This window comes from Pelodiscus sinensis, chromosome 19 (assembly GCF_052426305.1).
Source record: "Pelodiscus sinensis isolate ZL-2025 chromosome 19, ASM5242630v1, whole genome shotgun sequence".
Classification (NCBI taxonomy): Eukaryota; Metazoa; Chordata; order Testudines; family Trionychidae; genus Pelodiscus; species Pelodiscus sinensis.
Window position 1 is genome coordinate 559308 of NC_143070.1, and position 53888 is coordinate 613195.

The window sequence follows — 53888 nt, forward strand, 5'->3', positions numbered from 1 at the left end:
CCCCCTGTTCCCCTCCGGCCGGGGAGCAAAGCCATTCACGCCCCAGGAACATTGGGAGCGAACCAGAATTAATTAACTGTAGTGGAGCGACCGGCTCCTCTGTGCCCAGCAGCGCCATAGGCAGACGAGCTGGGTGAACCCCCGAGCGCTCCCGGCTCCCCTCTCCGTGGTGCTGACACGTGTCACAGGGTGCTTCTGGTCCAGGCTTCCAACGCTTCCGGTCCCTTAGCCCCATTCCTTATCCCCATCCCTGGGCTGCAGCCCCCCCCCCAAAGGAAGGAGAAATGTTCATCTGCATGGGGACACCACTCCCCTACCCCCCCGGGCTAATCAATCACAAAGGAGGGGTGTCCCTCCCCCTTCCCCATGGTACTAATTAGTGTTAATTGCTGTGGGCAGGGCTCCAGGGCCCTTCCCTGCCAGACCCTCTCATGTGCTCTCCCTCCCCTCCCTGTCGGTTAAAATACCGAACACACCCAATTGATTAACATCCTCCCATGGCTCAGCCCCCCCCAGCCCTTTGCAAGTCCCTGTTGCTCTGGGTGTATTTATCCCCCCCTCCCCCCCGCCCTGTGGCAGAAGGCAAGGAGCGCGGAGAAGGACTCTGTTTTTATGGTTCGATGTTAAATTAATTCTCTTATTTAAGGCTGGGGACACTCCCAGGCCAGCGCCCTGCAGCGGATTGTGACTCCCGCTGCCGGGCCGGGGGCTGGGGGGCTCCCGCTGATTTGCTGGGGGCCGTCGGACACTCACGGGGCGCCGGCCTTTGCTGGGCAGGAGTCCAGAGGCGGGGCGCCCCCGGTGCTGGGCCGGCGGCCGGTGTAATTTTGTAAGTAATTGGGGAAGTTTCATTGTAATATATCTGCTCGAATTGTGCTGCTTTGGGGGGCTGTTCGTTCTGCGCGCCTGTCCCCAGCCTGGGGCTTTGGTCATCGCTCTGTGTTCCTTCACCCCCCAGGAAAACGGGCGCCTATGCACCCCTGCCCCCACTGTGCAGACCCAGGCCACCTCCCTCGGCAGCCCGATGGGCCGGTGTGTGGTGCAGCCACATGCCAGGGGGCGAGACGTTGTGCACCAGCGAGTCCAGTGCAGAGCTGGGCTGGGTGGCCGGGGTGGTGCCCCGGGACGGATGATGGGCTGGAGAAGGGCTGCCAGGCTGCTCGGGTGGGGGGCTGACATACAGGGGGCGGCTGAGCATGGCACTGGGGGCTCCGGGCGCTCTGTGGCCACGTAGACGGGACACACGTGGCAGGAAGACACACCCAGTGGGGGGGACTTGCCCGGAGCAGGTGAGCCTGGCAGGGAACCTGTTTCCAGCCCCCAGCAGAGGGAGGGCCTGGGGCAGCCTCCCCACATCCCAGAGCGGGGCTGAGCCGTTCCTGAGCATGGAGACAGAGCCAGACTGTCTGTGCCTGGGATACTCCCGGGGGTCCTGCCGCAGGGCTCCTGGAGACCCAGTCTCATCTGCCGACACGGGCTGTGGTGATGAAGGGCCCGTCGCTTGTGGGGCCATGGCCATGGGAGGTGGGACCCGGGGCCCTGGGGCCCAGCGACGTGAATCAGCAATGCCCCACTGGGCTCTGTGTGCGGGGGGGAGGGGGCTATGGGTCTGGGGATCCCCAGAATTGGCACCAGCCGGGGCTCCGGGCCTCTGAAAGGTCTCGAGGGCTCCCAGAACCCAGGGGGCTCTGCTTGGCCCGGCCTCCCACGTACTCAGCCCCAAATCCCTGCGACCAGCCTTGCGCTGGCTTGTCCTGGCTGCACGTCTTCCCGGCCACACCCCAGGCTGCCCCCCAGACCAGCCTGAGCGCCGGGGTCTGTACCGCTCCTGCGTCCCACGGGGGGTGGGTGCGTAACTGAGGGCCCCAGGGCGGGTGGGTCTGGTGCGGGGGGGGGATCTGGGGGAGGAGCTGGCGAGGGGGGGGTTCATTGTCACAGTCTCAGGCTGGGCTGCCGACTGAAGGAACAACCCAGGTGCCCCAGACACACCATTCTCGCTGCCTCCTGGAAGGAGTTTCTCCTGGCTCCCCCCCACCAGCACATCTCCCCCAGCTCCACAGCCCGGCTCCCTCTCCTGCCAGCAGTTGCGGGGGAGGGGAGGGGGGAACACGTCCTGACATGGTGTCTGGCAAGTCCATCGGTGGGGCCCCGGGGGGGCCCAATGCCCAGGGAGCAGGCCCAGTGCAGGGTGCCCCCCGGCTGGCTCTGCTCTGCCCACGGCCGCTAGGCACAGCTGGCATCTCCCTGGGATCCACCTGGCTGCAGGGGCCCCTGTCCGCACCCCACCCCGGCAGGCCTGTGTGAGGATTGCAGGGAACTGGGGGAGGGGAGGCCGCCCCAAAGCCTGGTGGAGACCCCAGACCTGGGTTTGCCCCATTGCCTGGGAAGAGTCCCCCCCCCAGCCAAACTCACCAGGCACGGGTCTGACACATGCACATCGGGCGGGGTCTGCCCGCGCCTGCAGCAGAGACAGGACGTCGGCCAGCCCGGGCTGGGCACAGACCCACCGCTCCTGGGACTGGCGCCCGGCCAGCAGGCAGCCCCCACCGGCCCCATCGGGACCTGGCCCTACCCCTGCCAGGAGCTGCGCTAGGACCCCCCGCGCCCCGCTCTGCCTAGCCCCCATAGCCAGGCCCGGCAGCCGCCTGTGTAAGCCAGTGGGCTCTGGGTGACATGCCCGGGATTGTCAAACCGGGGGAAAGGCTCAGAACCAGGCCCGCTGACAGCCACAGCCTGGGGTCCCCCATGTATGGCACCAATCACCACCCCTCAAGCACCTCTGTTTGCTGCAATGGCCAGCAAGGAGTCACACAAGCAAATCCCTTCAGACACCCCAGTGTTTCCTGTGCCCCCCCGTCCTCCCTCACACAGGGGAGCAGCTATAAAGCCAATCCCTCCCCTCCCCTCACACACCTGTGTTCCCTGTGCCCCCCAGCCCCACCTTACACAGGGGAGAGGTTATAACCCATCCCCCACCTCCCCTCAGACACCCCAGTGCTCCCTGTGCCCCCCAGCCCCCCTTACACAGGGGAGAGGTTATAACCCATCCCCCACCTCCCCTCACACACCCCAGTGCTCCCTGTGCCCCCCAGCCCCCCCTTACACAGGGGAGAGGTTATAACCCATCCCCCATTTCCACTGAGACACCCCAGTGCTCCCTGTGCCCCCCCCCAGCTCCACCTTACACAGGGGAGAGGTTATAACCCATCCCCCCACCTCCCCTCAGACACCCTAGTGCTCCCCGTGCCCCCCAGCCCTCCCTCAGACAGGGGAGCGGCTATAAAACCAATGTCACCACCTCCAAACTGGTTCATCCAATCCCTAAGGCCCAGCCACAGTCCCAGGACAATTTCTACCTGAGATCTTACCCAAAAGAGCTCGCTGGGCCAGAACTTTAGCAGCTAAAATGTAAAGGTTTATGAAAGAAAGAAAAGATGAAAGGTAGGATGGAAGGAAGGAATGGGGACGGGGACGGGGATGGGGAAGGAAGGAAGAAAGGAATGGGGACGGGGACGGGGACGGGGATGGAAGGAAGAGGGTTGAGCGTTGACATTGTTACAGAAGCTCCTGAAGGGATGAGCTGAGTGAAGACAAATGGGGGACCCCCCCAGGGCCCTCTCTGCAGCCTGGTCTGGCTGTTCCAAGGGACGGGCCTCAGATGCGGATCGGCCCCACTCGAGGTGCATTGTCAGTCAAGTGCGGCTGGTCCCTGGGCTGGCTGCTCTGCCCCACTAGGCGGGCACCGTGTGTTGGTGTCTCCCAGAAGCAAACATTTAACACGCAAGCATGGAGCCAGCACCCAGCCTGCACACACATGGGTGACACGTGCGTAGGAGCTGTGCAAACAGACTCAGTGAATCGTCAGCGTGCACCAGACCCCCCCTCCTCCAGCCCACTGTGCACAAGGGTTGGTGCAAACACAGACCCGCGGTGGCGACAGTGATTCGTACGTTCACCTCCCAATCCCAGAACGTCGCACAATGGTGCTAAGGGTATGTCTACATTACAGTCCTTTGCGAGAGGAAGCAAATGCAGACAAACGACCTAATGAGGTTTAAGGGTTCTTTCGAAAGAAGGTTTCTTTTTGGAATAAACCTTTTTTTTCTCGAACTACGGTATTTTGGAAAAGCGGCCGGCCGTGAATATGCAAATGAAGCAGGGGAAATTTAAATCCGCCCTTCATTTGCAATTTCATTTGTCTGCATTTGCATTCCTCTCTCAAAGGAGGAATGCAATGTAGACAGACCCCAAGGGATTTGCCTGGTTTCACCCTCTAACAGCGCCCCCAGAACCTGCGTGTGGGACGCCACATCCGTGTGTCTGTCTCTGAGCTGTCACCAGAGGGCGCTGTGCTCACCCCACAGCAGCACCCAACCCCTATAGCTCCGGGGGCAGGCGGCAGAACAAGGCAGGGCAGGGGAATCCAGAGAGGAAATGCAGCACGTGCCTGATTTCTTGTGAAGAGGGGGGTTCCCCTCTGGAAATTACCCCTGGATTCCCCAGAACCCACCACGGCAAGGCCCAAGCATTCTACTTGGCTGGGGGGGCTGTGTCCCTGAGCTCCACCTTCCTCTCCATCTGCACCCCCAGCCCCAGATCCCCCAAGCCACCTCCCCAGCCAGGACCCCTCCCTCGGCCCCGGCCCCATTCCTCTGACGGAGTCCCCGAGAGACAGCCCCCCCCCCTGCCCTGCCCTGTGCTTGTGTGTGGAGAGCAGGGGCTGGGAGCCAGGATCCTGGGTCGTATCTGTGACGGCGCATCGGGGTCCCCCTGACCCTGCACCCCCGTAGCAGCCAGACCAGACTCCGCCAGCCGGTAGAACAGGGGGGTTTGTTGCTCCTCTAGGACACAGCCCAGCACAGACGCAATGTGGGTACCAGAGTCAGGGCCAGGATGCCTCAGACCCCTTCGGATAGGGGGTCCATCTCCCCTCAACCCTCAGCCCCCAGCTTAGACTCCTCTCTTCATGTTTCCCAGCACAAACCTGCCCCTTCCCCCCACACTCCCTGCTCTTGTTCCATCCCTGCCCTCAACAGGTAGGAACCGGTGGGGTGACTGTCTGCGTGACCCCAGGCTCCTCGGGGACCCCCGCTGGGCAGTGCTACAGACACAGGCCAGTAGGGGTCACCCCCAGCCCACACACAGTGTACGGCCTGCCCAGCACGTCCCAGTATCCACCCTGTGACGTCTGACACCAGCCGCCTCCGACGGGTGCAGGTCTCTCCTCGGCGGCGCGGTGTCTCCCCTGCGGGCAGGGGGCTGGGCCCCCGGATGGCAGCTGGGCTGTGGGGGGGTGGGTTGGGTGGAAAGTCCCTGGCCCACGAACCCTCCCCCGGGACCCGGTGTCACTGAGGCACAGAGAAGCAGTGACGCGGGGCTAGGGTGAGAGCGGCCCCGGCCTGGCGTCATGGAGCAGTGAGCGGGGGGGGGGGGGTGTTGGATGTTGGGGCCGTGGGGGTCAGACCCATCCCAGGGATGCAGAGCCCATGTGCCCCCCCCCCCCGGGGCAGGAGGTGACACCCCCCCCGAGTGTTTCCCCTTTCCCGGGTGCGGCGTCAGCGAAACGTCTCGCCAGGCACCTGCACACGCTGGCGTCACGGCCCTGGACTGTAACGCCCCCTGTCCCAGCCCCGGCCCCTGGCCCAGCCACCCCCACCCCGGCCCTTCCCTTGCTCCTCTCCCCCGCCCGGCCCTTCAGTGCAGCTCCAGGGGGCACCACCCTGCCCCCTGCCCCCCCAGCGACGGGGCCGCACTCCAAGGCCGGGGCAGCAGGGGCCGCGCTCAGAGCTGGGTGGAACCCAGAGCCTGGTGCCCTGGGCTGGCTCGTCTGGGCCTTGGGACGGCCATGGCTGCCCCACAGCGCGCTGGGACCCAGACTGTGGGGAGCGGCAGGAGGGTGAATAGCTGGGGGGGGGCAGGAGCAGGGCTGGGCTGTGGGGGGCCTGGAGAGAGGAGACTCCCTGGCTGGGGGGCACTTGGCCGGTAGCAGGCCAGGATCCCCCACACAGATTTCCACCTGCCCCCCCGGTCCCCTCCTGAGGGGACAGCCCACGGGGGCAGCTGAGAGGTGCCGCAAGGCCACAGTTCCCAGCTTTCTGGCTTGCTCCCTGCCAGGCTCCCAAAGTGCTTTGCAGCCCCACAGCACTGGAGCTGGGTCCCCCCCCCCCCACTGAAATGCAGCCACCTCTGGGGTGGGGCTTTAGGACAAGAACGATGGGCCCTTAATGACTTAGACTTTCAAGCCCAGACGCCTTTCTGTGGCCTCTCTCGTCACCTTGTCAAGTTCTCAGGGTCATCCGTGGGGAGGTGCAGGCCTGGGACCCCCGTCCATCTACCCCAGGCCCTGCCCTTCCTCTTCCTGCCCCCCTGCCCTGCCCCCTCCCTAAAGCTCCCAACCTGCCGAGTGGGTTCCCCCGCCCAGAGCAGGCACGAGGCAGGGCCAGGCCCAGATGCAGCCAGCAGCCGGTCGGTGGTTTTGGGGGGAAAGTTCCTGGCCCTGACCCCCCTGCGGAAGCCGGTGTCCCCGCGGCACAAACAGCCCGAGGGGGCCGGGATGAGCAGCTCCCCCAGTCACCCCACCCGGCCTGTCTCACCGGGCGCTGGGCAGGGCTGGGGGGGCCGGGGGGAGGTGAAGCCACGTGCAGGAAAAGCTGAACCCATCTGTCTCTCTGCCTGTCCCCCACCCCCAGTGGAGGGAGGGAGCACCCGGGCGTTCACCCTCTGTGGGTGCCGGGACAGGCCTGGGAGGAGCTGTGGGCAACCCGGAGCCTCACGCTGGTGCTGGACTGGGGGGGGGGGGGAACCCAGACTGTGGTGAGCAGCTGGAGGAACGTGGGGGGCAGGAGCGGGGCTGGGATGGGTTGTGGGGGGCGCTGGGAACAGGAACTGTCTGCACAGGGGCAGGGAGCCCACAGCCTCCCCCACAGCCACCCCTGGACTCCTGCCCCTCCCCCGTCAGATCTGCCCCTGCCCAGACCCCTCCCAGACAGACAGAGCCCCCCATGCCCCCGCCCGGCCCAGGGTCGCAGGGAGCAGGGAGCCAGCAGGGGCTGGGATGGTTTATTCGGGGGCAGCAATGACAACAGCAGCCGGGTCCGGCTCCCCCCCCGGCCGTGGGGCAGCATCTGCGGTGGGGTCCCAAAGGTGGCAGGGGGAGTGAGAGCGGCCATGGGGCGGGGTGTCGCAGGAGGGGTCCCCCAGACTGAGGGGCAGGGATGGGTCCCAGGGGGTAACGGGGGCTGGGCGGGGGTGTCGCAGGAGGGGTCCCCCAGACTGAGGGGCAGGGATGGGTGCCAGGGGTAACGGGGGCTGGGCGGGGGTGTCGCAGGAGGGGTCCCCCAGACTGAGGGGCAGGGACGGGTCCCAGGGGGAACAGGGGCTGGGCGGGGGTATCGCAGGAGGGGTCCCCAGGGCCCTGCTGGGACCGAGGGGCAGGGACGGGTCCCAGGTGGTAATGGGGGCTGGGCAGGGGTATCGCAGGAGGGGTCCCCCAGACTGAGGGGCAGGGACGGGTCCCAGGGGGAACAGGGGCTGGGCGGGGGTGTCGCAGGAGGGGTCCCCCAGACTGAGGGGCAGGGACGGGTCCCAGGGGGAACAGGGGCTGGGTGGGGGTGTCGCAGGAGGGGTCCCCCAGACTGAGGGGCAGGGGCGGGTCCCGGGGGTAACAGGGGCTGGGCGGGGGTGTCGCAGGAGGGGTCCCCAGGGCCCTGCTGGGACCGAGGGGCAGGGGCGGGTCCCGGGGGGCAGCGGGGGCTGGGCGGGGGTGTCGCAGGAGGGGTCCCCAGGGCCCTGCTGGGACCGAGGGGCAGGGGCGGGTCCCGGGGGGCAGCGGGGGCTGGAGCCGGGCGGAGCGGGGAGCAGTCGGCGATGGGAAGGGCCCGGCCCCAGTTCTGTTCTCCAGGCTGGGCGCGGTGCTGGGACAGACGGACGCTCCCGCTGGGCGGGGGATCCGACCCCAGGGCCTAGTTCAGCAGCCCTGCGGGAGAGGGGGACGTCAGACCCGGCCGTGGGGCTGGCGGGACGGGGCGGGTGCTGGCGCGTCCACCCTGCACCCCCATCCGCAGCCAGGTGCGCCTGTGCCAGGCAGTGGAGTAGCTGGTTTTGTTGCTTCCCAGCGATAAAGCCTGAGGCAGGTTCGATGTAGGCACAGGGGGACGGGCCGACAGCCCTAGTACCCGGGGGGGGGGGCACAGGCCCCTGAAGCCCTGCCCTGTCCTAGGTCTGCTTCCCTCTTCTTCCCCCTCCACGGCCCCCTCCCCAGCCACCGGTCACCCCCCCTTCCCCCTCCCCCCGGTCACCCCCCCCTTCCCCCTCCCCCGGTCACCACCCCCTTCACCCACCCCCCAGTCACCACCCCCTTCCCCCTCCCCCGGTCACCCCCCCCCTTCCCCCCCCCCTGGTCACCCCCCCTTCCCCCCACCCCCCGGTCACCCCCCCCTTCCCCCTCCCCCGGTCACCACTCCCCTTCCCCCTCCCCCCGGTCACCCCCCCTTCCCCCTCCCCCTGGTCACCTCCCCCCTTCCCTTGTTCACACCCCTTCCCCTGGCTGGGTGAGAAGTGGCTGGGCCGTGGCCTATTTGCCCCCCCCCCCACACACACAGTCTCTGCAGAGCAGCACAGGCCAGTAGGGGGCACCCCCAACCCAACCCAGCACCCAGTGACTGCCCCACAGAGTGGGCCCAGGGGCACCAGAGTGAACGCCCCCCCCCCCCCGTTACAGGGGGATTGTCTCCGCCAGGCCCAGGGCCCCAGTGACTCTGCCCGGCAGGACCCGGGTTCTCTGCCCCCGGGAGCAGCTCGGGGATCGGCTGGAACCGGGACCCAGGGAGCTGCAGCCCCTCCCCCGTGGTGCCAGCGCCCCCTTGCCCAGCTGCCTGGGGCTGAGCCGGACGGTGCCAGGGGCCGGGGGGCAGGAGCAGCCCCAGGGGCACCCCAGGCCTCTGAGCCCAGTGGTGTGGGGGGAGAAGGTTTAACGGAAGGGAGATGGAAGTTACCTGCAGGCTGGGGAACGGGGCGCCCTGAAAAACAGAGAAAGACACAGTCAGAGCCCTGGACACGGGGAGCCGGTTCCTGGGGTCAGAGCCCCACCCTACCCCACAGCAGGGACTGCCCCTCCCCCGGCAGCCAGCCCCCCTCTGGCGCCACACCTGGGGTTAACCACCCAGATCTCCCCTCACTGAGATCCCAGCCCCCACGGCTGAGGCCTGGGGATAACCCCCCCCCACTGACACTGTGATTCCCAGTCCATGCAGAAGGAGGGGAGAGTGAGACCCCCAGCCTGGCCCTGGGACCCCCACGGCCCTGCTCTGTCCTTGCCCTGCCTCAGGGGACTAGAAGCCGGGAGGCCCCTGCCTGACTTGGAGCAGACCCTGGGGGGGCGGGAGTCTGCAGCCATGCCCAGCTTTTCTGGAGCCCCCCCAACATTCCCCCTGAAACCCTGTGGTGCCCCCTCCCCCGCAGCCCCCCACCTTTCTTGTTCCTCAGGTAGACGACCAGTCCGGGCACCAGGAAGATCAGCCCCAGCACGAAGCCCCCGACGCCCGTCAGCATCTTGCTCCTGGCCGAGTCCGACTGCGCCTCTGGGGGACAGGGACAGGGACGGGCAGCCGGTCAGAGCCAGGGACCCCGGGTCCCCTCTGGGCAGGGACTGGCCCCGGCCGCTCAGAGCCAGGGGCCCCGGGTCCCCTCTGGGCAGGGACCAGCCCCGGCCAGTCAGAGCCAGGGGCCCCGGGTCCCCTCTGGGCAGGGACCAGCCCCGGCCGCTCAGAGCCAGGGGCCCCGGGTCCCCTCTGGGCAGGGACCAGCCCCGGCCGCTCAGAGCCAGGGGCCCCGGGGCCCCTCTGGGCAGGGACCAGCCCCGGCCGCTCAGAGCCAGGGGCCCCGGGGCCCCTCTGGGCAGGGACCAGCCCTGGCCGCTCAGAGCCAGGGGCCCCGGGTCCCCTCTGGGCAGGGACCAGCCCCGGCCGGCCAGAGCCAGGGGCCCCGGGTCCCCTCTGGGCAGGGACCAGCCCCGGCCAGTCAGAGCCAGGGGCCCCGGGTCCCCTCTGGGCAGGGACCAGCCCCGGCCGGTCAGAGCCAGGGGCCCCGGGTCCCCTCTGGGCAGGGACCAGCCCCGGCCGGTCAGAGCCAGGGGCCCCGGGTCCCCTCTGGGCAGGGACCAGCCCCGGCTGGTCAGAGCCAGGGGCCCCGGGGCCCCTCTGGGCAGGGACCAGCCCCGGCCGGTCAGAGCCAGGGGCCCCGGGTCCCCTCTGGGCAGGGACCAGCCCCGGCCGCTCAGAGCCAGGGGCCCCGGGTCCCCTCTGGGCAGGGACCAGCCCCGGCCGGTCAGAGCCAGGGGCCCTGGGTCCCCTCTGGGCAGAGACCAGCCCCGGCCGGTCAGAGCCAGGGGCCCTGGGTCCCCTCTGGGCAGGGACCAGCCCCGGCCGGTCAGAGCCAGGGGCCCCGGGTCCCCTCTGGGCAGGGACCAGCCCCGGCCGCTCAGAGCCAGGGACCCCGGGTCCCCTCTGGGCAGAGACCAGCCCCGGCCGGTCAGAGCCAGGGGCCCCCGGGTCCCCTCTGGGCAGGGACCAGCCCCGGCCGGTCAGAGCCAGGGGCCCCGGGTCCCCTCTGGGCAGGGACCAGCCCCGGCCGGTCAGAGCCAGGGGCCCCGGGGCCCCTCTGGGCAGGGACCAGCCCCGGCCGCTCAGAGCCAGGGGCCCCGGGGCCCCTCTGGGCAGGGACCAGCCCCGGCCGGTCAGAGCCAGGGGCCCCGGGGCCCCTCTGGGCAGGGACCAGCCCCGGCCGGTCAGAGCCAGGGGCCCCGGGTCCCCTCTGGGCAGGGACCAGCCCCGGCCGGCCAGAGCCAGGGGCCCCGGGGCCCCTCTGGGCAGGGACCAGCCCTGGCCGGTCAGAGCCAGGGGCCCCGGGCCCCTCTGGGCAGAGACCAGCCCCGGCCGCTCAGAGCCAGGGGCCCCGGGTCCCCTCTGGGCAGGGACCAGCCCCGGCCGGTCAGAGCCAGGGGCCCCGGGTCCCCTCTGGGCAGGGACCAGCCCCGGCCGGTCAGAGCCAGGGGCCCTGGGTTTCACCCCAGTGCACGGCCAGGGGGCGGGGCTGGGACGTGCGGGGCTGGCTGACTCAGGGCCAGGGGGCAGGGCTGGGACGTGCGGGGCTGGCTGACTCAGGGCCAGGGGGCGGGGCTGGGACGTGCGGGGCTGGCTGACTCAGGGCCAGGGGGCGGGGCTGGGACGTGCGGGGCTGGCTGACTCAGGGCCAGGGGGCGGGGCTGGGACGTGTGAGGCTGGCTGACCCACGGCCAGGGGGCGGGGCTGGGACGTGCGGGGCTGGCTGACTCAGGGCCAGGGGGCAGGGCTGGGACGTGCGGGGCTGGCTGACTCAGGGCCAGGGGGCGGGGCTGGGACGTGTGGGGCTGGCTGACTCAGGGCCAGGGGGCGAGGCTGGGACGTGTGGGGCTGGCTGACCCACGGCCAGGGGGCAGGGCTGGGACGTGCGGGGCTGGCTGACTCAGGGCCAGGGGGCGGGGCTGGGACGTGTGGGGCTGGCTGACTCAGGGCCAGGGGGCGGGGCTGGGACGTGTGGGGCTGGCTGACTCAGGGCCAGGGGGCGGGGCTGGGACGCGTGGGGCTGGCTGACCCACGGCCAGAGGGCGAGGCTGGGACGTGTGGGGCTGGCTGATTCAGGGCCAGGGGGCGGGGCTGGGACGTGTGGGGCTGGCTGATTCAGGGCCAGGGGGCGGGGCTGGGACGTGTGGGGCTGGCTGACCCAGGGCCAGGGGGCGGGGCTGTACGTGTGGGGCTGGCTGACCCAGGGCCAGGGGGCGGGGCTGTACGTGTGGGGCTGGCTGACCCATGGCCAGGGGGCGGGGCTGTATGTGTGGGGCTGGCTGACCCACTGCCGGGGGGGCGGGGCCGTACGTGGGGGGCCGGCTGCCCCAGGCTCTCACCCCAGCGCACTTCCAGGGGGCCGGGCAGGCTGACGTGCTGCACCCGGCAGGTGTAGACGTCCCCGGGCCGGGGGCTCATCTCCAGCATGACCAGGATCTGGAAGGTCCAGTCTCCGTTCTGCAGCAGCTCCGTGGACACCACCCCGGTCGTCTGCTCCTGCCCGTTCCTCAGCCACGTCACCTCCACCACGCCGGGGTAGAAGCCCGTCACGGCGCACACCAGCAGGTGGGGGTGGGGCTGGGGGCCCGAGCCCGAGGGGAACACCGTCGCCTGGGGCTGCACTGGGGGGGGGAGATATTAATTGATAAGGGGCCATAGGAAGAGCGGGGCTCAGAGGCTCTGGGGTTCCCTTCCAGGGACAGGGCCCCGCCCCCCAGCTCCCTGCGCCCCGTGTCTGGTTCCCTCCTGCCCCATTCCCTGGTGTGGTGAGAGGGCCCCAGGGGAGTGGTGTCCAGCCGGGGGCTGTCTGACCCCAGGGCTCAGGGTGTCAGGCCAGGGACCAGGCGCTGCGGCCAATCGCTGGGCAGGGGGACTCTGAGGGGAGGGGAATCCTGCCCCCCACCCATCCCCAGCCCAGCAGGGGGCGAGGGGGCTAGAGGAGAGGTCTGCCCTGGGGGTGTGAGTGGGGCGCTGGGGCGGGGGGGGTCGGGACCCCCAGGAAACTGCCCCACGCGCGGGCCCTGTTCCCTCCCCCACCTGCTCCTGAGTGACCCACCGGCTGCTGCCTCGGCCCCTCCCCCTCCCCGGCACAGGAGCCGCTCGCCCCCCCCCCCCCCCCACACACACACCTCTCCGGTCGACGGTGAAAGGCTTGCCCACGCCGTAGTTGTACCGGCAGAACGTGTCCACCGCGGCCCGTTCGTCCGCCAGGACGTCGGGCTGGCTGTTCCAGAGCTCGGCCTGGCGCCGGCCCAGCTCCGAGTCCGCCACGAACTCCCGCACCTCGCTGTCAAAGTGCACGATCTGCTCCCGGTCGTAGATGTAGCGATCCACGAAGCGCATCTGCTCCGGGCCGCTCGAGAAGTGACACTCGGACTTCGCCTGGAACAGGAACCGCCCTGGGGCAGGGAGGGACGCGCCGCTCACGGACCCGCCGCCTGGGAGCCCGGGCTGGGGCAGGGAGACTCGAGACCTCCCGACCCCCTGCGGCCCGCCCGGCTCCCCGGAGAGACCGGTCACACCGAGCGGGGAGCGGCAGCGTCTGATCCACGCCCCCCCCCCCCCCCCCGCGTACACTCAGCCCTGCCTGGGACGGGCCCGGGCACTGCGGTCTGACCCCCTGTGCTGCGGGGGGGGGCCTGTCTGCTCTGTGACCCGGGGTCCCCCTGTGCGGTGAGTAGTGGGGGGGCTGTCTGCTCTGTATCCCGGGGTCCCCCTGTGCGGTGAGGTGTGTGGGGCGTAGTGGGGGGCTGTCTGCTCTGTGACCCGGGGTCCCCCTGTGCAGTGAGGTGTGTGGGGCGCAGTGGGGGGCTGTCTGCTCTGTGACCCGGGGTCCCCCTGTGCAGTGAGGTGTGTGGGGCGCAGTGGGGGGCTGTCTGCTCTGTGACCCGGGGTCCCCCTGTGCGGTGAGGTGTGTGGGGCGCAGTGGGGGGCTGTCTGCTCTGTGACCCGGGGTCCCCCTGTGCGGTGAGGTGTGTGGGGCGCAGTGGGGGGGCTGTCTGCTCTGTGACCCGGGGTCCCCCTGTGCGGTGAGGTGTGTGGGGCGCAGTGGGGGGCTGTCTGCTCTGTGACCCGGGGTCCCCCTGTGCGGTGAGGTGTGTGGGGCGCAGGGGGGGCTGTCTGCTCTGTGACCCGGGATCCCCCTGTGCGGTGAGGTGTGTGGGGCGCAGGGGGGGCTGTCTGCTCTGTGACCCGGGGTCCCCCTGTGCAGTGAGGTGTGTGGGGCGTAGTGGGGGGCTGTCTGCTCTGTGACACGGGGTCTGACCCCCCCCGTACACCCAGCCCTGCCTGGGAGGGGGCCCATGGGTCGCCGGGGTCTGACCCCCCCGTACACCCAGCCCTGCCTGGGGGGCCCCAGGGGTCGCCAGGGTCTGACCCCCCCCGTACACCCAGCCCTGCCTGGGAGGGCCCAGGGGTCGCCGGGGTCTGACCCCCCCCGTACACCCAGCGCTGCCTGAGGGCCCCAGGGGTCGCCGGGGTCTGACCCCCCCGTACACCCAGCCCTGCCTGGGGGGCCCAGGGGTCGCTGGGGTCTCTACTCACCTTCGGGCTCCATGCCCTGGGCCAGGGGGGGTCCCAGCAGCGCCAGTGTCACTAGCAGGGCCCCCGCCCAGCGGCTCCCGGCCCCCAGGGTCCCACCCGGCCCCATGGCTGCACCGCAGGGAGAGATCTGGGAAGTGCTGGGCCCCCCAGCCTGAGCCCGGCTCTGCCCCGCTCCCCCCCCCCCCACGGGCCAGGGATCGGGCCCCCGCGCCCAGGGGCCAATCGGCACCCAGAGCTGGGCAGCGTCATCGGTTGCCAGGTGGAGCCGCCCCCGGCAGGGCTGGGTCCCCACTTCTCCCTCGCAGGGCAAAGCCAGGCTGAGTCAGGCTGCAGGACTCTGCCCCGTACACCCAGCCCTGCCTGGGACAGGCTCCTAGGGCACTGGGGTCTGACCCCCTCCCCTCCCCTCCTCTCCCGTGTACCTGGTATGTAGGGTCAGCAGGGGAGCCGCCCCCACCAGAGCTGGGCCCCCAGTAAGAAGCCGGGGACCCTCCCTCCCCTCCCCCTGGTTCTCGACCCCCTGCTGCCATGTGGGGCCAGCTGTGGTTGAGGAGCGGGGTGTCTGGTTCGTCTGGGTGTGGGGGGGCAGGGCACAGTTCAGGGCTGGTCTCACGGAGGTTGGGAGCTTTTCTCTCTCCTGTGCAGGCCTGAGCCTCACCCCACAGCTCCCTGAGAGAGTCTACGGGGGGTATTGTGGCTGCGTGTCAGGGTTTCCCTGCCTCGTGCACCCCCATAGCGGCCAAACAGACTCCCCCAGCCGGTAGAACAGAGGGAGTTTATTGCTTCTTCAGGATACAGCCCAGCACAGATGGAATCCGGTCACAGGGCAGGCCTAGGATGCCTCAGCCCCCTTGAGATGGGGGAGCCTGGGCCCCTAAATCCCAACCCCTTGCCTAGGCTGCTTCCCCCATGATCCCAGACAGAAACTACCCCATTCTCCTCCAGCCCTGCCCTCTGGGAGCCAACTGGTCAGACAGGTTCGAAGCCCCCTTGCATAATGACTCCTCCCCTGCCCTGCTGGGCCGTGCTGCAGCCAGCAGCCAGTGGAGGTCACTCACAACCCACTGCCCAGCACAGCAACCAGCAAGGTACCAGCACTACATCACAGGCATGTCTACACTAGAGTTTTGTCAGAAAAATGGCTGTTTTCCCCACAAAACCTGCATTACATCCAGAATGTACGTGTGCTCTTTTGATAGTGAATCGAAAGCACAGAGGGGTTTTTCCAGCGTTGATTCTCCTCTGTCTATGAGGAAGAACCTTTTTCCAAAGAGCCTTTCGGGAACCGGCCTCTGTGGACGGGGAAGGGGCAGTTCTTTCGCAAGAAGAGGCCTCCAGGAAAAAGCCCAGGTGCCCTGGCGGCCGCTCCATCCATAGCACACATGGCTGACACGCGAGAGTGGGTCCGTTCAGCACAGACGACGTCTGTCGGGTAGGAAGGTGGGTTTTTCAAAGCTCATGGACAGCGCGGATGCTCTGTCCGCTTCAAATGGTCACACCTCCTGAGGGGGTCATTTCCCTCCTGCGCTGTGAGCCCGTGGGGCGCCGGGGGTCACAGGGTGACGCTCTCCCCCCGGCCCCGAGGGCTGGACACCCCTTTGGCCCCCTCAGACCTGGGGCTTTGGGGAACCACAGGAACGGTGCTGAGAGCCGGGAGCCAGGGTCTCTCCATCTGCTCGGTGCGGGGCCGGGCGCTGCGGCTCTGCCCGGTAACAGCCTGGTCGGCGCAGGGATTCCTGCCATTGGGCGCGGGCCCCAGGGCCGGGCTCCCCTGGCCAATGACGGGCGCTGCCCCCCCAGCCCTGTTCCGCCCCTCCCCGGGGTGTGACATGCGCCCCCCAGCACAGCCATCCCCACACCCAGCCCGGTGCCGGGAGAGGAGATGGGCGCGGGACGGGATGGCCCCATGGCCCAGCTGGCCCTGCTCATCCTGCTGGCCCTGCCGGGCACCGGGGCAGTGAAAGGTACGAGCGGAGTGAGGGCTGGGGTTGGGGTCGGGGTGGGGGACAGGGTGGCTTCTCCCCCAGAGCACCCAGCTCCCCCCTAGCGAGGGGAAAAATGGGGGCCGATGGGGCAGGGAGGGGCACAGGGGAGAGTTCGATTGTGGTGGGACCTGCAGGGAGGAAGGTCTTGCCCCGTGGCAGGGAGGGAATGGGGTGGGTGGGGAGGGGTTGGGGCTGATCTGCATGGGGCAGGGGCTGCAGGGAGGGGGTCTCAGCCCATGGTGGGAGGAGGGGAGGCTGGCACAGGGGCAGCAGGGGGATTGCGGGGAAGTGGCCGTGGTTTGGGTGTGTGACGGCGCGTTGGGGGTCCCCCGTCTCCTGCACCCCGAAATGGCCCAAACAGACTGCACCAGCCAGTGGAATTGAGGGTGGTTTATTGCTCCTCCAGCACAGCGCAGCACAGATGTAATCTGGTTACAGGATCTGGGCTAGGATGCCTCAGGCCCCCTTGAGATGGGGGAGACTGGGCCCCTAAACTCCAGCCCCTTCTCCTAGGCTCTCCTCCATGCCCTCCGACAGCCAGCCACCAACTCACTAACTTCCAGCCCTGCCCCCCAGCCAGGGCAGCATTCCACCTTCCTTTGTTCCTCTCCATGGGGGGTGTCTGGCCACTGGTTCAACAAGTTTGGCATTACCTCTGCCTAGTGAGGTTTTCCCTGCTGGGTCTTGCTCCAGACAGCAGGGGTCACCACAGCCCAGCAAGTACCCCCACTACGTCACAGGGTGTGACTCAGCCCTGCCTGTGGGGTGCAGCCCCCCCTTCCCCACTGGGACTCAGGGGCTGGACCCACAAGGGGCACCAGGCACAGGGGGAGGGGGGAGATTTCCAGGGACAGACTCTTCTGAGCAGTGAGGGCATCTGTGTGGAACAGAGCCCCTGGCCCAGCTCCTGCCCTGGCCCCCCTGGGAGGTCCTGGGGGCAGGTTTTCCTTGGCTAGTGGTGGCAGGTTCCCTCCTTCTCAATCGCCCTGTGCGATCTGGCCGGGCAAGCTGGGATCAGAGACCGGCTCCCTGGGTGTAGGTGCCCAAATCCCTTGGGTCCTGGGGAGCCCAGCTTCAGGCCCCGGCCAGATTTCCCCTCCTTGTCCTGGAGCATGTCCGACCCCCCCTCCCCCCCCCCCCCGGTGCAGCGCTAACGTCTCTGGCCAGGGAGTTCCTGGGTCCCCAATGAGTGGCCCTGGGGCGAGGGTTGGGGGAGGGGGTGGAGATGGGCTGAGAGCTGGGCCAGGGGGACGCTGGGACATGGAGCCAGCCCCCCCCACAGACGGGAGTGTGAAATCACCAGCAATAAGAACGTGCAACGTCCCTCCGCCGCCCACCTCTCAGGCCTGGGGTCACATTCTCCCCTTACAAGCTAAGGGGGCAGAGGACTGGCTCCTCCTGGGCTGGGAGCCCTGTGGAAAACACACAAGCTGGTGGGGGAGGGGGGGAAGGAGCACAACATGGGGGCTGACCCCAGTCTGATGCCGGGGCCCTGGGCCCCCTGCCACTGCTCTGCCCTCACCCTGGGGAGCCCCAGTGCCAGTGTCATTGTCAGGCGAAACGCTCAGAAATCGGGGGCAGTGGCTGTTGTAGGGGCTGTTGCTGACGCCCGTCTCCCCACAGTGGAGCACGTGTCCTCCCAGGCGGAGTTCTACCAGCGCACGGACCGGACCCAGCAGGAGTCAGGGGAGTTCATGTTCGAGTTCGACCAGGACGAGATCTTCCACGTGGACCTGGACAGGAAGGAGAACGTCTGGCGCCTGCCCGACTTCACCAAGTTCACCAGCTTTGAGGCGCAGGGCGGCCTGCAAAACATCGCGGTAGACAAACACAACATGGAAATCCTGATGAAGATGTCCAACTACACGCGGGCCCAGAACGGTACCGCACAGAGACCGGCCCCTCCCTGCCAGCGTCCCCCCGGGACCCTCTCCCCATGTGCCCCTGTGCTAGTCCCCATTATTCCTCGTGGAATGAGGTTTGCCGCCGTCGACAAAACTGCCACGTTCTGTCGATGTTGTCGACAAAACTCTATAGTCTAGACACACCCCGGGAGAGCTCCAGGGATTCTCCCCTCCCTAGCTGGTGGCCCAGGGCAGCTCCTTTGCCCAGGGTGGGTCATTCTCCCTGTCCTGCCCTGCCCCTCGTGCTCCATGAGCCGCAGAGCAGGCGGCTGGGATGGGCCCAGTGGCACCCCCCAGTGCTGGGGAGAGACTCTGAGCTAGCGTGCAGACAACTGGGATGGGCTGGTACAGGAGGGCAGGGAATGGGACAAGGGACCTTTCCCCTCCATGGGGCTGTGACGCAGTGGGGATCGTGCTCACTGTCCGTGAGCTGTGTTGGGTGGGACTTCTATTGTCCGGTGCTGTGCTGTTGGAACTCCGTGTGCGTGCCTCAGTTTCCCTGGGCCCTGCACCGGTGCCTGGCTGGGGATGGGAGTTTGGGATGTGACTCACTGAGGGAGGCTGCCCCACCCCAGCAGGATCACAAGGGCTCAGGCTGCCTGCAACAAGAGCCCAGGTTGGGGAGCAACCAAGTGACACCCTGGGAAGCCAGACAGAGGAGGGGCGGGGCTGCCTGAAGGGCTGGGCTGGGGCTGCTGGGTGTGTCAGTGAGTGTGGCTGGCTTGGGGGGCAGGGCCCAGACTCTGGGCCCCCATCCGCAGGCTGGGCTGCTCCTGGCTCCTGCACTGCCCAGTCTGGGCCACGCTGGGTCCCTGGGACCCTCCTGTTCCCCCTGTTGGCTGGGAGCCCCCGAGCTGCAGGTGGCTCTCCACTACCTGGTGACAGGGGCGCTAGCTCCCACCCGGCCCCAGGGCAGGAACTGGCTGGCTGGAGGGCAGACTGTGGGACCCACTCCCCCCTCTCTCCCCAGTGCCCCCGGAGGTGACCGTGTTCCCCAAGGCCCATGTGGAGCTGGGGGAGCCCAATGTCCTGATCTGCTTGGCCGACAAGTTCTCCCCGCCCGCGCTCAGCGTGACGTGGCTGAGGAACGGGGAGGAGGTGGCCGAGGGCGTCTACGAGACCGACTTCTACCCCCGCCCGGACCACGCCTTCCGCAAGTTCTCCTACCTGCCCTTCCTGCCCCGCCAGGGCGACTACTACGACTGCCGGGTGCAGCACCAGGGGCTGGCCCAGAACTTCACCAAGCACTGGGGTGAGGGATGGGAGCAAGGTACCTGGGTTCTATCCCGGCTCTGGGGGGGACTAAGGCTGGGAACAGCCCCTTCACTCCATGTCCCTTCCCCCCCCCCCACAGAAGCCCAGGCGCCCACCCCGGTGCCCGAGACCACAGAGACCCTGGTGTGCGCCCTGGGCCTGGCCGTGGGCATCGTGGGCATCGTCGCAGGAACCGTCCTCATCATCAAGGGCATGAAGATGAACGCGGCCCGGAACCCGCGGGGACCCCTGTGAGTAGCCGCTGCCGGGGGGGGGCCCAGCTGCACCCGCTGCCCCTGGGCACCCAGCACCCCCCACTGTGCCCCCACCAGCCACCCCCAGCCCCTGGGCACCCAGCACCCCCCACTGTGCCCCCCAGTACCCACAGCCCCTGGGCACCCAGCACCCCCCACTGTGCCCCCCCAGCACCCACAGCGCCTGGGCATCCAGCACCCCCACTGTGCCCCCCCAGCACCCACTGCCCTGGGCACCCAGCACCCTCCCAGTGCCCCCTGTGGTGGTGCATTGGGTCCCCCTGATCCTGCACCCCTGTCGCAGCCAGACCAGACTCCGCCAGCTGGTAGAACAGGGGGGTTTATTGCCCCTCCAGGACACAGCCCAGCACAGACAGGATGTGGGTACCGGAGTCAGGGCCGGGCAGCCTCAGACCCCTTGGGGCGGGTCCCTGGGCCCCTCGACTCCCAGCCCCTCCTTAGTCTGTCCCCTTCATGGTTCCAGCCCCAGCCTGATCCTTCCCCTGAACACTCACACCCCTAGTTCCCTGGTTGCCCCCACTTGTCTGACCGGTCTGGTCTTTGTCTATGTGACTTAGGCAGCCCCCCCCCCCCCCCCCCCGCTGGGCTGTGTTCACAGGCAGAGGCCAGTAGGGGTCAGTCACAGCCCAAGCACAGCGACCAGCAAGGGACTGTCACTGCATCACACCCCACAGCACCCACAGCCCCTGGGTACCCAGCACCCCCACCTGCTTTATCCCCCTGCACCCACAGCCCCTTACCCACCGAGCCCCCTACAGTAACTTTCACTGGGGCAGCCCAGGCTGCTGGTCACTGACTGACCCTCTTTTCCTTCCAGGTAAACTCCAGGAGGAGCCGGGCCCCGAATCCTTCGTGAGACCCGCTCACCCCCAGCCCTGCCCCCGCATCCTGACCCCCTCCCCCCCACCGGTGCTGGATGCTGTAGCCCCCCCCCTCCGAACTGCAAGGAGCCAACCCGCTAGAGACTCCCTGGGAAGCCGGCCCCTTGGGCTGCCCCTCCCCTGCTGGGTTTGGGGGGCTGCGCAGGGCGAGGGTTGCTGCCCCCTGGGGCTGGGAACGGGGGTCGCCCCTTTTTTGGGGGCAGGGCCCATGAGGATGAACCAAACTCCATTGTCCCCACGGGCAGTTTCCCTTGACACCAGTGGGCGCTGGGTTGGGTCCTATTGGCCGAGGCTGCTGTCAGTCACCTCAGGTGAACCCCCACCCCCAGCCATTACCCATCAGGCCTTGGGGCAGGTTCCATCACTCCAGCCAGTGGGGTTGGGTGTGGGGGGGGGGCCGGGCAGAGCCCAGCTAAAGCCCCATCGCGCCCGGGGGCAGCTCTGCTGAGACCCAGTGCCCAGCCCCAGGGCCCAGCCCCATGCAGCCCCCCCCCCCCCCCGGTGTGTGTCCCTGGCCGGCCGCCCGGCTCTCGCGCTGCAGGATTTGCTCCCAGCAATAAAGTGGGGCTCCGGGACGTTTTCCATCGTGAGTTACTGTCCGGTCCGTGTGCGACGTGCCCCCCAGCACAGCCTGGCCCGGGCGGGTCGCAGCAGGAGCGAGGGGGCTGAGACGGGGTCAGGGAGGGGCCAGGGCTCCTGGGCTCAGTCCTGGCTCTGGGAGGGGGATGGGGGTGCGACGGCGAGTTGGGGGTTCCCTGATCCTGCACCCCCATAGCAGCGCAAACAGACTCCCCCAGCCGGTAGAACAGAGGAGTTTATTGCTTCTCCAGGATACAGCACAGCACAGATGGAATCCGGTCACAGGGCAGGCCTAGGATGCCTCAGCCCCCTTGAGATGGGGGAGCCTGGGCCACTACACCCCCAGCCCCCTCCTCAGTCTCTCTCCTTCATGGCTCTAGCTTAGCCTGTGCTCTCCCTGCTTCCCCCGACAGCCACTGCCCTGTCACCTGCTGGCCTCTGCCCCCCCCCCCCCCCCCCCCCCCCCGCCTGTGTCTCTCCCTGTGGGGCTGAGCCTGGGTGTCTGGTGTCATGGCTCCTTCCCCACTCTGGCATGATAAATGCAGAAGTGGGGGCCAGCAAGTGAACCCCAAAGCCTTATCTACCAGGCTTTGGTATAAAACTTCCCCCAAGATCTTAAAAACCTAGATCTTGGGAATAAAACTTCCGCTGCCACCACCCAAATGTTGCTAAAGAAACCAGGGGAAAGATCATTTGGGAAATCTTCCCCCTAAAACAAAAATCAGGGCACACAATTAACCACTGCCAGGTTAATAAAAGAAAAGAAAGAACTTTTATTATTACAACAATATTCTGGTTGCAAGTATAATGACTAGAGAGGAAGGTAACAAAATATACTCATGGAGAAACTCCATGGGCCTAGAACTTAGTTACAAAGAAAAGCCAAAACATCTTTTAAGCAGGGCCAGATCTCAGATCCCATACCCAATCCTTAAAACAATAAAACCTAACGAAACTGCCTAAACTTTACCCTACTTACAGAAAATGAAGAATGGTGTCTTGGAGAGAGAGAGAGACATGCTTGTCCCTCTCTGTAGCTGCAGAGAACTCGCTCAGAGAGACAAAAGGACAAAGAAAAAAAACCCAAATTCCTTTGTCCCAGTTTGAAAAGTCCCACCTACATTCCTATTGGTCACTTCACCTGGCTAGGTGTAGTTAACCCCTTAATCCCCAGGCTGCTGGCTAACCCTCAGTCATGACATCTGGGTTAACACACCTTTGGGAGAGTCAGTGAGAATCTCCCATCCCAGCGCAGGGGGCCCCGGGTCACAGAGCAGACAGCCCCCCACTGCGCCCCACACACCTCACCGCACAGGGGGACCCCGGGTCACAGAGCAGACAGCCCCCCGCTACGCCCCACACACCTCACCGCACAGGGGGATCCCGGGTCACAGAGCAGACAGCCCCCCGCTACGCCCCACACACCTCACCGCACAGGGGGATCCCGGGTCACAGAGCAGACAGCCCCCCACTGCGCCCCACACACCTCACTGCACAGGGGGACCCCGGGTCACAGAGCAGACAGCCCCCCACTGCGCCCCACACACCTCACCGCACAGGGGGACCCCGGGTCACAGAGCAGACAGCCCCCCACTGCGCCCCACACACCTCACCGCACAGGGGGACCCCGGGTCACAGAGCAGACAGCCCCCCACTGCGCCCCACACACCTCACCGCACAGGGGGACCCCGGGTCACAGAGCAGACAGCCCCCCACTGCGCCACAGCTGCCCCCCTCCGAGAGCGAGCTGAGCAGGGTCACTCCGCGTGTGACCTAGGGAAGTTCGGGTCCCCGGCCCGGGAAAGCCGCCGCGGTGACATTGGCTCCCCTTGGCTCGGGCTGGCTGCGGCGCTGCCCTGCAGGAGCCGGCTCCCCCCTGTCCCGTTGCTGCACAGCTCTGTGGGGACCAGCACGGGCCCGTCTTCGGTGGCTGTCCCAGCCCTTCCACTGCCCTTGATCTCTGGCCAGGGCCACGAGCCCAGCGAGCCTTTCCCGGAAAGCCAGGACGTCCTCTAACCCCGACGCTCCATCCAGGGAGGTCTTCCCCTCCCACAACTCTCTCAGCAAGCCCAGGGGTCCTTCCCCCTCTGCACCCCAGCTCTGTCCAGGAGAGCCTGGCAGACCCTCGGGGGCCTCCCCCTGTGCAGACAGCGTCCCAGTCCTGCGGGTGCATAAAGGCCTCCAGCATCTGCTTCAGGGTCCCCGGGAACCTCCCACCAGCCCGCTGGGCCGGGCGCCCTACGCTGGGGTCCAGGTGAGCCGGGCCCCGTGCGTCTCCCACAAGCACCGGAGCGGGGCCGACGTGAAGCGGGGTCCCTGGTCCGTGAGGACTCCTGGGGGAACCCCCTGCTGAACAGGGCCAGCAGCGTCTGCCACCGGGTCTGCTCGCCAGTCTTCTGGAATCTCTCCTGTCTCCCATGATTTCCCAAAGATGATAGCTAGAGGCTCAGATACCTCCTCTATCAGCTCCTTGAGAGAGTTGTGGGAGGGGGAGACCTCCCTGGATGGAGCGTTGGGGTTGGGGGACGTCCTGGCTTTCCGGGAAAGGCTCGCTGAGCTGACGGGCCCGTCCAGAGAGACCCTGGGGAGAGCTCAAGGGCAGTGGAAGGGCTGGTGCAGCCACAGAGGATGGGACCGTGCCGGTCCTCCCGGAGCTGTGCAGCAACGGGACAGGGGGGAGCTGACTCCTGCAGGGCATCGCCACAGCCAGCCCGAGCCAAGGGGAGCCAGTGTCACCGCGGCGGCTTTCCCGGGCAGGGGACCCGAACTTCCTTAGGTCACACGCGGAGTGACCCTGCTCAGCTCCCTCTCGGAGGGGGGAGAGACACTGTGACAGCGTGTCGGGGTTCCCCTGACCCTGCACCCCCAGAGCAGCCAGACCAGACTCCCCCGGCCGGTAGAACAGGGGGGTTTGTTGCTCCTCCAGGACACAGCCCAGCACAGACGGGATGTGGGTACCGGAGTCAGGGCCAGGCCGCCTCAGCCCCCTTGGGGTAGGAGTCCACTGGCCCCTCAACCCCCAGCCCCCAGCTTAGTCTGTTCCCTTCATGTTTCTCAGCCAGAAACGGCCCAGCCCCCAGGCCCTGCCCCCCAGCCAGGTGCCGTCCCCTCCCCCCTTTGTCTCCCCCGGGGAAGAGCCTTGTTCCCTGCCCAGGCTGGGACGGGGTGTCTGGGCCCATCCACATGTGGGGGGGTCAGTGGGAATCACAGCCCAGCGCAGGGGGACCCCGGGTACAGAGCAGACAGCCCCCTCCCCCCACTGTGTCACAGGCCTGCAAGGTGAGGGGCTGCAGAAAGGCTTCTACAGCCAGATGCGAGTGCTGGGGGGGGGGGGGGGTATGAAAAGGGCCCAGGAGGGGTAACAGGAGCCCCTGGCTGGAAACTGACAGGGACACCACCCCACCGGCACCAGGCGCTTCTGCAGCAGGGAGGGGAGCTCGCCCCGGAGCAATTCCCACCCGCTCTTTTCGGTTAGGTCCCCCCCCCAGCAGTGTTTGGGTCTCAGCAGGCAGCTGGGGCCTAGGCAGGGGCGGGTCTCTGGCCTAGGCTGTGTGGCTAGATGCCCTGGCCCCTTGCGGACAGAGAATCTCGCCTGGGCTGTGCCCCAGGAGCCGGGGCTGGGCGGGTTGGGCTGGGCCTGGGACGCAGGGACCGGGCGGGACACGGGGCTCATGCTGGACGCTCCCAGGGCCTGGCTGTGGCTGGGGCAGGTCTGCCCGGCGACTGGACACCCCGGCTGGCCCAGGCTTGCTGGGCCGCTGTTCCCTTACAGTGCAGACCTCTGGGCTCGGGCCGGAGCCAGGGCCCTGGGACCCTCCCCCCAGCAGGTCCTGGCCCCTGTTCTCCAGCCCAGGCCTGGAGCCTGCACCACGGCCCATGTCAGCTGGCCCAGGCTAGCCAGGGGGCTCAGGCTGCAGGGCAGGCAGACGCTGAGTGGCCAGGGCTGCATTCTGGGGAGACTGAGGGTCACTCTGCACGCGGCGCTGGGAGACCGTCACCGGCTGCCCCGTCCTGGGCCCAGCAGCGGCTGGCATGTCTGGGGGGGAGGCTCAGTGAGGAGCCATGGGCTGGGGGGACCGGCCGTTTGGCGAGAGGCGGGAGGGCTCAGGCTTTGCCTGGGAGCCGGTCCCCGGGGAGACACCTGGGAGCCGGGGGCCGAGCGCGGCGCTGGAGGGAGACCGGTTCCGAGGGCAGGAAGGGGCGGGCGTGTACCGGGTGGGGCCCAGGGACGCGGGGGATTCGCCAGCACTCGCAGCCTGGACGCCCGGCTGGGACGCCTCTTTGTGCCAGGCCCAGCTCCCTCCGCTGCCAGAGACGGGCCAGGGGCCGGGCGCTCTGGGTGCGATTCTCCGGCCTGGGGATACAGGAGCTCAGGGCGGCTGCTCCGAATGGCCCTTCTGGCCTGGCAGCCCTGGCTCCATGTCAGGAGTGGGGGTGGGTATAAGAGGATCCGTGGTCCCGCTAATCTTTTCCATCCGTGTGTGGAATAAATGTTACGTGTCTAGACATGCGCGAATGTGCACCACCCCAGACACACAAACCTAGCTCTGCTCTCAGCTGGGCAGCGCTGGGATCTCCCCTGGGCAGCAGCAGAAATGCCCCACTTACAGGGGACCCTGGAGAGGCCCCAGAGATGTGGGTCTGACCCCCAGGAGAGGTGAGCAGGGCCCCCCTGATAGTTCTTGCCCTGCAAAGCTCGTCCTGCCCCCAAGCCGGGGAATAAGAACTGAGAGCACTTGGGAGAGAGTCCTGGAAACCGGGTGATGGGGCAGGACCATGAGCTATGGGGCCGCTCTGTGGGGTGGAGGCAGCTGGTGGGGAAAGGGCCCCATGGGTCGAATCACAGACTGAACAGAGGTGGGCAGGGCAGGGCCTGGGGGCACCCGGAGCCAGAGGCTGGTGCGGTGTGGGGGGGCTCAGGCACCAGCCAGGGTGGGGTGTGGTCTGGATGTGTGTAGCACAGTGGTCCCCAATCTTTTGGGGAGCCATGGCACCTGTGGGCACCGCGTTGGGGACCACTGGTGTAGCAGGATCTGGGTTCAGGCAGGGGCCAGGGTGTGAACTGTGGGGTGAGGTCTGGATGGGGGTGTGACAGCGCATCGAGGTTCCCCCAATCCTGCACCCCTGTAGCAGCCAGACCAGACTCCGCCAGCCGGTAGAACAGGGGGGTTTGTTGCTCCTCCAGGGTATGGCCCAGCACAGATGGGATGTGGGCACAGGAGTCAGGGCCAGGAGGCCTCAGACCCCTTGGGGTAGTGGGTGCATCACCCCCCAGACCCGCAGCCTAGTCTGTTCCCTTCATGTTTCCCAGCCAGAAACTGCCCAGCCCCCAGCCCTGCCCCCAGCCAGCTGCCCGTCCCCTCCCCCCTTTGTCTCTCCCCGGGGAAGATCCTTGTTCCCTGCCCAGGCTGGGACGGGGTGTCTGGGCCATACACATGTGGGGGGGTCAGTGGGAGTCACACAGCACAGCGCAGGGGGACCCGGGGTACAGAGCAGGCAGCCCCCCCACAGCACAGGGGTGTAGCGGGATCCGGGTTCAGGCATGGCCCCGGGTGTGAATTAAGGGGTGGGGTGGGGTTTGGGTTTGGCTCAGGACAAGTCCAGCAGGGGGTAGTAAGGCGGGGGAGGGGCTGGGGTTCAGGAAGCTCCAGGGGTCACAGGGCTGCAGTGGCTCTGGCCAGCCAGGGGTGTCTCTCCTGCGTGGGGCGCACCCCGTCCCTGGGGGGGAGGGGAGAGGAGGGAGCAGACGGGCTCATGCAGAGCAGGGACCCAGATCTCCCTGCAGCGGTTTCACCCGGTAACTGGTGACCCGGCCGCCCCGGGGCCTGCGATTGGTGCAGCTGGGTCCAAGGCCAGACATGGAAAGTCCCTGGCAAAGCCCCGAGTTCCCAGGAGCATGGGCCACAGAACCGGCCTGGGAGAGTCCCTGGCGCCGGCCCAGCATGGGGAGCAGCCCAGCCTGGAGCTGCCAGCTCGGGCCGCGGGGGCCACTCCGAGAATCCTGCCTGGACTCGGCTGTCCTCAGAGAGCCGAGTCCCCAGGCTCCCGCCTGCCCTGCCCAGGGGCTCCCGGCTCTTCCCTCCCCCAGCTCACAGACCCCTGGCCCTGGGGCTCCTCCCCCACAGCCCGCAGGCTGCGCATAAGCTGCCGCTCCACAGATACGGGAAAGTCGCATTGGGCAGGAACGAAGCCCTCTCGCTGGAGGGGATCCTGCACTGCAGAGTCCGTGTGTGAAGGGTGGGGGCAGGGGACGGCGGGCGAGGGACATGGTACAGGTCTGAACAAAGGCAGGCCACTGATAAGGGAAGCTAAAGGACTCACTAGCCAGCAGGGTAAGGATAAGGAGACATTTTAAAATGGGCCGGCAGCCTATGGCTCACAGCTTGACTCAGCCCCCCCAGCTCCACCCTGCGACAGGGAGCCCGCACTGTGCACCCCACAAGATTGGACACAGCACCGCTTCCTGCGAGGGGCGGGGGAGAAAAGCCGTGAGCCTCACTGCATGATCAGGGAAGAAATGGAGCCACAAACAGCTCTGATAGCTGCCCCCTCACCCTCTACCCCACTGGGGGGACAGCAGTGCCCAGATATGCTTCCCGGAGCTTTCCTGCCGCTCCATTGGCTACAACCTGGCCCGCTGAGCAGCAGGAGGCCCTGCCAGGGACAGGAAGCCGGAGAGCCACACCGGCGCAAAAGCAAGTTCGTGCCAGCCAGACCCTGCACCTCCTGCCCCTCCTACACCCCCAGATCCTGCACCCCCAGCCCCTGCACCCCATGCCCCTCCACCCATACACCCAGATCCTGCACCTCCAGCCCCTCCCGCAGCCCCAGATCCTGCACCCCCAGCCCCTCCTGCACCAAGACCCTTCACCCCCTGCCCCTGCACTCCAAGACCCTGCATCTCCAGGACTCCAGCTCCTCTCGCACCGAGACCCCTGCACTCCCTTCCCCTCCCACATCCCCAGACACTGCACCCCCAGCCCCTCCTGCACTGAGAGCCTTCACCCCCAGCCTGCTCTTATCCCCATCCCCTGGTCAGACCCCTACTTCCTGCCTGCTCTTGCACCCCACCTCCCACCCATCCTGTCAGCTCTGTCTCACACTGGACTCCTCATTTTTGTCCCCACCTCAGAGCCTGGGGGGAGGCACAAAATTCTCTCAGCCTGGAACCCCGGATGAGTTAATCTGGCCTGAGGCCTTGAACCTCACTCCCCCCTGGAGGACGAGGGGTCTCAGTGGGGCCACACCAGTGAGTGGTGGGTTTTGGGGGGGTTGGTGTTTTGCTTCTCACTTGTGGGGTCCCCAACTGATTGAAGGCCCCCACCCCCGCCATCAGCACAGACACTGCTGAGACCTTTAGTGCGGGACGCCATATTTTACTTCATTTACAACATGGCTACGTCTACATTGGCAAGATTTTGCGCAGATACTTTTAACGCAAGAGTTTTTGCATTAAAGTATTTGCGCAAGAGAGCGTCTACACTGGCATGTGCCTTTGTGCAAGAGATGTGCTTTTTCCTGGCCTCTTGCTCAAGAACAGTTGCGCACGAGGGCTTATTCCTGAGCGGCAGCATCATAGTTCTTATGCAAGAAGCCCTGATTTCAGACATTAGAACGTCACTGTTCTTGCGCAAGAACTCCCGGCCAGTGTAGACAGGCTGCATGTTTTTGCACAAAATCATGCCCATGTAGACACAGCCCGTGAGTTCCCAAACTGGGTGTTTGCCCCCCCAGGGGTGTGTGAAGAAATTCCAGGGGGGGCACAAGGTGACCCAGCCCCTCCCTCCCCTACCCTCCCATCAATCCCCCTCCCTAAATTTTGCTATTATTTTTGTTTTTCTGCCCAGTCAGCTTTAGAGGGTTTTTGTTTGTTTGTTTTTTGTTTTTTTGTTCAACAAGTTTTGCTGCTACTATGAGAGAGTGAGGGGTGTGAGGGTTTCCTCACAAATCAAAAAGGGGGCGTGATACCGAAAAGTTTGGGAACCGCTGGTTTACAGTGAACTTAGTTAACTAAGGTGAGAAAGTGAAAGTGCCCAGCCCCCATCTGGCCACAGCGTCCTGGCCCCGGGAACAGCAGCCCAGCCCTGGGCAGGTAAGGTAATCCAGCCCCAGGGCCCCCCCCATACTCTCCTTCCCACCCCAAGTGTCCTGCCCTTCCTCCTGCACCCCCCACCCCAACCCCCTGCCCTGAGCCCCTCGTACACCCCACCCCTGACTCCTGCACCCCCACAAACTGCACCCCCAGCAGCAGTTCCAGAGACTCCTCAGCCTGGCCGCTGGGCCTGGCTCCATGTGGGGGAGGTCCCCAGATGGGGGGCAGGAACAGAACATCCTCCCAAGAACCGGCCCAAGCTATGGGCAGACCGGGCCCTATCCCGGGGCACCTGAGTGTAAGGGGCACCCCACGGTGCTGCCGAGCGGGGCCGGGGCGGGGCCCTGGGTGCAATTATAATGTCTGCCCGGGGTGCAAGACTGGCAGGCCGGGCTCCGCGGGTGGGGTCCCTGCCGTCGCAGGGGCTCAGGCACTGGGCCCCCTGAGCCCCTCTGTGGGGCCACGGCAGCTGGGTCCCCGGGGCTGAAACGCTTCGGGTCTCTGGGCTGGGCCATGGGGCCCTGCTGGGGGCTGCTCCCCAGGGTGGGGGGCTCACTCTCTGCCCAGCGCTGGGATGCACATGGCCCGGGGGGGGGGCTGGGAGCCCCGGGATCATCGGGGGGAGGGGGCCAACCTTCACCCCCCCAGCGCCAGCTCCTGCCCCCTGAGGTGGGGGTCCCACATCACAGCCCCCCCCCGCCTGTCCTTCCCCTCCAGGGCGGGGCTGCTGCAAGCGTCGGTCCCCCCCGACGCCGGGTTTTTCCACTTCTCCTTGAACGCAAGTAACCCCCCGTCCCGGCCAATCAGCGCGCGGCTCCGGGCCGCGTCATCGGTCTCCGGCAGATTCTGGCCGCGCTGCGTTGGGGCAGCCGGAGCGGAGCAGGGCTGCCGGGGGAGGGGCAGTGGCTCCCACAACCCCCCCCCCCCCACGGGCTTTGCTCCCCCTCCCCCGCGGGATCTGAGTCCAGGCCCCAGGGTGAATCAGGATCCTGCGGGGGGGGGGGGGCACTAGACACTGGACTCGCCCCCCCGGGCCTGGCCCCCATGTCTGAGCCCCCCCAACGTCTCCCCCACCTCGCCCCAGGGCAGCCGGGGGGCCCGGATCTGGGGAACGGGGGGCCCGGACTCCTGGGGTCTATCCCGGCTCTGGGGGGGGCTGGCGTGTTGGGGGGAGGGGCTGGCAGCCCAGATTCCTGGGTCCAGTTCCCCCTTTGCCCCCTGTGCACTGGGGTAAGCCCCCCCCCCCTGCTCCCTTCCCAGCTGACGGGCCCACCCGTGTCTCAGCCTGTCCCAGCAGGGCCTGACCTAGCTGGCAGCCCCAGGGCGGGGCCTGGCAGGGCAGGGAGTGGGACACCCCCTCCCCCCCAGGGATGCCAGCTCTCACCCGCCTGCCCCCGTGGCCCCAAACCCGCCCGTGGGCCGAGTGCGGCCGGTTTGTGGGGTGCAGCCCCAGCGCCCATGGGAGCCCAGGGAGTTCCCTGCACACGCGGCTCCAGGCAGCGGGGAGGTGCCGGACGCAGACCCTGGGCCCAGCCCCGAGCTGTGGGACTGGGGTCGGTTGGGCCAGGAACAGCCCTTCACGGGGCAGAGATCCCCAGCCTGGCTCAGTCCAGGGGCCCGTCTAACCTGGTCTCCCATCTTAGGCCCAGCAGCTCGGGGGAGGGGCAGGAACCCGGCAGGGGTGGAACAGCCTGATCCAGGGGACATTTAACTGCCCATAACCAGAGTTCAGCTCCTACCCCCCCCCCCGGTTCTCTTCGATTTCACCCCCAAGCCCTTATCAACCCGCACTGGACACCTCCATGGTCCTTAGAAACCTCCAGTTCCTCTCGGCCCCAACTGGCATCTTGTGGCAGTGAGTTCCGCAGGCCCATCTTCCCTGTGGCCGGCTTTAATTGGTCAGGATTCAGTTTCGCTGACCGTGCCCTTGCTCAGGCATGAGTTATTTCTGTTATGGGGTGTTGTGCCAGGCGCTGCACAAAACGACCCCCCACCCACTCCCTGGACCAAGGCTGCAGCCCTGCCACTGTGCCAGGCACCTCCCAGATATCCTCAACAGAGATCAGGGGCCCGTTGTACCGGGTGCTGCCCGACTGAGGCTGGGGCTGGATCGGGGCCAGCTCTCTGTGTGGGAAGCCCCCACCCCTGGGAGTCTAACCCAGGTCCCGTGTCTCAGGGGCCAAGAGATGCCGCAGACGCCGGGTTTCGGTTCCTCCCCCCCCGGGCAGGGTCCAGCGCTCGGGGAAGCGAAAGGGGGAAGCGGTGGGTCGGCGGCTCGGAGGGGAAGCGGCCCTGGCGGGGCGGTTCCTGGGGCCAGGCCAGTGGGGAGGGAGAAAGGCCCCGCGTCACCCGTCTCTGGGGCAAGGGGAGTGCAGAGCCCAGGGCAGCGGGGCCGGGTAGCTGCTCCCTGCGGGGAAACAGCCAATGCCCAGGCCTGTCCTGCACCCAGCCAGCGCCCCCAGAGGGGTCAGGCCCCATAGCTCACTGCCCCCCAGCAGCCTGTCTCCTCCCGCTGGGGTTGGGCTGGTGCCTCAGAGGGGAGCGGGTCTGTTCTGTTCCCCCCCGCCCCAGCCTGGAGCTACAGTCGCTCCTCATGGAAAGCCGTTGGGGTCATACTGCAGGGCTGCCGATCTATGGGAGAACAGGCCGGCTGACAGTGGCTTGACTGGCTCGCCCTGTCTGTAGGGAATGTCTCCCGTCCGACCCCCGACCCTGGGCCTCCCCCCGCCCCTGCCCCCATAGCCACTCCCTGGGAAACTGGGTTCTCCGCGCTGTGCTTCTCTGAGCGCCGCGTCTCTCCCGACCAGCCCACAGGTCCCAGGCTGGAGCCGCCAGGTCCGCTCACTCGCCACCTTCCTCTGGGCTCAAATCGCGGGTGACGTGTCTGAGCCTGGGCCGGGTCCTGGCTCCCAAACCCCTTAGTCCTCCCTGCTGTGACAGCGTGTCGGGGAGCCCCGACCCTGCCCCCCGTCCGCAGCCAGACGAGACTCTCTGCCGGCCGGTCGAGTGGAAGGTTGATTGGTTCTCCGGGACACAGGCGATGGCAGCAGGATGCACGGAGAGCGGACAGCCTCAGCCCTCCTGGGGGAGGGGTGCAAGGGCCCTGAACCCCCTGTCCTGGCTTTGGTCTGCCCTGCTCCTCTTCCTGCCCCAGCCTGCCCCTTCCCCACCACTGGCCACTCACCCCCCAAGCAGCCACCCCCCTTCCTTTGTCCCTGGCCAGGTGGGACAACGTATCAGGGTTCCCCCAACCCTGCACCCCCGTAACAGCCAGAACAGACTCCCCCAGCCGGTAGAACAGGGGGGTTTGTTGCTTCTCCAGGACACGGTCCAGCACAGACGTGAGGTGGGTACAGGGGCCACGGCCCGGCAGCCTCAGACCCCTTGAGATGGGTCCCTGGGCCCCTGGATTCCAGCCTCCCCCTCAGACTGGTTCACCTAAGACTGACCCTTCCCCCGATACTCACTTCCCTCGCTGCCCCCCCCCCCCTGACTGCCTGGGTCTTTGTCTATGGGACTTAAGCAGCCCCCCGCGGGGCCGTGCTCACAGGCAGAGGCCAGTGGGGTCACCCGCAGCCCAGCACAGCACCCACCCAGGTACTGACACTGCAGCACAACATGTGGGGGAGTCACTGGGAATTGCACCTCACCGCGCAGGGGGACCCCGGGGTACAGAGCAGACAGCCCCCCACTGCGCCCCACACACCTCACCGCGCAGGGGGACCCCGGGGTACAGAGCAGACAGCCCCCCACTGCGCCCCACACACCTCACCGCGCAGGGGGACCCCGGGGTACAGAGCAGACAGCCTCTCACTATGCCCCACACACCTCACCGCACAGGGGGACCTCGGGGTACAGAGCAGACAGCCCCCCACTGCGCCCCACACACCTCACCGCACAGGGGGACCCCGGGGTACAGAGCAGACAGCCCCCCACTGCGCCCCACACACCTCACCGCGCAGGGGGACCCCGGGGTACAGAGCAGACAGCCCCCCACTACGCCCCACACACCTCACCGCGCAGGGGGACCCCGGGTCACAGAGCAGACAGCCCCCCCTCCCCCCACACACCTCACCGCGCAGGGGGACCCCGGGTCACAGAGCAGACAGCCCCCCACTGCGCCCCACACACCTCACCGCACAGGGGGATCCCGGGTCACAGAGCAGACAGCCCCCCACTGCGCCCCACACACCTCACCGCGCAGGGGGACCCCGGGTCACAGAGCAGACAGCCCCCCACTACACCCCACACACCTCACCGCGCAGGGGGACCCCGGGGTACGGAGCAGACAGGCCCCCACTGCGCCCCACACACCTCACCGCACAGGGGGACCCCGGGTCACAGAGCAGACAGCCCCCCACTGCGCCCCACACACCTCACCGCACAGGGGGACCCCGGGTCACAGAGCAGACAGCCCCCCACTGCGCCCCACACACCTCACCGCACAGGGGGACCCCGGGTCACAGAGCAGACAGCCCCCCACTGCGCCCCACACACCTCACCGCACAGGGGGATCCCGGGTCACAGAGCAGACAGCCCCCCCACTGCGCCCCACACACCTCACCACGCAGGGGGACCCCAGGTCACAGAGCAGACAGCCCCCCACTACGCCCCACACACCTCACTGCACAGGGGGACCCCAGGTCACAGAGCAGACACCCCCCACTGCGCCCCACACACCTCACCGTGCAGGGGGACCCTGGGTCACAGAGCAGACAGCCCCCCACTGCGCCCCCACACACCTCACCGCACAGGGGGACCCCGGGTCACAGAGCAGACAGCCCCCCACTGCACCCCACGCACCTCACCGCACAGGGGACCCCGGGTCACAGAGCAGACAGCCCCCCACTGCGCCCCACACACCTCACCGCGCAGGGGGACCCCGGGTCACAGAGCAGACAGCCCCCCACTACACCCCACACACCTCACCGCGCAGGGGGACCCCAGGTCACAGAGCAGACAGCCCCCCACTGTGCCCCACACACCTCACCGCACAGGGGGACCCCAGGTCACAGAGCAGACAGCCCCCCCACTGTGCCCCACACACCTCACTGCACAGGGGGCCCCGGGTCACAGAGCAGACAGCCCCCCCCTGCGCTCCACACACCTCACCGCACAGGGGGACCCCCGTGGTACGGAGCAGACAGCCCCCCACTACACCCCACACACCTCACCGCGCAGGGGGACCCTAGGTCACAGAGCAGACAGCCCCCCCTGCGCTCCACACAGCTCACCGCGCAGGGGGACCCCGGCTCACAGAGCAGACAGCCCCCCACTGCGCCCCATACACCTCACCGCACAGAAGGACCCCGGGTCACAGAGCAGACAGCCCCCCACTATGCCCCACACACCTCACTGCACAGGGGTACCCCGGGGTACAGAGCAGACTGCCCCCCCCTGCGCTCCACACACCTCACCGCGCAGGGGGACCCCGGCTCACAGAGCAGACAGCCCCCCACTGCACCCCATACACCTCACCGCACAGGGGGACCCCGGGTCACAGAGCAGACAGCCCCCCACTGCGCCCCACACAACTCACCGCACAGAGGGACCCCGGGGTACAGAGCAGACAGCCCCCCACTGCGCCCCACACACCTCACCGTACAGGGGGACCCCGGGTCACAGAGCAGACAGCCCCCCACTACGCCCCACACACCTCACCGCACAGGGGGACCCCAGGTCACAGAGCAGACAGCCCCCCACTGCGCCCCACACACCTCACTGCACAGGGGGACCCCGGGTCACAGAGCAGACAGCCCCCCACTGCGCCCCACACACCTCACCGCGCAGGGGGACCCCAGGTCACAGAGCAGACAGCCCCCCCACTGTGCCCCACACACCTCACTGCACAGGGGGCCCCGGGTCACAGAGCAGACAGCCCCCCACTGCGCCCCACACACCTCACCGCACAGGGGGACCCCAGGTCACAGAGCAGACAGCCCCCCCACTGTGCCCCACACACCTCACTGCACAGGGGGTCCCGGGTCACAGAGCAGACAGCCCCCCACTGCGCCCCACACACCTCACCACACAGGGGGACCCCGGGTCTCAGAGCAGACAGCCCCCCACTGCGCCCCACACACCTCACCGCACAGGGGGACCCCGGGGTACAGAGCAGACAGCCCCCCCACTGCGCCCCACACACCTCACCGCGCAGGGGAACCCCGGGGTACAGAGCAGACAGCCCCCCACTGCGCCCCACACACCTCACCGCACAGGGGGACCCCGGGGTACAGAGCAGACAGCCCCCCACTGCGCCCCACACACCTCACCGCACAGGGGAACCCCAGGGTACGGAGCAGACAGCCCCCCATTACACCCCACACACCTCACCGTGCAGGGGGACCCCGGGTCACAGAGCAGACAGCCCCCCACTACACCCCACACACCTCACCGCACAGGGGGACCCCGGGTCACAGAGCAGACAGCCCCCCACTGCGCCCCACACACCTCACCGCACAGGGGGACCCCGGGTCACGGAGCAGACAGCCCCCCACTGCGCCCCACACACCTCACCGCACAGGGGGACCCCGGGTCACAGAGCAGACAGCCCCCCACTGCGCCCCACACACCTCACCGCGCAGGGGGACCCCGGGTCACAGAGCAGACAGCCCCCCACTACACCCCACACACCTCACTGCGCAGGGGGACCCCGGGTCACAGAGCAGACAGCCCCCCACCGCGCCCCACACACCTCTGCGCAGGGGGACCCCGGGTCACAGAGCAGACAGCCCCCCACTGCGCCCCACACACCTCACCGCGCAGGGGGACCCCGGCTCACAGAGCAGACAGCCCCCCACTGCGCCCCACACACCTCACCGCACAGGGGGACCCCGGGTCACAGAGCAGACAGCCCCCCACTGCGCCCCACACACCTCACCGCACAGGGGGATCCCGGGTCACAGAGCAGACAGCCCCCCACTGCGCCCCACACACCTCACCGCGCAGGGGGACCCCGGGGTACAGAGCAGACAGCCCCCCCCACTGCGCCCCACACACCTCACCGCACAGGGGGACCCCGGGGTACAGAGCAGACAGCCCCCCCACTGCGCCCCACACACCTCACCGCACAGGGGGACCCCGGGGTACAGAGCAGACAGCCCCCCACTGCGCCCCACACACCTCACCACGCAGGGGGACCCCGGCTCACAGAGCAGACAGCCCCCCCCCACTGCGCCCCACACACCTCACCACGCAGGGGGACCCCGGGTCACAGAGCAGACAGCCCCCCACTGCGCCCCACACACCTCACCGCACAGGGGGACCCCGGGGTACGGAGCAGACAGCCCCCCACTGCGCCCCACACACCTCACCGCACAGGGGGACCCCGGGTCACAGAGCAGACAGCCCCCCACTGCGCCCCACACACCTCACCGCGCAGGGGGACCCCGGGTCACAGAGCAGACAGCCCCCCACTGCGCCCCACACACCTCACTGCACAGGGGGACCCCGGGGTACGGAGCAGACAGCCCCCCCACTGCGCCACAGCAGGTGTGAAGCAGCCAGGCCATTGTCTGTGTCTTGGCTCAGGAGACACCACCCCCCACTGGGCCCTGCACAGACATGGAACAGAGAAGGGTGACAAAAGCAGACCCCCCCCCCCCCCGCTACATCACCCCTGCTGTAACCCACGTGCCCCACCCAGAACCAGGCTCCACTCTCTTGCCCCTCTCTCGTAAGCTCCCGACTTGAGGGCCCGACAGGATCGTCTCGTCCGGCCTCCCCACTGACAGTGACGGGTCAAACCCCGATCTGACGCCATCAGAGGACAGAGAATCCACCAGTGACTCTGGTTTGCACCTGCCTGTGACCAGGCCCCAGGGCACCGCGGCCAGAGAACCCCCCCTCCCCTCCCCTCCCTGTAAGTGAGGCAGCCAAACAGGAGAGTCAGGTGCCGAGCGGCAGAGCGCTCACAGCCAGGCAGAGCCCACAGCAGGAGTGTCTACGGGTGGTGCACATCACACATGCTTTGGTGCACAGAACAAAATTTATTCCACTTATGGATGGAAAACATTAGCAGGAGCCTTGCCCTGGGGTCTCTGCCAATGGGACCGGAGGGGAAATTCCTTCCCAAACCCTGAGTGCCTGGGCACGACCCACCAGGCGGCTCCTGCTTGGACACCCCACCCCATGCGCAGGGCTCACGGGGGAAGCAGGGTGGCAGCAGGCATGTTCCAGGCAGTGGGGATCAAAGCAACATCCAAGTGGCCAGGTGTGACGTAGTGGGGGTACCTGGCTGGTTTCTATGCTGCTGGCTCTGGGGTAACCCCCCCTGGCTGCCGTGGGTACCACGACCCAGCAAAACAGGATGAGTCACTATGCAAAGGGTGTGTAAACCTGTATGGCCAGACACCCCCCATGGGGAGAAACAAAGGAAGGGGGATGCTGCCCTGGCTGGGGGCAGGGCTGGAAGAGGGTTAGTTAGTTCCTGGCTGGAAAGCAGGGGAGAAGGAGCTGGGGAGGGGGCTGGGACTCCCCTATCTCAAGGGGGGGCACTGAGGCCTCTTAGCCCCAGTTCCTGTAACCAGATTACATCTGTGCTGCGCTGTGCTGGAGGAGCAATAAACCACCCTCAATTCCACTGGCTGGTACAGTCTGTTTGTGCCATTTCGGGGTGCAGGAGACGGGGGACCCCCAACGCGCCGTCACACCAGGCAGGGACAGATCCAAGGCCCATCCAGCCCTGTTTCCAGTCTGCCCACAGGGGCCAGAGCCCCGTGGCCCAGAGGGAGAGACCAGAACAGGGAACCATCCAGGGACCCCTCCCCTGTTGCCCCTTCCCAGCCCCGACACACAGAGGCCAGGGACCCAGCCCTGCCCAGCCCGGCTACCAGCCGTCGATGGACCCAGCCTCTGGGGATTGCTCTTGCTCTGACTTGAGCCCTTGTGCCGTGGCTGGGTTTTGAGAGGAGCAGGCCGGGCAGGGCTGCCCCCGCCGGGGGGTGCTTGCCCCACGTTCTGTGCACAGGGGCCGCGGGAAGGCTGGGGCGTGGCTGGGTCTGTCTGTGGGGCTCATGCCACGCGTGGTTTGTGAGACAACACATCCGTGGGCTGGCGTGTTCTGTGATCCCTGCCGGGCAGACAGCGACAGGTGTGGCCACCCATGGAGAGGGGGGACCCAGGGGTGGGCAGCGATCCCCGGACACGGGCCGTGAGTGTGGCCAACACACACCTGGGGGTGCAGCTGGGACCCACAGACCAGGGGACCCCACGGCTGCTGCCCGAAGGACGTTAGCAGGGGAGAGATCATGTGACCAGCTCCATTCCGGGACCCACCGACACGCCGGAGACCAAGGGACTCGCCTCCCCATGGGCTGGGGCGAAAGGGTCCTGGGGGCCTCCAGCGTCGCTCACTGCTGCTCCCAGAACCCCCCCGGTGAGCACAGAGACCGGCCGGTCGGCTGACCCCTCCTCGCACAGCATGGACCCCAGGGACCGCGAAGGGGCAGCTTGGAACCGCTCCGCTGAGAGCCGGCGGCGAGCGCCTGGCGACTGGCGTAGGACTCGGTGGCCCCCAGCCCTTCTGTGGCCAATAGCACGTCCACGGTCTCGGCAGAGTGCGGGGCGCCAGCCATTGATCCAGGCTTATTTTGTACCAGAGAATGTTTTTAAATATACTCTTTGACCCCCATTAGCCACACCGTGACCCCATTAGCCACGCCCCTGACCCCATTAGCCACACCTTGACCACTGTTAGCCACGCCCCTGACCCCATTAGCCACACCCCCTGACCCCATTAGCCACACCTTGACCACTGTTAGCCACGCCCCTGACCCCATTAGCCACACCCCCTGACCCCATTAGACACACCTTGACCACTGTTAGCCACGCCCCTGACCCCATTAGCCACACCCCCTGGCCCCATTAGCCACGCCCCTGACCCCATTAGCCACACCTTGACCACTGTTAGCCACGCCCCTGACCCCATTAGCCACACCTTGACCACTGTTAGCCACGCCCCTGACCCCATTAGCCACACCCCCTGACCCCATTAGACACACCTTGACCACTGTTAGCCACGCCCCTGACCCCATTAGCCACACCTTGACCACTGTTAGCCACACCCCTGACCCCATTAGCCACACCCCCTGGCCCCCATTAGCCACACCCCTGACCCCATTAGCCATGCCCCTGACCCCATTAGCCACGCCCCCGACTCCCGTTAGCTAGGCCCCTGGAGGTAACACGCTGGGGGCAAGATGGACACATGACCAGAAGTAGGTGGTGTCATGTGACCCCTCTCAAAGAGCTTTTCCCAGCATCCTCCTACCAACAGGGATTAGTTTGCCCCCCCCAATCCTCCCGCATCCAACTACCCTGCAGTTGCATTAACCCAACGTGTGCCATTAACTCAGGGGCGGAGAGGCTGGGGGAGTGTTCCCTCTAAGGCTACGTCTACACTGGCAGGATTTTCTGGAAATGCTTTTAATGGAAACGTTTTACCGTTAAAAGCATTTTCAGAACAGAGCGTCTAGATTGGCAGGACGCTTTTCTGTAAAAGCACTTTTTGCGGAAAAGCGTCCGTGGCCAGTCTAGACGCGCTTTTCCGCAAAAAGCCCCAATTGCCATTTTCGCCATCGGGGCTTTTTTGTGGAAAACAGCCCTGTGCTGTCTACACTGGCCCTTTTGCACAAACGGGAGCAGCATAGTATTTCCGGAAAAGCTCTGACGATTTTCCATGAGCTCGTCGGTGCTTTTCCGGAAATTCAAGCAGCCAGTGTAGACAGCTGGCAAGTTTTTCCGGAAAATCAAATGATTTTGCGGAAAAACTGGCCAGTCTAGACACAGCCTAAGAGTTTCCTCCCATGAGCAGAATGGATTTTGTGTGGTGCACCAGCACTGAGTTCATGGGGCTTGTTTGGATGTGCCTGTGGCACCCAAGTATTAATAAATATCTTATAAACCTCAGCCCTTTCCCTCTGCTGCCCTGTCTCCTCCCCTTGCTCCATCAGCTCCCCTGGTGCCTGCTGCCCCCAACCCCTCACCCTCCTCTGCTGTCCTGACTCCTGCCCTTCTCACTGCCCTCAGCCTTCCTGAGACCTGCCCCCCTCCACCAGCCCTTCTCCCCCTGTGCCCACTCCTCCAGTAGCCCCACTCTGATCGTGTGAGCTACCCCTCCTCATCCCCTCTCCTAACACCTCCCTCTGCACCTGCCCTGCCTCTCTCCTCTGGTGCTGGTCCCTCCCCTGCAGGTGTCTGCCCTTCTGCTTCACCCCCAGAATCCCCTGGCACCTGCACCTTCCCTTAGCCCTGCACCCTCCTGGTGCCCCCCTTCCCTCACTGCCCCTGCCCCCTTTTTCCCTGATGCCCACCCCCTCACCACCCTCTGCCCCCCTTCCCCTCATGCCTGTGCCCTCTCACATGACTTGCTCCATCCCCATCTTCCTCATGCCCACCCCTTCCTTCAATCCTTCTCCCAGCACCTCCCCCTCCCCCCTCTAGCCCCCAATGCCCTTCCCCTCCCCCCTCTAGCCCCCAATGCCCTTCCTCTCTCCCCTCCCAGCATCACCCTGTCCCCCCTTCCACTGACACCTCCCCTCCTGCCCTTTCCCTCATTGTCTGCGCTTGGCCTCCTGGCATTTGTCTCCCCTCTACCCTGCCTCTTGGTGCCTTCCCCTTCCTCTCCCTCCCCCTCCGCACAAGCCCCTTCCCCCTATTTTTCCCCCCTCCCCTCCCTTCCAGTTTGCAAGGCTGAACTCTGCTGCCATCGGGCCCCAGACCACGAGCCGGTCCTGGAGCTGGGCCTCTCGGCGTTCACAGCCCCGGCCCATCACAACACGACCGCCCCGCCTCTAGCCAGGCTCTGCTTCCCCACGGCCCGCTCGGCGCGTCTCCTTCCTCCTCCTTCTGAGCTGCAGCTGGCCGTTTTTAAAAACGGTGCCACAACGCCACGCCGACGTGGCACCACCCCTCCGGCGCACCACACGTGACCCTGCCCCCGGCGCAGCCCCGGCTCCACCCGTCCACTGCCGCCCGGGCTGACAGAGCATAACCTCTCCCCTGTGCAAAGGGAGCTGGGGGCCCTCTTGCAGCCATGTCCGCTCTCCCTTCCCCCGGCCCGGTACCTTCCCCAGACGGGGTCAGCTTGCCGGCCTCCTCGCCGGAGTCCCTCGGCCCAGTGGGGTCTTCTGGTGGGGCCGTAAGTGCCCCAACCGGCTCTGGTGCAGGACTGTGGAGCCCAGTGGCTCCGTCCCACCGGGCCAGTCTGCCCCTGCGTTAGGGTGTGCTGGCGGGCGCACAGAAATGCCCCGGCGGGCGCCATGGCACCCGTGGGCACCGCTCTGGTGACCATGGACTATGGCATTTGCTTCCCTCAACAACCCCGTCAGCCTTTTCCTTCTCCTGGTAATAAACCCGCCAGTGTTACATGATAACGGCTGGGCCCCGCGAGCCCATTTCGGTGAGACCTGGGGTATAAATTCCCCTGGGACTCTGGACGAGCCTTAGGGACGGGGAGAACCTGTTTGGAGATGGGGGATGGGTTATAACCTCTCCCCTGTGTGAGGGGGGCTGGGGGGCACAGGGAGCACTGGGGTGTGTGAGGGGGGTGGGGGATGGGTTATAACCTCTCCCCTGTGTAAGGGGGGCTGGGGGGCACAGGGAGCACTGGGGTGTCTGAGGGGAGGTGGGGGATGGGTTATAAACTCTCCCCTGTGTGAGGGGGGCTGGGGCACAGGGAGCACTGGGGTGTCTGAGGGGAGGTGGGGGATGGGTTATAACCTCTCCCCTGTGTGAGGGGGGCTGGGGGGCACAGGGAGCACTGGGGTGTCTGAGGGGAGGTGGGGGATGGGTTATAAACTCTCCCCTGTGTGAGGGGGGCTGGGGCACAGGGAGCACTGGGGTGTCTGAGGGGAGGTGGGGGATGGGTTATAACCTCTCCCCTGTGTGAGGGGGGCTGGGGGGCACAGGGAGCACTGGGGTGTGTGAGGGGAGGTGGGGGATGGGTTATAACCTCTCCCCAGTGTGAGGGGGGCTGGGGGGCACAGGGAGCACTGGGGTGTCTGAGGGGAGGTGGGGGATGGGTTATAACCTCTCCCCCGTGTAAGGGGGGCTGGGGGGGCACAGGGAGCACTGGGGTTTGTGAGGGAAGGTGGGGGGATGGGTTATAACCTCTCCCCTGTGTAAGGGGGGCTGGGGGGTACAGGGAGCACTGGGGTGTCTGAGGGGAGGTGGGGGATGGGTTATAACCTCTCCCCTGTGTAAGGGGGGGCTGGGGGGTACAGGGAGCACTGGGGTGTCTGAGGGGAGGAGGGGAATGGGTTATAACCTCTCCCCTGTATGAGGGGGGCCTGGGGGGCACAGGGAGCACTGGGGTGTCTGAGGGGAGGTGGGGGATGGGTTATAACCTCTCCCCTGTGTGAGGGGGGCTGGGGGGCACAGGGAGCACTGGGGTGTGTGAGGGGAGGTGGGGGATGGGTTATAACCTCTCCCCTGTGTAACGGGGGCTGGGGGGTACAGGGAGCACTGGGGTGTGTGAGGGGAGGTGGGGGATGGGTTATAACCTCTCCCCTGTGTAAGGGGGGCTGGGGGGCACAGGGAGCACTGGGATGTCTGAGGGGAGGTGGGGGATGGGTTATAACCTCTCCCCTGTGTAAGGGGGGGCTGGGGGGCACAGGGAGCACTGGGGTGTGTGAGGGGAGGTGGGGGATGGGTTATAACCTCTCCCCCGTGTAAGGGGGGCTGGGGGGGCACAGGGAGCACTGGGGTGTGTGAGGGAAGGTGGGGGGATGGGTTATAACCTCTCCCCTGTGTAAGGGCGGCTGGGGGGTACAGGGAGCACTGGGGTGTCTGAGGGGAGGTGGGGGATGGGTTATAACCTCTCCCCTGTGTAAGGGGGGGCTGGGGGGGTACAGGGAGCACTGGGGTGTCTGAGGGGAGGAGGGGAATGGGTTATAACCTCTCCCCTGTATGAGGGGGGCCTGGGGGGCACAGGGAGCACTGGGGTGTCTGAGGGGAGGTGGGGGATGGGTTATAACCTCTCCCCTGTGTGAGGGGGGCTGGGGGGCACAGGGAGCACTGGGGTGTGTGAGGGGAGGTGGGGGATGGGTTATAACCTCTCCCCTGTGTGAGGGGGGCTAGGGGGCACAGGGAGCACTGGGGTGTGTGAGGGGAGGTGGGGGATGGGTTAGAACCTCTCCCCTGTATGAGGGGGGCCTGGGGGGCACAGGGAGCACTGGGGTGTGTGAGGGGAGGTGGGGGATGGGTTATAACCTCTCCCCTGTGTAAGGGGGGCTGGGGGGGCACAGGGAGCACTGGGGTGTCTGAGGGGAGGTGGGGGATGGGTTATAACCTCTCCCCTGTGTAAGGGTGGCTGGGGGGCACAGGGAGCACTGGGGTGTGTGAGGGGAGGTGGGGGATGGGTTATAACCTCTCCCCTGTGTAAGGGGGGCTGGGGGGGCACAGGGAGCACTGCGGTGTCTGAGGGGAGGTGGGGGATGGGTTATAACCTCTCCCCTGTGTAAGAGGGACTGGGGGGCACAGGGAGCACTGGGGTGTCTGAGGGGAGGTGGGGGATGGGTTATAACCTCTCCCCTGTGTAAGAGGGACTGGGGGGCACAGGGAGCACTGGGGTGTCTGAGGGGAGGTGGGGGATGGGTTATAACCTCTCCCCTGTATGAGGGGGGTCTGGGGGGCACAGGGAGCACTGGGGTGTCTGAGGGGAGGTGGGGGATGGGTTATAACCTCTCCCCTGTGTGAGGGGGGCTGGGGGGCACAGGGAGCACTGGGGTGTCTGAGGGGAGGTGGGGGACGGGTTATAACCTCTCCCCTGTGTAAGGGGGGCTGGAGGGGCACAGGGAGCACTGGGGTGTCTGAGGGGAGGTGGGGGCTGGGTTATAACCTCTCCCCTGTGTAAGGGGGGGCTGCGGGGCACAGGGAGCACTGGGGTGTCTGAGGGGAGGTAGGGGATGGGTTATAACCTCTCCCCTGTGTGAGGGGGGCTGGGGGGCACAGGGAGCACTGGGGTGTGTGAGGGGAGGTGGGGGATGGGTTATAACCTCTCCCCAGTGTGAGGGGGGCTGGGGGGCACAGGGAGCACTGGGGTGTCTGAGGGGAGGTGGGGGATGGGTTATAACCTCTCCCCTGTGTGAGGGGGGCTGGGGGGCACAGGGAGCACTGGGGTGTCTGAGGGGAGGTGGGGGATGGGTTATAACCTCTCCCCAGTGTGAGGGGGGATGGGGGGCACAGGGAGCACTGGGGTGTCTGAGGGGAGGTGGGGGATGGGTTATAACCTCTCCCCTGTGTAAGGGAGGCTGGGGGGGCACAGGGAGCACTGGGGTGTCTGAGGGGAGGTGGGGGATGGGTTATAACCTCTCCCCTGTGTGAGGGGGGCTGGGGGGCACAGGGAGCACTGGGATGTGTGAGGGGAGGTGGGGGATGGGTTATAACCTCTCCCCTGTGTAAGGGGGGCTGGGGGGCACAGGGAGCACTGGGGTGTCTGAGGGGAGGTGGGGGATGGGTTATAACCTCTCCCCTGTGTGAGGTGGGGCTGGGGGGCACAGGGAGCACTGGGGTGTGTGAGGGGAGGTGGGGGATGGGTTATAACCTCTTCCCTGTGTAAGGGAGGGCTGGGGGGCACAGGGAGCACTGGGGTGTGTGAGGGGAGGTGGGGGATGGGTTATAACCTCTCCCCTGTGTAAGGGGGCTGGGGGGGCACAGGGAGCACTGGGGTGTGTGAGGGGAGGTGGGGGATGGGTTATAACCTCTCCCCTGTGTAAGGGAGGTTGGGGGGCACAGGGAGCACTGGGGTGTGTAAGGGGAGGTGGGGGATGGGTTATAACCTCTCCCCTGTGTAAGGGGGCTGGGGGGGCACAGGGAGCACTGGGGTGTGTGAGGGGAGGTGGGGGATGGGTTAGAACCTCTCTGTGACGGCGCGTTGGGGGTTCCCCGTCTCCTGCACCCCGAAATGGCACAAACAGACTGCACCAGCCAGTGGAATAGAGGAAGTTTATTGCCTCTCCAGGATACAGCACAGCACAGATGGAATCTGGTCACAGAGCTGGGCTAGGATGCCTCAGGCCCCCTTGAGTTGGGGGGAGACTGGGCCCCTAAACTCCAGCTCCTCTCCCTAGGCTCTCCTCCATGCTCTCCCCCAGTAACAACTAAAATCCCTTGCAGCCCTGCCCCCCAGTCCAGGGCAGCATTCACCTTCCTTTGTTCTTCTCCATGGGGGGTGTCTGGCCACTGGTTCGACAAGTTTGTCCTTACCTCTGCCTAGCGAGGTTTTCCCTGCTGGGTCTTGCTCCAGACAGCAGGGGTCACCACAGCCCAGCAAGTACCCCCACTACGTCACAGTTCTCCCCCCTCCGAGAGCGAACTGAGCAGGGTCACTCCGCTCGTGACCTGGGGAAGTTCAGGCCCCTCGCTACGGGACAGCGCGTCGGCGATGATGTTGGCCTCCCCTTGACGTGGATCACTTCCATGTCGTAGTCCTGCAGGAGCAGGCTCCACCGCAGCAGCTTGGCGTTCGTCCCTTTCATCTGGTGTAGCCAGGTAAGGGGCAGGGTCGGTTACACCGTGAAACGCCGGCCAAACAGGTACGGCTGCAACTTTTGCAGGGCCCACACCATGGCCAGGCATTCCCTCTCTACGGTCGCGTAGCTCCGCTCCCGGGCCAGCAGCTTCCTGCTCAGGTACACGATGGGGTGGCGTTCCCCTTTCTCGTCCGCCTGCATCAGCACCGCCCCCAGCCCGGTGTCCGAGGCGTCAGTAAACACGATAAAGGGCTTGTCGAAGTCTGGGTTTACCAGCACTGGGGCCTTGGCCAGGGCTCCCTTCAGTGCACAGAGAGCCCTCTGGCACTGCTCCGTCCAGACAACCCTGTCGGGCCTCCCCTTCCTGCACAGCTCTGTGATCGGGGCAGCGATGGAGCTGAAGTTGGGCACAAACCTCCGGTAGTACCCCGCCATCCCAATGAAAGCCTGGACCTGCTTCTTGGTCTGGGGCACAGGCCAGTCCCGGATGGCCTCCACTTTGGCCGGCTCTGGCTTCAAGCAGCCGCTCCCCACCTTATGGCCCAGGTAGGACACTTCGGCCATTCCAACCTTGCACTTCCCAGCCTTTACGGTCAGCCCAGCCTCCCTCAGCCGATCCAGTACCTGGCTGACCTGGGCCACGTGGTCCTCCCAGGACTGGCTGAAGACGCAGATGTCATCGATGTACGCTAGGGCACAGTTCTCCATTCCCCGCAGCAGCTGGTCCACCAGGCGCTGGAAGGTGGCCGGCGCCCCTTTGAGGCCAAAGGGCAGGACCAGGAACTCATAGAGCCCCAGCGGCGTGATGAAAGCTGATTTCAGTCTGGCCTCCTGGTCTAGCGGCACCTGCCAGTAGCCCTTGGTGAGGTCCAGGGTGGTGAGATAGCGAGCTCCCCCCAGCTTGTCCAGGAGCTCGTCGGGCCTTGGCATCGGGTAGGCGTCGGACACCGTGATGGCGTTGAGCTTCCGGTAGTCCACGCAGAACCGGATCGACCCGTCCTTCTTGGGAACCAGCACCACGGGAGAGGCCCAGGGGCTGGAGGACGGCTGGATCACCCCCAGGGCCAACATGTCCTGGACCTCTCTCTCCAGGTCCTGGGCTGTTTTCCCTGTGACCCTGAATGGGGAGCAGTGCACCGGGGGGTGAGTGCCCGTCTGCACCCGGTGGACAGCCAGGTTGGTGAGACCCGGCTTGTTGGAGAACAGCTGCTGGTGGGAGCGCAGCACCTCCCGGATCTCGGCCTGCTGGGCCGGGGTGAGCTGGTCCGAGAGGGAAATTGACTCCAGCGAAGACTCCTCTCCGGTCCCAGGGAACAGGCCCACCAGGGGATCCTCCCCCTGCTCCTCCCAGGGCTTACACACGGCCAGCACCAAGTTCTCCCTGTCCCAGTACGGCTTCATCATGTTAACATGATATACCCGCTGGCCGCGCGTCCGGCCCGTCAGCTCCACCACGTAGTTCACCTCGTTCAGCTGCTTAACCACCTTGAAGGGGCCGTCCCAGGCGGCTTGCAGCTTGTTCTTCCGCACGGGGATCAGGACCATCACCTGGTCCCCGGTAGCGTAGGCGCGGGCCCGTGCATTGCGGTCGTACCAGACCTTCTGCTTCCTCTGGGCCCTGCTCAGGTTCTCTCTGGCCAGGCCCATGAGCTCGGCAAGTCTTTCCCGGAATGTCAGGACGTATTCCACGACCGGCTCACCCTCCGGGGAGACCTTCCCCTCCCACTCGTCTTTCAATAAGTCCAGGGGGCCCCTCACTCGCCTCCCATATAACAGCTCGAACGGCGAGAACCCCGTGGACTCCTGGGGCACTTCCCTGTACGCAAACAGCAGGTGGGGTAGGTACTTGTCCCAGTCCTGCGGGTGGTTGTGCATAAAGGTCCGTAGCATCTGCTTCAGAGTCCCATTGAACCTCTCCACCAACCCGTTGGTCTGGGGGTGATACGCTGAGGCCCAGGTGTGTTGCACCCCACTCTTCTCCCACAAGCACCGGAGCAGGGCCGACATGAAGTTGGATCCCTGGTCCGTGAGAACCTCCTGGGGAAACCCCACCCTGCTGAAAATGGTCAGCAGTGCGTCTGCCACCGTGTCTGCCTCGATGGAGGGCAGGGCCACGGCCTCGGGGTAGCGGGTGGCGAAGTCCACCACCACCAGGATGTATTTCTTCCCTGTCCGGGTCGCTCTGCTGAAGGGCCCCACAATATCCATCGCCACCTTCTGGAAAGGCTCCTCTATGATGGGCAGGGGTCTCAATGCAGCTTTCTTCCTGTCTTGGGCCTTCCCCACTCGTTGGCAGGAGTCGCAGGACCGGCAGTACCGCTGGACAGCTGCAAACATCCCCGGCCAATAGAAGTTTTGGAGCAGCCTCAGCCGCATGCGCCGGATCCCCTGGTGTCCCGAGAACGGGATGTCATGGGCCAGGTGTAGCAGCTTGCGGCGATACCTTTGGGGAACCACCAGCTGCCGCTGGAGCCCCCACTTGCCTACCGTCCCGGGGGGAAAGCCATTCCCGGTACAGAAATCCCCTCTCCCACCGGAACTTCTCCTGGCAATCTCCTCCTAGGGGTTGAGCGGCACCCAGGTCAGCCCGGTCCCTCAGGGCCTGCAAGGAGGGATCCGCTCGCACCTCCGCCTGGAATTCAGCGGCTGGGGCTGGGACAGGGCCGTGGTTCCCCCCACTGCCTAGGTCCAACTCTAGGTCTGCTGGGACGGGGCCCTGGGCCCCCTGTTGGGGAACCTCCTCGAGTTCCGGGCCGCAAGCCCCTCGCTTGCTCTGGCTACGGGTGGTGACCAGCGTCCTGTGGGGTCCGTCTGGCCACTCCTCTAGGTCACTCCCCATTAGCACGTCGGTGGGCAAGTGTGGGTGCACTCCCACTTCCTTGGGGCCCTCCTTGGCCTCCCATTTCAGATGCACCCTGGCTACGGGTACCTCAAAGGGGGTGCTCCCTATGCCCCTCAGTGTCAGCTGAGTGTCGGGTAGCATGCGGTCTGGGGCCACTATGTCGGGCCGGGCCAGCGTCACCTCCGCCCCCGTGTCCCAGAAACCCGTCACCTTCCTGCCATCCACCTCCAGGGGTACGAGGCAGTCCCTCCGTAGGGGCCGCCCCGCCCCCACCCGGTGCATGGATAAATCTGTCTCCCGAGGGTCAGACCTCCCAGGGGAGGTGCACTGAGCATCCTTCCCCCCTCCCCGAGCGGAGGTTTGCCGGCCAGCCCCTGCCACTGGGGCAGCCTGCCCTTCCTCCCGCCCCAGCCAGTTAACCCTGGAACGTCCCAGGTCATGGGACCTGTTCTTGCGCCTGGTGCATTGAGCCCTCTTGTGGCCCCGTTGCCCACAGCGATGGCAAGTTAGGTTCTGTGGGCCCATTCGGGTTGGCTCTGCCCGGGCCCTGGCTGGTTTTCTGGGGTATCGATGACTGGTCCTGGTCCCTGGGGCTCGCCTCGGAGGTGTCTCTCTCCGTTGCTCCGCCGAGAACCGGTCTCTGCGCGGTTCCCTCTCTCTCCGGGACTCCCGTTCACACCCGGACCGGCTCTCCGTGAACTCATCCGCCAGCCTCCCGGCCTCCTGGGGGTTCTCTGGTCTCCGGTCCTTGAGCCACAGCCTCAGTTTGGGTGGGCACGCTTCATAGAGCTGCTCCATCATGACCAGCTTGAGCAGCTCCTCTGCAGTCTGGGCTCCGACTCCAGACACCCACTTGCGGCAGTATTGCGCCAGGCGGGAGGCCAGATCCACATAGGTCTCCCGTGGCCCTTTCTGTACCCCCCGGAACTTCTTCCTGTACATCTCGGGGGTCAGCCCGAACTTGTGCAGCAGGGCCTCCTTGACTCGGTTGTAATCCCCTGGCTGTAGGTCCTCCAGCTGACTGAGCACTCCGGCCGCCTCCTGGTTCAGTGCGGGGATGAGCTCCTGCAGCCAGTCAGCTGGGGGGACCCATTGCAGTCCACAGGCCCTCTCAAAGGAGCTGAGGAACCCGTCTATGTCGCCCACGTCCTTCAATTGGGCCACCGTGAGCCTCTCCAAGCGCCTGGCATCCCCGGGACTCTGGGGCCCATCCACTCTTGGCGCAGCCGGGGCCCCGCAGGTTCTCCGCTCTGCCATGGCCAGCTCATGCTGTCGCTGCCTCTCTCGATCTTGGCGCTCCTTCTCTCGATCCTGGCGGTCCCTCTCTCGATCTTGGCGCTCCCTCTCTCGGTCCTGGCGGTCCCTCTCTCGGTCCTCTACTTCCAATTCCTTCATCCGCAGCTGGATCTCCAGCCGCCGCAGCTCCGCTGGGCTGGCCCCTGCCCTAGATGGGCTACGGCTTGCAGGCCTCCCGGGAGACGCTGTCTCATCTCTCCGTTGGGTTCCAGCGCTCCTCCCCCTCTCTGAGCCTGACACACTCTCAGGTGGGGTCTGGCTGCTTCCCCTGGGGACAAGATCCTGGCCCCGTGGCTGGTCATTCTCTTCCAGCTGGGCAATCAGCTGGGCCTTGGTTGCTTTCCGCACAGGCAAGCCCCTCTCTCTGCACAGCCCCACCAGCTCTGCCTTCAAGAGTCGGGCGTAGGCCATCTGCCCGCTGGGCCCCTCGGTGCAGACTCACCAGTCTAGTGCTGCAGCGCCCCACGATTCCCAGGAACCGCTTCGCTCTGTCTCCAGCACACCTGGCTCCAGGGCTCTTGCTTCTATGGCGCCTTGTCGCTTGCCGCTGGGAGCTTCATCCACGGGGTGCAGTGCATCCCGCTCCTGACACCAGTGTGACGGCACGTTGGGGGTTCCCCGTCCCCTGCACCCCGAAATGGCACAAACAGACTGTACCAGCCAGTGGAATTGAGGGTGGTTTATTGCTCCTCCAGCACAGCGCAGCACAGATGTAATCTGGTTACAGGAACTGGGCTAGGATGCCTCAGGCCCCCTTGAGATGGGGGAGACTGGGCCCCTAAACTCCAGCTCCTCTCCCTAGGCTGTCTCCTCCATCCTCACAGACAGCCACCAACCAACTAACCCACTTCCAGCCCTGCCCCCCAGCCAGGGCCGCATTCACCTTCCTTTGTTCCTCTCCATGGGGGGTGTCTGGCCACTGGTTCAACAAGTTTGGCCTTACCTCTGCCTAGCGAGGTTTTCCCTGCTGGGTCTTGCTCCAGACAGCAGGGGTCACCACAGCCCAGCAAGTACCCCCACTACGTCACAATGGGTTATCACCTCTCCCCTGTGTAAGGGGGGCTGGGGGGCACAGGGAGCACTGGGGTGTGTGAGGGGAGGTGGGGGATGGGTTATAACCTCTCCCCTGTGTAAGGGGGGTTGGGGGGGCACAGGGAGCACTGGGGTGTGTGAGGGGAGGTGGGGGGATGGGTTATAACCTCTCCCCTGTGTAAGGGGGGCTGGGGGGCACAGGGAGCACTGGGGTGTGTGAGGGGAGGTGGGGGATGGGTTATAACCTCTCCCCTGTGTGGGGGGGGGCTGGGGGGCACAGGGAGCACTGGGGTGTGTGAGGGGAGGTGGGGGATGGGTTATAACCTCTCCCCTGTGTAACGGTGGCTGGGGGGCACAGGGAGCACTGGGGTGTGTGAGGGGAGGTGGGGGATGGGTTATCACCTCTCCCCTGTGTAAGGGGGGCTGGGGGGCACAGGGAGCACTGGGGTGTGTGAGGGGAGGTGGGGGGATGGGTTATAACCTCTCCCCTGTGTAAGGGGGGCTGGGGGGCACAGGGAGCACTGGGGTGTGTGAGGGGAGGTGGGGGATGGGTTATAACCTCTCCCCTGTGTGGGGGGGGGGGCTGGGGGGCACAGGGAGCACTGGGGTGTGTGAGGGGAGGTGGGGGATGGGTTATAACCTCTCCCCTGTGTAACGGTGGCTGGGGGGCACAGGGAACACTGGGGTGTCTGAGGGGAGGTGGGGGATGGGTTATAACCTCTCCCCTGTGTAACGGTGGCTGGGGGGCACAGGGAGCACTGGGGTGTGTGAGGGGAGGTGGGGGATGGGTTATAACCTCTCCCCTGTGTAACGGTGGCTGGGGGGCACAGGGAACACTGGGGTGTCTGAGGGGAGGTGGGGGATGGGTTATAACCTCTCCCCTGTGTGAGGGGGGCTGGGGGGCACAGGGAGCACTGGGGTGTGTGAGGGGAGGTGGGGGATGGGTTATACCCTCTCCCCTGTGTGAGGGGGGGCTGGGGGGCACAGGGAGCACTGGGGTATCTGAGGGGTTTTGCTCGTGAGGTTTCTTGCTGGCCGGGGCATGTGACGTGCTCAGTGGGGCTGGGTTGGTGCCGTGTAGGGAGGACTCTCATGCTGGGGCTGTAGGTCGCCCTGGCTCTGAGCAATTCACCTGCCCAGAGACTCCCACCGGTGCCCTGAGCCCCTGCTCTACAACAGCTGCAAACCTGGGTAGTAGGAGCCCCCCCCCCGTGAGCTGCGCCCCAGCCCTGCCCCCCGCCCCAGTGAAACCCTTGGGGGTGCCAGGCCGGTTGCTGCAGCCGGGCTCGGGACAGGAGGGTCTCTGCAGCTGCAGCCTCTGCCCTGGGACAGGGATGTGGGGTCCCCTTCCCGGGGGCTCCCCATGGCCCCTCCCTGCTCCCCGACTGATGGGGAAGGAGCCCGGCCAGCCTGGGGGAAACCCACAGCCCCCCCAGGAATCATTCCCCTCCCCCCATCCCAGGGCTCCTGCCCTCCCCTCGTTGGATCCAGCCCCTGCCCCACACGCTGCCCTGATCCCTCCAGCCATTGTAACAGCCCCTGAGTGTGTCTGGGCGCCCCTCCCCCATGGCTGCTGGTCTGTGTCCTGCTGCTCCCCCTCCAAGAGCCCCCCCCTGCCCATCCTGGCCGGGGGAGCAACGAGCACGGAGCCGGCGGGGGATGGGGCGGTTTATTGGGGTGCAGCTGTCAGCAGGTCCCAGACGCCCCGTGGAGAGACTCTGGAGCCAGCCCGGCTCTGCTCTGGGGTTGCTGGGAACGGGCGTGAGACCGGCCCCGTGTAAACGCTCTGAGACGCCGCTCGCCCCCCCCCCCCCCCGCCCCGTCCCGTCCTGCCCACCACAGCCGCGCCTGGGCCAAGCGAAGGGCTCGCGCTCGGGAACCTCCGGCCGGGGAGGGGATCGAACCCTGGGCCGGGCGGGGGCTGCCTGAGCTCCCAAGGGGCAGAGAGACTTGACGTAAGCACCGGTCCCTGGGCTGGGCTGGGTCGGCCCCATGGCGCTGGCGTCCTCCGAGCGGCCCTGGGACCTCTGGAAGGCCAGGAGTGACCCCTGCTGTGTGTGACCAGCACTGCCCGGCGTATGTGTGACCAGCACTGCCCGCTGTGTGTGTGTGTGACCAGCACTCCCCGGAGTGTGTGTGTGTGTGACCAGCACTCCCTGTGTATGTGTGTGTGACCAGCACTCCCCGGGGTGTGTGTGTGTGACCAGCACTCCCCGGGGTGTGTGTGTGTGACCAGCACTCCCTGTGTGTGTGTGTGTGACCAGCACTCCCCGGGGTGTGTGTGTGTGTGACCAGCACTCCCTGTGTGTGTGTGTGTGACCAGCACTCCCCGGGGTGTGTGTGTGTGACCAGCACTCCCCGGGGTGTGTGTGTGTGTGACCAGCACTCCCTGTGTATGTGTGTGTGACCAGCACTCCCCGGGGTGTGTGTGTGTGACCAGCACTCCCCGGGGTGTGTGTGTGTGTGACCAGCACTCCCCGGGGTGTGTGTGTGTGTGACCAGCACTCCCTGTGTATGTGTGTGTGACCAGCACTGCCCGCTGTGTGTGTGTGTGACCAGCACTCCCCGGAGTGTGTGTGTGTGTGACCAGCACTCCCTGTGTATGTGTGTGTGACCAGCACTCCCCGGGGTGTGTGTGTGTGACCAGCACTCCCCGGGGTGTGTGTGTGTGTGACCAGCACTCCCTGTGTATGTGTGTGTGACCAGCACTCCCCGGGGTGTGTGTGTGTGACCAGCACTCCCCGGGGTGTGTGTGTGTGTGACCAGCACTCCCTGTGTGTGTGTGTGTGACCAGCACTCCCCGGGGTGTGTGTGTGTGTGACCAGCACTCCCCGGGGTGTGTGTGTGTGTGACCAGCACTCCCTGTGTGTGTGTGTGTGTGTGACCAGCACTCCCCGGGGTGTGTGTGTGTGTGACCAGCACTCCCTGTGTGTGTGTGTGTGACCAGCACTGCCCGCTGTGTGTGTGTGTGACCAGCACTCCCCGGAGTGTGTGTGTGTCCAGCACTCCCTGTGTGTGTGTGTGTGACCAGCACTCCCCGGAGTGTGTGTGTGTGTGACCAGCACTCCTTGTGTGTGTGTGTGTGACCAGCACTCCCCGGGGTGTGTGTGTGTGACCAGCACTCCCCGGGATGTG

At 66.4% G+C, this 53888-nt stretch overlaps 3 protein-coding genes across 8 annotated transcripts in view; 2 read left to right on the top strand and 1 right to left on the bottom strand.

Annotated features, from left to right (window-relative positions):
• Positions 1-881, top strand: part of COL11A2 (collagen type XI alpha 2 chain) — a 92030-nt gene extending 91149 nt beyond the window's left edge. For all 5 annotated transcript variants that reach the window (XM_089771561.1, XM_075917109.2, XM_089771562.1 and 2 more), the window contains one exon: positions 1-881. This exon is cut by the window's left edge and continues 605 nt beyond it. The gene's annotated coding sequence lies outside the window, so the exon portion shown is untranslated.
• Positions 882-6008: 5127 nt separating this feature from the next.
• On the bottom strand, positions 6009-14301 carry LOC142825291 (DLA class II histocompatibility antigen, DR-1 beta chain-like). The gene is made up of 6 exons (XM_089771565.1): positions 14142-14301; positions 12728-12997; positions 11939-12220; positions 9468-9578; positions 8994-9017; positions 6009-7975 (listed from the first exon to the last, which is right to left on the bottom strand). Exons 1-6 carry the CDS (start codon positions 14245-14247, stop codon positions 7962-7964), a joined length of 807 nt encoding a protein of 268 aa, XP_089627691.1. The 5' UTR covers positions 14248-14301; the 3' UTR covers positions 6009-7961.
• A 1686-nt stretch (positions 14302-15987) lies between these two features.
• On the top strand, positions 15988-21033 carry LOC142825289 (HLA class II histocompatibility antigen, DR alpha chain-like). Of its 2 annotated transcripts, XM_089771577.1 has the most exons (5): positions 15988-16105; positions 17750-18007; positions 19001-19282; positions 19385-19535; positions 20377-21033. In XM_089771577.1, the coding sequence occupies exons 1-5, from the start codon at positions 16024-16026 to the stop codon at positions 20378-20380; spliced, it is 777 nt and encodes a 258-aa protein (XP_089627703.1). In that variant the 5' UTR covers positions 15988-16023; the 3' UTR covers positions 20381-21033. The 2 variants fall into 2 exon arrangements, with proteins under 2 accessions (XP_089627703.1, XP_089627704.1); XM_089771578.1 differs by lacking the exon at positions 20377-21033 and having other exon boundaries at positions 19385-19539.
• Positions 21034-53888: the final 32855 nt, after the last annotated feature.

Coding starts and splice junctions, on each gene's coding strand:
- LOC142825291 (XM_089771565.1), bottom strand. CDS start 14,247: ATGGGGCCGGGTGGGACCCTGGGGGCCGGGAGCCGCTGGGCGGGGGCC. Junction 12,221..12,727: donor TTTCACCGTCGACCGGAGAG/GTGTGTGTGTGG, acceptor TCCCCCCCCCAG/TGCAGCCCCAGGCGACGGTG. Junction 9,018..9,467: donor CTACCTGAGGAACAAGAAAG/GTGGGGGGCTGC, acceptor TCTGTTTTTCAG/GGCGCCCCGTTCCCCAGCCT.
- LOC142825289 (XM_089771577.1), top strand. CDS start 16,024: ATGGGCGCGGGACGGGATGGCCCCATGGCCCAGCTGGCCCTGCTCATC. Junction 16,106..17,749: donor GGGCACCGGGGCAGTGAAAG/GTACGAGCGGAG, acceptor GTCTCCCCACAG/TGGAGCACGTGTCCTCCCAG. Junction 19,283..19,384: donor GAACTTCACCAAGCACTGGG/GTGAGGGATGGG, acceptor CCCCCCCCACAG/AAGCCCAGGCGCCCACCCCG.